The sequence below is a fragment of the Salmo salar genome, chromosome 03 (assembly GCF_965601325.2).
Source record: "Salmo salar chromosome 03, fSalSal1, whole genome shotgun sequence".
NCBI classification, from domain to species: domain Eukaryota; kingdom Metazoa; phylum Chordata; class Actinopteri; order Salmoniformes; family Salmonidae; genus Salmo; species Salmo salar.
The window spans coordinates 2,423,109-2,487,500 of record NC_138293.1 but is presented as its reverse complement, the minus strand read 5'-3'; the positions used below and the strand labels follow the sequence as shown (position 1 = coordinate 2,487,500).

Here is a 64,392-nt window from a genome sequence, read left to right as displayed (position 1 = left end):
AGGGCCTAACTATACTGGAGAGGAGGGGTTAGGGTTTATTCAGGACAGGGCCTAACTATACTGGAGAGGAGGGGTTAGGGTTTATTCAGGACAGGGCCTAACTATACTGGAGAGGAGGGGTTAGGGGTTATTCAGGACAGGGCCTAACTATACTGGAGAGGAGGGGTTAGGGGTTATTCAGGACAGGGCCTAACTATACTGGAGAGAAGGGGTTAGGGGTTATTCAGGACAGGGCCTAACTATACTGGAGAGAAGGGGTTAGGGTTTATTCAGGACAGGGCCTAACTATACTGGAGAGGAGGGGTTAGGGTTTATTCAGGACAGGGCCTAACTATACTGGGGAGGAGGGGTTATTCAGGACAGGGCCTAACTATACTGGAGAGGAGGGGTTAGGGGTTATTCTGGACAGGGCTTAACTATACTGGAGAGGAGGGGTTAGGGGTTTATTCAGGACAGGGCTTAACTATACTGGAGAGGAGGGGTTAGGGGTTATTCTGGACAGGGCCTAACTATACTGGAGAGGAGGGGTTAGGGGTTATTCAGGACAGGGCCTAACTATACTGGAGAGGAGGGGTTAGGGGTTATTCAGGACAGGGCCTAACTATACTGGGGAGAAGGGGTTAGGGGGTTATTCAGGACAGGGCCTAACTATACTGGGGAGAAGGGGTTATTCTGGACAGGGCTTAACTATACTGGAGAGGAGGGGTTAAGGGTTATTCTGGACAGGGCTTAACTATACTGGAGAGGAGGGGTTAGGGGTTATTCTGGACAGGGCTTAACTATACTGGAGAGGAGGGGTTAGGGGTTATTCTGGACAGGGCTTAACTATACTGGAGAGGAGGGGTTAAGGGTTATTCTGGACAGGGCTTAACTATACTGGAGAGGAGGGGTTAAGGGTTATTCTGGACAGGGCTTAACTATACTGGAGAGGAGGGGTTAGGGGTTATTCTGGACAGGGCTTAACTATACTGGAGAGGAGGGGTTAGGGGTTATTCTGGACAGGGCTTAACTATACTGATAGTTGTTTCCTCTCACCCCGTCGAGGGTGTTTTCTTGCCTAACATCGTTATTTGGAGACGGTATATTGATGATATTTGTGTTCTATGGAGGGGTGATGCAGAACAGCTCCAGGTGTTCCATGCTTTTCTTAACTCCTGTTCTGAACATCTGAGATTCACTCTGTAATCTGACACCCGTCAAATCAGTTTCCTGGATCTTCTGATGTTGTGTGAAGATGTTCTATACACTGATCTTTACAGGAAACCTACTGATCTTTACAGGAAACCTACTGATCGTAACAGGAAACCTACTGATCGTAACAGGAAACCTACTGATCTTTACAGGAAACCTACTGATCGTAACAGGAAACCTACTGATCTTTACAGGAAACCTACTGATCGTAACAGGAAACCTACTGATCGTAACAGGAAACCTACTGATCTTTACAGGAAACCTACTGATCGTAACAGGAAACCCACTGATCCTAACAGGAAACCTACTGATCGTAACAGGAAACCCACTGATCCTAACAGGAAACCTACTGATCTTTACAGGAAACCTACTGATCCTAACAGGAAACCTACTGATCGTAACAGGAAACCTACTGATCCTAACAGGAAACCTACTGATCTTTACAGGAAACCTACTGATCTTTACAGGAAACCTACTGATCGTAACAGGAAACCTACTGATCGTAACAGGAAACCCACTGATCCTAACAGGAAACCTACTGATCCTAACAGGAAACCTACTGATCCTAACAGGAAACCTACTGATCCTAACAGGAAACCTACTGATCTTTACAGGAAACCTTTTGATCGTAACTGGAAACCCACTGATCTTTACAGGAAACCTACTGATCGTAACAGTTTGTTGAGGGCTAATAGTTGTCACCCACTTCCCTTGAAAAACAGTTTGCCCCACAGCCACTCCTGTCGAATCAAAAGAATTTGCAAAAAACAATCAGATTTCGACAGAAATATGGCTGAGACGCAAAGAAAGTTCAAGGAGAAGGGGTACAAAAATGATCAGATTAATATTGCCATTGAGAAAATTCAAAACAAAAAGAGACATAACTTTTTTCAATGTCAGTCTCGTAAAAAGACGCATTCTTGCGTTCTAACTACCCGCTATTCAAAGTGCTCTGAACAAATTAAGGGAATCGTTCACAAACATCGGCACATTCTAAGATCCGATGATAGTCTCGGTAATGTGTTTTCGGACCTTCCCTTGGTCGTATTCTCGCGGGGCAGAAACCTCAGAGATCAATTGGTACACTCTGATTTACGACCCCAAGATATTCCTGAACAATGTCTATTTGCGCCCCCTACTGGATGGAAACTGTAAGTGTAATGGCTGAGCTCAATGCAATGGCACTTATAAATGTAGATCCTTAACTCCCCCAAACAGGGAAACAGATCCCAATCAAAGGTGTTATTACGTGCTCCACTAAGGCAGTTATTTATCTTATAACTTGTCCTTGTGGTAAAAAATGATGTGGGTAAAACAAAGCGTGAATTAAAAGTACGTATCTCAGAGCATCGTAGCACCATTTGGTGGTAAAAGTCGACTTACCCAGTTGCGGCCCACTTTTCGGAAGCAAACCACTCGATTTCGTCTCTGCGTTATATCGGCTTCGAACATGTCACCCTCCCTAGGAGAGGGGGTGACCTTGATAATTTATTGTTAAAACGAGAGGCTGCCTGGATCTTTAACTTAAAGACCCTTGCTCCCTTCGGTCTCAATGTAGACTTTGATCTGAAGCCATTCTTGTGATTACTGTGACTTTGCCATTGTAATTGTTTGTAAGCTTGTGTCGTCTAAAATGAATCTATGATCGTATGCTATCCATTAGTTTTTTGTATGCTGTTCTTTGTATGTCATTTTAATATTTGAGAATTAACCAATGATATTAGGCCATACTTGGCCATGATTACAGACACCTGTGTGTCTTTTGACACTATATAAACGAGTCATCTCTCAGTGCTTGTGATGATACCCTGATGAAGACAGCTTGGCTGTCGAAACATTGGATATTACATTTTTGTATCTGAGCTCCTAGTGTGCTGCTCTCCTTTATTCTGGAACGAACTACAAAAATCTCTGAAACTGGAAACACTTATCTCCCTCACTAGCTTTAAGCACCAGCTGTCAGAGCAGCTCACAGATTACTACACCTGTACATAGCCCATCTATAATTTAGCTCAAACAACTACCTCTTCCCCTACTGTATTTATTTATTTTGCTGCTTTGCACCCCATTATTTCTACTTGCACTTTCTTCCACTACAAATCTACCATTCCAGTGTTTTACTTGCTATATTGTATTTACTTCGCCACCATGGCCTATTTATTGCCTTTACCTCCCTTATCTCACCTCATTTGCTCACATTGTATATAGACTTATTTTTCTACTGTATTATTTGACTGTAGGTTTGTTTTTACTCCATGTGTAACTCTGTTGTATGTTGTCGAAACTGCTTTGCTTTATCTTGGCCAGGTCGCAGTTGTAAATGAGAACTTGTTCTCAACTTGCCTACCTGGTTAAATAAAGGACTTGTTCTCAACTTGCCTACCTGGTTAAATAAAGGTGAAATATTTTATTTTTTAAATCTAGTTTCCTACTCCGCTAGCCAGCACCTCGCCTTAATAGGTGTGCGTTTCTTTTTCTTCAAGACCATTTCCATCAGGCGACGTCTTGACAACTGATACACAGAAACGTGTCTGGAGCAGTAATATCTTTACATTCTGAGAACATGGCAACCCTGTGCTGTGTAGGCTGTTGATGGAACATTCTCCTAATAGTTGTGTCACTGAGTAGGCTGATACTCCATTTCATGTGTAAATACTCCATAATCAAGGCTCTACAGTGAAGATATGTATGCCCCACAATGCAATTATGCAGTTTAATACAACCAAAGTGGAATTATAACTTTTTTTTTGTATTGTTTATTGTCAAATTATTTAATTATTGTATATCTGTTTTAGCTATATAACACAACATTTCAACCTTGTTTAGTATTATCTAGTCCAAAATATGACATTATTCCAACATTTGTACAGTATCTGTATGGTGATCAGTTTCAATGTGAGACTTTTATTTTAAAGACGAATCGCAAATTCCACTATTTTGTGGCTAATCCTTATTGTGGCTATCTTCACACAGGTCGGACCGGTGGTGAACAGCGCAGCTGTAGCAAAATCTGTTCGGTTTGTTGCCTTTTTACCGGCAGTGGCGAGATTCAGCCAAACAGTCGACAGGCAAGGAGAGAGAGAGGAGTTAAATGGAAGAAAATTCATTTTCTTAAACTATACATTTGGAATTTCCGTGTCTTAAAAACCAGAACAGGAGAAGGTAAACGATTTAGTCTCTTCGTTGTTTGTTTTTGTTTTGTAAAAAAATGTCAATGTGTTGGAAGGAAATGTGCATCGTTCTCGACAGTAAAGTACGGATTAAGGAGTTGTCGTATTATTTTGTTTTTTTTTGTGCTTGGGAAATGTTTTATGTTGCTCTTTTTTTTTTTTTTTTAAACATAACATTTTTTTTTCTTTACACTTTTATTTATCGACAATTCACCGTACAAAAGTTGCCTAGAAATCAACTGCTAGTTACTAGCATCATTCTAGCTAGCTAACTTCCTGACTCTTGTGATTTATCTACGGTAGGTAGGCTAGTTAGCAAAGCCAAATGTACATATTACGGTAATTGCATTTTTTTGTTGATAGGTTGGCTAACTAACTAGGCATCCCTTGCAGGTAACTGGCTAACTAAGTTGTTAAACGTTAAGTTGGTTTACGTAGCAAGCGCTTGCTAACATTTAGTTAACCAAAGGTGAATCTGCCTGTCATAAGCTAACTTTAGCTAGGTGGCTAACTAACTTAGCTGCGACACCAGTTACTGATAAAACCCCTAACGTGAACTTTCTTTGCAAAAACCCCAGCTAAATCTTATAATTTAAGATGATAATTTATAACTTTTTTTTTTTAATTCTAACGTTATAGCTATTTTATAATCCATTGTCAACTACGACGGGAAGGTAGCTTGCTAAGTTAGCCGGCTGTCGTTAGGTAACATAACGTTAAACGATACGTAACTAGGAGAGCAGGTGAAGTAATTCAGGCCTAGCTTATCTCCCCGGTGTCGTGGTTAGCTTGTTGAAGCTGTGTAAACACAGCCCTAAACGATACATTACCTGGGTCATTTAAAAATAAAAAATGAATCAAGTCAGGTTTTAATAACTACTTTAATACAATGGTGTGTGTCGGTAATGTCAAACAACCATTTTGACTAAAGAGGCTAGCTAGCTAGCTAGCTAGCCAGGCAGTAGTTACTTATGGTGGACATAAGTCGATTGCTACCTTGCCTATTATGGCCAAAACCTTTTACAGTAAGAGTGTTTTCAAGCTACCTAGATGCAATCTACTGAAAATCAAGCTAATCTAGGTAGTATTGAGCTTAATAGATACTTGTTTGGTTGCTGTCTGTTTAGTATATTCATACTTGCAAACTAGCTAGCTACTGTAGTTTTCAAAACTGTGGGTAGCTAGACTGCAGGTAGGCTTGCAAACGTATCACAATGTTTTAGCAAGAACCATAATGTTCTCCTACAATCTACTCCCCAGGCTTTGCCCTTCTCTCTCTCTCTCTCTCTCTAAACCGAAAGCCTTATTTTGGCTGTTATCCCACTGGCAGTAGCACTGAAGTTTGATTACTAAGCAGTCTTATTCCTAAAACCACATAGATATTACATTTAGAGACTTTTTTTAACTTCCCAGTGAAAGGTTTGTGTTGGCATTGGTATTTTACTGCTGTGCTTGGTATTATTAAGAGCCAACTAGACCTATTCTAGTGATTTCTGTTCTTTTGGTCATTTGTTCACCTGACCTCAGACTCTCTCTAGTTGCTGGGTTTAGTTGAAGCTTGTGCTCAGAGAACAGTTTGTATAAATCACGTGTCTGTGTGTAGGGCCTATATCTGGAAGACAGCTCTGTGTTGCTCTGTCGTGGCAGGGAGGTTTCCCCACATGGCACCCTATTCCTTACATAGTGCACTACTTTAGACCAGGGCCTTATGGCGCCCTATTCCTTACATAGTGCACTACTTTAGACCAGGGCCTTATGGCACCCTATTCCCTACACAGTGCACTACTTTAGACCAGGGCTGGCACCATATCCCCTACATAGTACACTACTTTAGACCAGGGCTGGCACCATATCCCCTACATAGTACACTACTTTAGACCAGGGCTGCCACCCTATCCCCTACATAGTGCACTACTTTAGACCAGGGCTCATAGGGAATAGGGGCCGATTGAGAACGTAACCATGCATGTTGACTGGATGTGGTAGAAGTTAGGCCTGATTCAGATGAATGTGGGTTTGTTAGCCTGGATTAATACAGCACGGTTTATTGTAGTTGTCAGCAACTTCAGTTTATCTTTTAGTTTCACACGGAGAGTATAGTGGCTGATTCCTGAGGACAACACGGTACTTAGAATAACAAACTGTTACCCTTCTTCTGAATGTCAATTCAACAACAAAACTAAACCAATAATGCATTTATTTACTTGAACTTCTGTTTTCACATGGTTGAAGAATTATAGCATTGTTAGCCTATTGCTATAGCATTGTTAGCCTATTGCTATAGCATTGTTAGCCTATTGCTATAGCATTGTTAGCCTATTGCTATAGCATTGTTAGCCTATTGCTATAGCATTGTTAGCCTATTGCTATAGCATTGTTAGCCTATTGCTATAGCATTGTTAGCCTATTGCTATAGCATTGTTAGCCTATTGCTATAGCATTGTTAGCCTATTGCTATAGCATTGTTAGCCTATTATGTGTGCGTGCCAACCTGTAGATGAATTCAATATCCCCAGATTTGAAATGGTTGGTTAACGTTCTGTCTCGTTGTCTCTTTCCCCAGGTGTTCTTCCGTGAGAGGTAGAGCTGCTTTGTTAGCCTGTCTGTCTCAGTCCAATCATAGTTTCCAGACCAACCGCTCCACCAGGTCTATCAGACCGCTGGGAATGACTGCGCCTTCACAACCTCACCAGGAGTGGGCACTGGAGGATAACGCCCACATCAACCACACAGCCGGGAGCATCTTCCTACCTTTAGCTAGGATAGTTTACTTTGTTTGTGTTAGCCTGCGAGTCCAGTCCTGGGTTGAGAGAGAGCTTTGTTGCTGGTGATTGGAGAAGAGGGAGAGCTTTCCAAACCCAGACCACCAGGAGAGGAGAGACGGTGAAGACGGCTGCCCGATCCGGATCAGTTCGCCAGATCTTTACTCTCACTATTGCTGGCTTAATTAGTAGTTAATTAATCAGCTCAACCGTTTGAAGTCCATAGGCTAAATATAAATGATATGCAGACACACTTTCAGGACTACCTCCTGCTCAGTGTGAGGTGCTCTGTTCCCCTCCACGCCCCCTGCCGGTCTGGTGGATGTTTTGGCGGCTCTGAGGACTGCATGGCAGTGGAGTGATCGTGGAGAGGCCAGGGTACCACAAACTTATGGACTTTGACAAGAGAGGAGGAGGAGGAGGAGGAAAGGGGGAGGCAGAGGAAGGGAAGAGGATGTCAAAGTCCGGAGGGAGCCGTAGTCGCAGCTCGGGGAGCAGCTCCGGGGTGCTCATGGTGGGCCCTAACTTCCGGGTCGGGAAGAAGATCGGCTGTGGGAACTTTGGAGAGCTACGCCTGGGGAAGAACCTGTACACTAATGAATATGTGGCCATCAAACTGGTGAGAGTAACACTAACAGATATATATACACATGTAACCGATGTGAAATGGCTAGCTAGTTAGCGGTGGTGCGCGCTAATAGCGTTTCAATCGGGTGACGTCACTCAATCTGCGACCTTAAAGTAGTTGTTCCCCTTTGTGCTGCAAGGGCCACGGCTTTTGTGGCGCGACGGGTAACGATGCTTCGTGGGGTGTCAGTTGTTGATGTGCGCAGAGGGTCCCTGGTTCGAGCCCAGTTTGGGGCGAGGAGAGGGACGGAAGCTATACTGTTACAAACACACATCAGGGTTTCCGTTAGGAACATGTAGCGTCAAAAATTTGACCGGCAGCATTTTTAATTTACCAGACATTTCAGAAATTTACTGGACCAAATATGCATGACTGCGTAATGACAGAAATCACATTTGGATTCTGGTGTTTCATATGAACAGAACATGCAAGTCCACTTGGCAATGACGTATGTCCTTACCGCACACTTTGACCATGTTAGAATAAATGTCCACATGTACTTTTCCTCAGCCAACAAGATGAGTAACGAACAGTAAAATCACTAGCCCATGTATAGGTGGTAAGGTTGTATCCAGATGTTCATACCATCCATCTCTCACCCTGGGATTTAAGCTATTACAGTTTTAGTTCATAAGTGGGCACCAAAAAAAATTGATTTGGGTAAATGTGCACAAGTAAATGTGATTTTGCTAGAAATATGCTAACGACTGCAAAGGAAATGGGGATGACAAGTGAGCGCGTGCTACTTCTGGTGTTTAAAGTTAGTGAGGGAGATATAATACTCCAGCTTCAGTGATTTTTGCAGTTCGTTCCAGTCATTGGCAGCAGAGAACTGGAAGGAAAGGCGGCCAAAGGAGGAGTTGGCTTTGGGGATGACCAGTGAAATATACCTGCTGCAGCGCGTGCTACGGGTGGGTGTTGCTATGGTGAACAGTGAGCTGAGATAAGGCGGGGCTTTACCTAGTGAAGACTTATAGATGACCTGGAGCCAGTGGGTTTGGCAACAAATATGTAGCGAGGGCCAGCCAACGAGAGCATACAGGTCGCAGTGGTGGATAGTATATGGGGCTTTGGTGACAAAACGGATGGCACTGTGATAGACTACATCCAGTTTGCTGAGTAGAGTGTTGGAGGCTATTTTGTAAATTTCATCGCCGAAGTCAAGGATCGGTAGGATAGTCAGTTTTACAAGGGTATGTTTGGCAGCATGAGTGAAGGATGCTTTGTTGCGAAACAGGAAGCCGATTCTAGATTTAATTTTGGATTGGAGATGCTTAACCCTTTCACAAGTACCATCACACGGGTGTGATCGTTCTACAGTGGTCCCTGAAGCGTACGATCGCACCCCCTGTGATTAGAATACTCATTTAGAACGCTCGTTTAGAACGGCCAGTTTTGAATGACGCAACAATCACATTTGAGCTGGCCACACTTTTTAGCCAGCCTGCTTTTGTCTGGTAAAATGCAAGATTAACTTTAAGCTTAATATTAGAAAATGTAGCTGGCTACGCCCAGAAAAGTAGAGAGAAAAACAGGCTGGCTACGCCAAGAAAAGTAGAGAGAAAAACAGGCTGGCTATGCCCAGAATAGCAGGCTGGCTCTGCCCAGAATAGCAGGCTGGCTCTGCCCAGAATAGCAGGCTGGCTCTGCCCAGAATAGCAGGCTGGCTCTGCCCAGAATAGCAGGCTGGCTCTGCCCAGAATAGCAGGCTGGCTCTGCCCAGAATAGCAGGCTGGCTCTGCCCAGAATAGCAGGCTGGCTCTGCCCAGAATAGCAGGCTGGCTACGCCCAGAATAGCAGGCTGGCTACGCCCAGAATAGCAGGCTGGCTCTGCCCAGAATAGCAGGCTGGCTCTGCCCAGAATAGCAGGCTGGCTCTGCCCAGAATAGCAGGCTGGCTACGCCCAGAATAGCAGGCTGGCTACGCCCAGAAAGAAGTAGACTACTGGTTATAAAATCATTTCCTTCAAGGATAGGGTTGGATTTTGCCTAGGCTACTTTGAAGCAAGGTAAAAAAAAAAAGAAAAAAAAAAAGCCTCATAATGTTGTAAAATGTTAAGGTTTTCAAATGATTAAGTAGCTATATGTTTTCAAAATGCTTCCTGCCTCCATCGGATTGTGAAGTGGTTTGTGACTCGCTGATGAAGCCTTTACATTCCTTTTGCATTTGATATTTATTAGGATATTTATTAGGATCCCATTAGCCAATGACAGTCTTACTGGGGTCTGACACATAACGAAAAAAGACATTACAGACAAAATACTTTACAATTTTACAATTAACATGTAGTGTGTATCTATCTATCAGTTACATCTACAGTACCAGTCAAACGTTTGAACACCTACTCATTCCAGGGTTTTTCTTTATTTTTTACTATTTTCAACATTGTAGAATTATAGTGAAGACGTCAAAATTATGAAATAACACATATGGAATCATGTAGTAACCAAAAAAGTGTTAAGCAATTCAAAATATATTTGAAATTCTTCCAAGTAGCCGTCTTTTGCCTTGATGACAGGTGCTGTGAGGTGTTGCTTTATTTGTTTTTTTAAACCATATTTTCTGTTCACTTGCGCTATATAAAATGGGACTTCCGTGGCTCTGTATAATACTGTACGCTTTCTTTAATTTGTCCTGGATCTGGGGACTGGGAAAAGACCCCTGGTGGCATGTCTGGTGTGGTAAGTGTGTGTGTCAGAGCTGTGTGTAAGTTGACTATTCAAACAATTCGTTATTTCCAACACATTAATGTTTCTTATAAAAAGAAGTGATGCAGTCAGTCTTTCCTCTTTTAGTATTAATATTAACCCTCTGATTACAATGATGAGCAAGATGCGTTCTGGGCCAGCTGCAGCTTAACTAGGTTTTTCCTTGCAGCACTTGACCATATGACTGGACAATAAACAATATAAAATAAAACTAGTACCTGCAAGACTTGCTTTTTGGAGTGTGGTGTCAAAAAAGCAGAGCATCTCTTCATTGCGGATAGACCTCTCCCCATCGTTACAACCATTGAATCTATATGTTTTGACCATGATAGTTTACAGTCTAAGGTAACACCAAGTCATTTAGTCTCAACTTGTTCAACAGCCACCCTGTTCAGCTGAGGTCTAGAACTTGGGGAAGGATTTGTACCAAATACATTGCTCTTAGTTTTAGATGTTCAGGCCCAGTTCATTACTGGCCACCCATTCCAAAATAAACTGCAACTCTTTAAGGTTTTCAGTGACTTCATTAGCTGTGGTTGCTGATGCGTATATGGTTGAATCATCAGCATACATGGACACACGTGCTTTGTTTATTGCCAGTGGCAGGTCATTGGTAAAATTAGAAAAGAGTAGAGGGCCTAGAGAGCTGCCCTGTGGCACACCACACTTTACCTGTTTGACATTAGAGAAGCTTCCATTAAAGAAAACCCTTTGAGTTCTATTAGATGGCTCTGAATCCACGATATGGCGGAGGTTGACAAGCCATAATGCATACGTTTTTTTCAACAACAGGTTATTGTCAATAATATCAAAGGCTGCACTGAAATCTAACAGTACAGCTCCCACAATATTCTTATTGTCAATTTCTTTCAACCAATCATCAGTCATTTGTGTCAGTGCCGTACATGTTGAGTGCCCTTCTCTATAAGCATTCTGAAAGTCTGTTGTTAATTTGTTTACAGAGAAATAGCATTGTATCTGGCATTTTTTCCAACAGTTTGCTAAGAGCTGGCAGCAAGCTTATAGGTCTGCTGTTAGAACCAGTGAAGGCTGCTTTACCACTCTTGGGTAGCGGAATTACTTTGGCTTCCCTCCAGGCCTGAGGACAAAGACTTTCCTCTAGGCTCAGAGTAAAGATATGACAGATAGGAGTGGCTATAGAGTCAGATACCATCCTCAGTAGCTTTCCATCTAAGTTGTCAATGCCAGGAGATTTGTCATTCTTGATCTATAACTATCATTTTCCCACCTCTCCCACACTAACTTAACAAAATTCCAACTTGTAATGCTTTTATTTCATTTATTTTTAATGCACGAGTATGCATGTTGTTGGCATTTCCTGCCTAAGTTTTCCCGCTTTTCCAATGAAATAATCATTCAAATAATTGGCAGCATCAAATGGTTTTGATGAATAAGCCATCTTATTCGATGTAAGTTGGAGTTGAATTTGTTTTTCTGCCAATAATTTCATTTAAAGTACTTCCAAAAAAAATCCCATCATTCTTTATATCGTTGATCTTCGCTTCATAATACAGGTTATTCTTATTGTTGAGTTTAGTCACATCATTCCTCAATTTGCAGTAAGTCAGCCAGTCAGATGTGCAGCCAGACATATTAGCCACTCCTTTTGCCCCCATCTCTTTATCCCCGTCTCTTTCAGCCATACGTTTTTTTTCAATTCCTCATTAATCCATGGAGCCTTAACAGTTCAAACAGTCAGTTTCTTAACAGGTTCATGTTTATCAACAATTGGAAGAAGCAATTTCATAAATTCATGAAGTGCAGCATCTGGATGCTCCTCATTAATCACATCAGACCAATAAATATTTTTAACATCATCCACATAAGTCACAACAAAATCTTTTGTATGATCTCTTATACACTATTTTAGGCCCAGCTGTTGGAACTTTGGCTTTCCTGGATATATCCACTATATTGTGATCACTGCATCCAATGGGTACGGATACAGCTTCAGAACAAAGTTCTACAGTATTAGTAAAAATGTAATCAGTACATGTGGATGATCTTGTTCCTGTAGTGTTTGTAAACACCCTGGTAGGTTGATTAATAACCTGAACCAGATTTGAATGGGGAAGGGTGCTTCAATTATCAGTCGATAAATAAAATAAATAGCTGTTTTTAATCGTGGCCCCCCCCCAAAAAAACTATTTTTAACATACTATTGCATTTAGAATTGTTGCACAATGATTGGGTTTATACAACTGCAGTCTGACAGGAAAAAGAGCTGTGACACACAATTATGCAAATTTACCCATAGGCCGATGTTAAACAAGTCTATTTACATCAATAAAAAGCATTTTGCAATGATTATATATTTTTTTTGCCTTCTCCTGGCCGGTGCCAATTTTATTGATTGGTTTGTTAATTTTAACGGCCACCAAAAGCCAGTTATTACCGGCTAACACATTCAAAATCCTGTTTTCCATAACCTGAATCTTGATGAAGGAAAAAGGAAACCGCACACTGCTCTTGATAGTATCACTGATATTTAATAAGCTTTACGCGTCGGCCTCACGGCCTTCGTCAGAGCTTTACGCGTCGGCCTCACGGCCTTCGTCAGAGCTTTACGCGTCAGCCTCACGGCCTTCGTCAGAGCTTTACGTGTCGGCCTTCGTCAGAGCTTTACGTGTCGGCCTCACGGCCTTCGTCAGAGCTTTACGTGTCGGCCTCACGGACTTCGTCAGAGCTTTTGTGAATTTTCTGAAAACAGCACCTCTATGTAAACCTAGCCCCAAACCTAGCCCCCTATCTCACAAACAATACAAAAGTGAAAAGAACATGAATTATGTGCCTATTTCAGATTACTCTGTTTTTCGTATGATGTACCGAATGATTAATGAATACTTGCTGTGTCCTCATTGAGGTTTTATGGATGTATTCAATGCGTCTTATTTATACACTTTTGTATTGTTTGTGAGATGCATATTGTTATGTTTGGTAGCACTTATTTATTTTTCCTTTGCCTCCAACCCCTTTCCATGCGTGGAACGGATGTGGGTGGGGCTAGGTCTACATAGAGGTGCTGTTTTCAGAAAATTCACAAAAGCTCTGACGAAGGCTGTGAGGCCGACGCGTAAAGCTTATTAAATATCAGTGATACTATCAAGAGCAGTGTGCGGTTTCCCTTTTCCTTCATCCTGTTTCAACTGTTGCCATGCACCTGCAATAAGATTGCTCAGATGTGCGAGTAGCCTTTTGAATTTCATAACCTGAAGCTTGTTTTAGTCCTGACTTTTCAAATTGTTTCTTGTTTTCCTGCCTTGTCGGGACATTCTGGTGCCTTGTCGGGACATTCTGGTGCCTTGTCGGGACATTCTGGTGCCTTGTCGGGACATTCTGGTGCCTTGTCGGGACATTCTGGTGCCTTGTCGGGACATTCTGGTGCCTTGTCGGGACATTCTGGTGCCTTGTCGGGACATTCTGGTGCCTTGTCGGGACATTCTGGTGCCTTGTCGGGACATTCTGGTGCCTTGTCGGGACATTCTGGTGCCTTGTCGGGACATTCTGCCTTGTCGGGACATTCTGGTGCCTTGTCGGGACATTCTGGTGCCTTGTCGGGACATTCTGGTCCTGATAATGTAGGAAAATATGTTTGTACACACACACACACACGCGCTTTTATTACTTAGTGAATAGTGACGTTGGACTTGGAGCCTTTGCGATTGCACGTCGGAACATATTTTTTTCCCCTCCATTTAAATCTTACCAGTTGAATTTTAAAGGTGGTACACAGGTCCTACCTTAGACTGGTAATGCTTCCCAGATTAGTTCTGCTCTGGTTCATATTCCAGCAGCATGTACTGGCTGACCGACGACGTTAGATTAACCATCTAATCTACCATGACGTCATCTAGCTCTAATAATCCCTGCTTGTTATTACATAACGCTTCCTTCAGTATGGCCGCGGAGACGGTCTGCCTCGACATAACGCTTCCTTCAGTATGGCCGCGGAGACGGTCTGCCTCGACATAACGCTTCCTTCAGTATGGCCCCGGAGACGGTCTGCCTCGACATAACGCTTCCTTCAGTATGGCCCCGGAGACGGTCTGCCTCGACATAACGCTTCCTTCAGTATGGCCCCGGAGACGGTCTGCCTCGACATAACGCTTCCTTCAGTATGGCCCCGGAGACGGTCTGCCTCATATCACCCTGCTCCTTAAATAATGTACCATTGTTCTGACTGCGGGCCCGGTCGGACGCGGGTTCGTCTGTGGCCCGGCGGGCCCGGTCAGACGGGGGGGTCGTCTGTGCTCGGTCCTCTTTCATTGTTCATAATGTGAAGCTGCTTGACATTTTCTAGTTAAACTCTACCTTGTAAGTCACTTCATGTATCTGGAAACCAACAATGATGAAAATATTTTTAAGTATTGACAGGTCCTGTCAGTTATTGGTCCAGGGCAGGCGATGACAATCTGACCTATTGCACTTAGCCTATATAGAGAATGAGGTACACAGTGATTTTTTTTTTAAATTTATTTTGTTAATAATGAAATAAATGATTATTCGGAAACCAATTTGTGAGGGACTGTTTTAGGAATAGTTCTGACTCATCTCTAGCGCTCTGTCTGTTCTCTCTCTCTCTCATGAGCGCGATCTGAGTAATGGATTTTATCAAACGGATTATAGTTATATAATTCATTATGAAAAAGAACATGCATGCATTACAGCTTCCAGTGCCTTAATACCCATTACTTAACATGGGCTTGTGAATGAGAGAGTGGGGGCAGGGCAGGTCGGGGCCAGGTCGGGGCCAGGGCGGGGCCAGGGGGCGGGGTCGGGGCGGGTCAAAGGGGTCGGGGCCAGGGCGGGGCCAGGGGGCGGGTCAAGGGGTACATTTGGCTGGATGAAGTCTAATGCAGGGTTTTTATACTCAAAATGTCAGAGGGTTGGGAGGATAGCAGACTCGATACCCTACGACGTCCGGAGAACAGCTGGTTTTCTGTTCTATAGTATGGAACCCCTGGAGCAAATTAGGGTTCAGTGCCTTGCTCAAGGACACACAGGCAGATCTTTAACCTTGTCTGCTCGGGTATTCGGGGTTGATCTGTTGTACGAGACGGGACCGGGGAGAGACAGGAGGGGGGTTGATCTGTTGTACGAGACAGGACCGGGCAGAGACAGGAGGGGGTTGATCTGTTGTACGAGACAGGACCGGGCAGAGACAGGAGGGGGGTTGATCTGTTGTACGAGACGGGACCGGGGAGAGACAGGAGGGGGGTTGATCTGTTGTACGAGACAGGACCGGGCAGAGACAGGAGGGGGGTTGATCTGTTGTACGAGACGGGACCGGAGAGAGACAGGAGGGGGGTTGATCTGTTGTACGAGACGGGACCGGGGAGAGACAGGAGGGGGGTTGATCTGTTGTACGAGACAGGACCGGGCAGAGACAGGAGGGGGGTTGATCTGTTGTACGAGACAGGACCGGGGAGAGACAGGAGGGGGGTTGATCTGTTGTACGAGACAGGACCGGGCAGAGACAGGAGGGGGGGTTGATCTGTTGTATGAGACAGGACCGGGGAGAGACAGGAGGGGGGTTGATCTGTTGTACGAGACGGGACCGGAGAGAGACAGGAGGGGGGTTGATCTGTTGTACGAGACAGGACCGGGCAGAGACAGGAGGGGGGTTGATGTTGTACGAGACAGGACCGGGGAGAGACGGGAGGGGGGTTGATCTGTTGTACGAGACAGGACCGGGGAGAGACGGGAGAGGGGGTTGATCTGTTGTCCCAGGTCTAAATCAGTCCCTGATTAGAGAGGAATCACCCACCTGGTGTCCCAGGTCTAAATCAGTCCCTGATTAGAGGGGATGAATGAAAAAACACTGTAGAACTGACTAAGAGGTCAAGAGTGGAGTTTGAGGGACTTATAGGATATAAAAGATTTTGTCTAACTTGAAAGACTTATTTGCACAAATTTGTAGGTTATTTTCATACTCATTTTCTTTAGGCTTTATTTATTTAGTAACTTGTTCAGGTTTACCATTGGCAATAGTTTTCATAGTTTTGCTTTAAACCATCAGTGTATATGGTGATTTATTTTAGATATACAGGGTTGATAATTTCACATTTACGAGACCTGCTGCATGGTCAAGGCTAGAGGAGAAAAGCAGCTCATTAACTTCCAAGTGGTCAAAACCTTTTAGATTTTTTGAGATCAGGTGTGAAATCCAAAGTTGTACTATATATTCATTGGCTATGTCATAGCTCATTTGTAAACATTGATACATTATGAGCTCAAACAATCTGCAAAAATGTAAATGTTAAAAAATTTTAAATCTTGATTCATCCCCCCCCCCCCCCCCCCAAAAAAAAAAAGCTATAGATGTACTATTGTAAAGTGGTTGTTCCACTGGATATCATAAGGTGAATGCACCAATTTGTAAGTCGCTCTGGATAAGAGCGTCTGCTAAATGACGTAAATGTAATTAGTGTGTGATGGTGATTTCAGAACCAAAGTGGCTTAGGTCGCATACATAGTACACCATAGACATGCATAATTTACACACACACAGGTCAGCTCAGAGGCCCAGCTCATGAGCTCAATCAGCTGCAGATTTTCACATCGATTTAGTTCTCGAATCAAACCAAATCGCATGGATTAGTTTCAAACTAAAAGTGTATCATTCCCGTATCGGAGCCCGTCTATCTAGATGTGTATCGAATCGTCTTGAAAGGGGAAAAAGCTCCTTTTTAATATTTAGGATCAGTTCCGTAGACGAAAGGCCCTTTCAGTTTTTAGCCCAGCCCATGTTCATTCAAAAGCTATAGGCTAAATCATTTGTTTTATCTGATTTGACTAAATGCACAATTTGTAAGACATTTTAAAATAACTTGTATGCTAAACCATCCTTTGTGACATCGTTATTCACCATCGACGATAGATGACGCAATCGTAAAATCGGTCAACCCTTGATACTGCTAGCTGTACGTAGACCTACTGATCCTCTCTGCCTACTCTCTGCTAGCTGTTCGTAGACCTACTGATGCTCCCTGCCTTCTCTCTGCTAGCTGTACGTAGACCTAAAGATGCTCCCTGCCTACTCTCTGCTAGCTGTTCGTAGACCTACTGATGCTCCCTGCCTACTCTCTGCTAGCTGTACGTAGACCTAAAGATGCTCCCTGCCTACTCTCTGCTAGCTGTACGTAGACCTAAAGATGCTCCCTGCCTACTCTCTGCTAGCTGTTCGTAGACCTAAAGATGCTCCCTGCCTACTCTCTGCTAGCTGTACGTAGACCTAAAGATGCTCCCTGCCTACTCTCTGCTAGCTGTACGTAGACCTAAAGATGCTCCCTGCCTACTCTCTGCTAGCTGTACGTAGACCTAAAGATGCTCCCTGCCTACTCTCTGCTAGCTGTACGTAGACCTAAAGATGCTCCCTGCCTACTCTCTGCTAGCTGTACGTAGACCTAAAGATGCTCCCTGCCTACTCTCTGCTAGCTGTACGTAGACCTAAAGATGCTCCCTGCCTACTCTCTGCTAGCTGTACGTAGACCTAAAGATGCTCCCTGCCTACTCTCTGCTAGCTGTACGTAGACCTAAAGATGCTCCCTGCCTACTCTCTGCTAGCTGTACGTAGACCTAAAGATGCTCCCTGCCTACTCTCTGCTAGCTGTACGTAGACCTAAAGATGCTCCCTGCCTACTCTCTGCTAGCTGTACGTAGACCTAAAGATGCTCCCTGCCTACTCTCTGCTAGCTGTACGTAGACCTAAAGATGCTCCCTGCCTACTCTCTGCTCGCTGTACGTAGACCTAAAGATGCTCCCTGCCTTCTCTCTGCTCGCTGTACGTAGACCTAAAGATGCTCCCTGCCTTCTCTCTGCTAGCTGTTCGTAGACCTAAAGATGCTCCCTGCCTACTCTCTGCTAGCTGTTCGTAGACCTAAAGATGCTCCCTGCCTACTCTCTGCTAGCTGTTCGTAGACCTAAAGATGCTCCCTGCCTACTCTCTGCTCGCTGTACGTAGACCTAAAGATGCTCCCTGCCTTCTCTCTGCTCGCTGTACGTAGACCTAAAGATGCTCCCTGCCTACTCTCTGCTAGCTGTTCGTAGACCTAAAGATGCTCCCTGCCTACTCTCTGCTAGCTGTACGTAGACCTAAAGATGCTCCCTGCCTACTCTCTGCTAGCTGTACGTAGACCTAAAGATGCTCCCTGCCTACTCTCTGCTCGCTGTACGTAGACCTAAAGATGCTCCCTGCCTTCTCTCTGCTCGCTGTACGTAGACCTAAAGATGCTCCCTGCCTTCTCTCTGCTCGCTGTACGTAGACCTAAAGATGCTCCCTGCCTTCTCTCTGCTAGCTGTTCGTAGACCTAAAGATGCTCCCTGCCTTCTCTCTGCTAGCTGTTCGTAGACCTAAAGATGCTCCCTGCCTACTCTCTGCTAGCTGTTCGTAGACCTAAAGATGCTCCCTGCCTACTCTCTGCTAGCTGTACGTAGACCTACTGATGCTCCCTGCCTACTCTCTGCTAGCTGTACGTAGACCTAAAGATGCTCCCTGCCTACTCTCTGCTAGCTGTTCGTAGACCTAAAGATGCTCCCTGCCTACTCTCTGCTAGCTGTTCGTAGACCTAAAGATGCTCCCTGCCTTCTCTCTGCTAGCTGTTCGTAGACCTAAAGATGCTCCCTGCCTACTCTCTGCTAGCTGTACGTAGACCTAAAGATGCTCCCTGCCTTCTCTCTGCTAGCTGTTCGTAGACCTAAAGATGCTCCCTGCCTACTCTCTGCTAGCTGTTCGTAGACCTAAAGATGCTCCCTGCCTTCTCTCTGCTCGCTGTTCAGAACATCCTGTGGGGTTAAAGTTATTCTCTAACACTCATGTTGTTTTTCTCATTTCCAGGAGCCCATCAAGTCCCGGGCCCCACAGCTCCACCTGGAGTACAGGTTCTATAAACAGCTGGGGAGTTCAGGTCAGTGAATTATAACGACAGAAGGTTGTGAGAATATGGTATTGAATCCTAGGGTCGCATCTGAAATGACACACTATTCCCTACGTAGTGCACTACTTTTGACCAGAGCCCTATTCCCTATGTAGTGCACTACTTTTGAACAGAGCCCTATTCCCTATGTAGTGCACTACTTTAGACCAGAGCCCTATTCCCTATGTAGTGCACTACTTTAGACCAGAGCCCTATTCCCTATGTAGTGCACTACTTTAGACCAGAGCCCTATTCCCTACGTAGTGCACTACTTTAGACCAGAGCCCTATTCCCTACGTAGTGCACTACTTTTGACCACAGCCCTATGGGGTGAGATTTGGGACACACTAATAGATGCTTGTTGTTTTCCTCTGGTTGAGATCTGTGGCCATGACAGATGGAAGTTTTTTATTTATTTTTATTTCACCTTTATTTAACCAGGTAGGCCAGTTGAGAACAAGTTCTCATTTACAGATGCGACCTGGCCAAGATAAAGCAAAGCAGTTCGACACAAACAACAACAGAGTTACACATAAACAAACGTACAGTCAATAACACAATAGAAAAATCTATATACAGTGGGTGCAAATGTAGGGAGGTAAGGCAATAATTGGCCATAGTGGCAAAATAATTACAATTTAGCATCAACACTGGAGTGATAGATGTGCAGATCAAGATGTGCAAGTAGAGATACTGGGGTGCAAAAGAGCAAGAGGGTAAGTAATAATATGGGGATGAGGTAGTTGGGTGGGCTATTTACAGATGGGCTGTGTACAGGTACAGTGATCGGTAAGCTGCTCTGACAGCTGATGCTTAAAGCTAGTGAGGGAGATATAAGTCTCCAACTTCAGTGATTTTTGCAATTCGTTCCAGTCATTGGCAGCAGAGAACTGGAAGGAAAGGCGGCCAAAGGAGGTGTTGGCTTTGGGGATGACCAGTGAAATATACCTGCTGGAGCGTATGCTACTGGTGGGTGTTGCTATGGTGACCAGTGAGCTGAGATAAGGCGGAGCTTTACCTAGCAGAGACTTATAGATGACCTGGAGCCAGTGGGTTTGGTGACAAATATGTAGCGAGGGCCAGCCAACGAGAGCATACAGGTCGCAGTGGTGGGTAGTATATGGGGCTTTGGTGACAAAACGGATGGCACTGTGATAGACTACATCCAGTTTGCAGAGTAGAGTGTTGGAGGCAAGTTTGTAAATGACATCGCTGAAGTTAAGGATCGGTAGGATAGTCAGTTATACGAGGATATGTTTGGCAGCATGAGTGAAGGATGCTTTGTTGCGAAATAGGAAGCGGGTTGGAGATGTTTGATGTGAGTCTGGAAGGAGAGTTTACAGTCTAACCAGACACCTAGGTATTTGTAGTTGTCCACATATTCTAAGTCAGAACCGTCCAGAGTAGTGATGCTGGACGGGCGGGCAGCAATCGATTGAAGAGCAAGCACTTAGTTTTACTAGCATATAACAGCATGAAGGAGAGTTGTATGGCGTTGAAGCTCGTTTGGAGGTTAGTTAACAGTGTCCAAAGAAGGGCCAGAAGTATACAGAAGGGTGTCGTCTGCGTAGAGGTGGATTAGAGAATCACCAACAGTGACATCATATAGACTGTATTTGTATCGTCATAATGAACTATGGGCTGGATCAGCCCAGGAACAGCAGCCCTTTAGCCCTCTGTACTGTAAAAGGAATAGGTGGACTGACTGACTGACTGACTGAGCTGCAGTCTAAAGGTGGACTGACTGACTGACTGCAGTCTAAAGGTGGACTGACTGACTGACTGACTGACTGACTGACTGCAGTCTAAAGGTGGACTGACTGACTGACTGCAGTCTAAAGGTGGACTGACTGAGCTGCAGTCTAAAGGTGGACTGACTGACTGACTGACTGAGCTGCAGTCTAAAGGTGGACTGACTGACTGACTGAGCTGCAGTCTAAAGGTGGACTGACTGACTGACTGAGCTGCAGTCTAAAGGTGGACTGACTGACTGTTAGAGCTGCAGTCTAAAGGTGGACTGACTGACTGACTGAGCTGCAGTCTAAAGGTGGACTGACTGACTGACTGAGCTGCAGTCTAAAGGTGGACTGACTGACTGACTGAGCTGCAGTCTAAAGGTGGACTGACTGACTGACTGACTGCAGTCTAAAGGTGGACTGACTGAGCTGCAGTCTAAAGGTGGACTGACTGAGCTGCAGTCTAAAGGTGGACTGACTGACTGACTGAGCTGCAGTCTAAAGGTGGACTGACTGACTGACTGACTGAGCTGCAGTCTAAAGGTGGACTGACTGAGCTGCAGTCTAAAGGTGGACTGACTGACTGACTGACTGAGCTGCAGTCTAAAGGTGGACTGACTGACTGAGCTGCAGTCTAAAGGTGGACTGACTGACTGACTGACTGAGCTGCAGTCTAAAGGTGGACTGACTGAGCTGCAGTCTAAAGGTGGACTGACTGACTGACTGACTGTTAGAGCTGCAGTCTAAAGGTGGACTGACTGACGTATAGCATCAGGATATTTTAGCTCCACTGCTACAGTTGTAGATCCTCATTCATTCCACTGAAACTGTTGGTCTAGTTCTTACCCTTTCCATTCTAGTGAATAAACAGTGTTTGAAATATGTATTTATCTGCGTTGCCCTTTGCCATGTTACTGATGTTGTCCCTGATCAATGCCTTTTTCACGTGGTGTGAGAATGGACTTCTAGCACTTGGTTTAGGAGGCTAGTAAACTCAGCAAAAAAAGAAACGTCCTCTCACTGTCAACTGCGTTTATTTTCAGCAAACTTAACATGTGTAAATATTTTTATGAACATAACAAGATTCAACAACTGAGACATAAACTGAACAAGTTCCACAGACATGTGACTAACAGAAATGGATTAATGTGTCCCTGAACAAAGGGGGGGTCAAAATCAAAAGTAACAGTCAGTATCTGATGTGGCCACCAGCTGCATTAAGTACTGCCTTGCATCTCCTCCCAATGGACTGCACCAGATTTGCCAGTTCTTGCTGTGAGATGTTACGCCGCTCTTCCACTAAGGCACCTGCTAGTTCCCAGACATTTCTGGGGGGAATGGACCTAGCCCTCACCCTCCGATCCAACAGGTCCCAGACGTGCTCAATGGGATTGAGATCCAGGCTCTTCGCTGGCCATGGCAGAACACTGACATTCCTGTCTTGCAGGAAATCACACACAGAACGAGCAGTATGGCTGGTGGCATTGTCATGCTGGAGGGTCATGTCAGGATGAGCCTGCAGGAAGGGTACCACATGAGGGAGGAGGATGTCTTCCCTGTAATGCACAGCGTTGAGATTGCCTGCAATGACAACAAGCTCAGTCCAATGATGCTGTGACACACTGCCCCAGACCATGACGGACCCTCCACCTCCAAATCGATCCCGCTCCAGAGTACAGGCCTCGGTGTGACGCTCATTCGACGATAAACGCAAATCCGACCATCACCCCTGGTGAGACAAAACCGCGACTCGTCAGTGAAGAGCACTTTTTGACAGTCGTGTCTGGTCCAGCGACGGTGGGTTTGTGTCCATAGGCGACATTGTTGCCGGTGATGTCTGGTGAGGACCTGCCTTACAACAGGCTTACATGCCCTCAGTCCAGCCTATTGCGGACAGTCTGAGCACTGATGGAGGGATTGTGCGTTCCTGGTGTAACTCGGGCAGTTGTTGCCATCCTGTACTTGTCCCGCAGGTGTGATGTTCGGATGTACTGATCCTGTGCAGGTGTTATTACACGTGGTCTGCCACTGCGAGGACGATCAGCTGTCCGTCCTGTCTCCTTGTAGCGCTGTCTTAGGCGTCTCACAGTACGGACATTGCAATTTATTGCCCTGGCCACATCTGCAGTCCTCATGCCTCCTTGCAGCATGCCCAAGGCACATTCACGCAGATGAGCGGGGACCCTGGGCATCTTTCTTTTGGTGTTTTTCAGAGTCAGTAGAAAGGCCTCTTTAGTGTCCTAAGTTTTCATAACTGTGACTTTAATTGCCTACCGTCTGTAAGCTGTGTCTTAATCACAGTTCATTAATTGTTTATGGTTCATTGAACAAGCATGGGGAAACAGTGTTTAAACCCTTTACATTGAAAATCTGTGAAGTTATTTGGCTTTTTACAAATTATCTTTGAAAGACGGGGTCCTGACAAAGGTCAGTTTATTTTTTTTGTTGTTGCTGAGTTTAGCTGGTTCTTCACCTGCTGAAGAAATTGTTATTATTTTGCCCCCAAAAATAATTTTTTTTCTTAACAACCTACCTAGCCAAGCCCTACCATCTTGTTTTCTTTAAATCAGTTCCATTTTACTCAGCGTCTGTGTCTCTCTCCATCTGCAGAGGGCGTCCCCCAGGTGTTCTACTTCGGGCCCTGTGGGAAGTATAATGCCATGGTTCTGGAGCTGCTGGGACCCAGTCTGGAAGACCTGTTTGATCTGTGTGACAGAACCTTCTCCCTCAAGACCGTCCTCATGATCGCCATTCAGCTGGTAGGAACTCTCTCACACTCTCACTCTCTCACTCTCTCACACTCTCACACTCTCTCACTCTCTCACTCTCTCACTCTCTCACACTCTCACACTCTCACACTCTCTCACTTCCTCTCTCTCACTCTCTCACTCTCTCACACTCTCACACTCTCTCACTCTCTCACTCTCTCACTCTCTCACTCTCTCACTCTCTCACACTCTCACACTCTCTCACTTCCTCTCTCTCACTCTCTCACTCTCTCACACTCTCTCACTCTCTCACTCTCTCACTCTCTCACACTCTCACACTCTCACTCTCTCACTCTCTCACTCTCTCACACTCTCACACTCTCACACTCTCACTCTCTCACTCTCTCACTCTCTCACTCTCTCACTCTCTCACTCTCTCACACTCTCACACTCTCACACTCTCACACTTCCTCTCTCTCTCTCACTTCAACAACAAGCGGTTGTGTGAAAATTGAGTTTAATCAGTAGCCACTGCCAGATTTCTGGATTGGGCTGCGCTCAGAGTTTCCTGCCTTGGAAAATCGCGCTGTTAAGACACTGATGCCCTCTGCAACCACGTACCTATGTGAGAGTGGATTCTCGGCCCTCACTAGCATGAAATCTAAATACAGGCACAGACTGTGTGGAAAATGATTTAAGACTGAGACTCTCTCCAATACAACCCAACATTGCAGAGTTATGTGCATCCTTTCAAGCACACCCTTCTCATTAACCTGTGGTGAGTTATTCACCATTTTGATGAACAAAAATAGTTTTATATGTAAGATTGTAGCTTCCCTGTGGCTCAGTTGGTAGAGCATGGTGTTTGCAACGCCAGCATGGTGTGTGCAACGCCAGGGTTGTGGGTTCGATTCCCACGGGGGGCCAGTACAAAAAAAAATACATGTATTCACTACTGTAAGTTGCTCTGGATAAGAGCGTCTGCTAAATGACTAAAATGTGAAATTGTTAAATAAAGAGCAAAATGATTGATTATTATTATATTAGCCCTGGTCCTATAACAGCTATTTGTCACTTCCCACTATCCAAAGTTTTGTGACAAACTCACACTCATTCTTATGTTTAATAAATGTATCGTATAGTGTGTGTGTGGCAGGCTTACAGTACAGTGAATTGTAGACATTTGACTTCAGATTCTAGTAGGGTGTGGCCGGGTCCTGCAGACTGCTGTAGTGCCCTCTCCAATTCATTGGTTATATATATGTTGACGAGGGTGGGACTTTCTCACCCCACGGCCCTGTGGAAATCAAAGCATGGGAAGACTTTGCCTTTTGTTTTGGTTTGTTTGTTTATCAATTAGGGTGTGCAGGGTGACTATGTGGTCTGTTGTACGGTCATTTGGGGAAAAAAGCCAATTTTTACATTTGCTCAGAACATTGTTTTCACTGAGGAATGAATTAGCCTGTTAATGATAATGCAGAGGATTTCGTTGAAGTATAGCCAATTGGAATTTGTGGTCTGTATATTTTATCATTTCATTGAGGATACCATCAACACCACAGGCCTTTTTAGGGCTGGAGGGTTTGTATTTTGTCCTGTAGTCCATTCAATATAATTGGTAAATCCAGTGGGTTCTGGTAGTCTTTTTAATAGTTGATTCTAAGACTTGTATTTGATCATGTTATATGTTTTTGCTGTCTGTTCTTTGTTATAGGGCCAAAAAGATTGTAAGAAGTGGTTTATCCCTACATCTCCATTTTGGATAGATACAGTTGAAGTCAGAAGTTTACATACACCTTAGCCAAATACATTTAAACTCAGTTTTTCACAATTCCTGACATTTAATCCTAGTAAAAATTCCCTGTCTTAGGTCAGTTAGGATCACCACTTTATTTTTAGAATGTGAAATGTCAGAATAATAGTAGAGAGAATGATTTATTTCAGCTTTTATTTCTTTACTCACGTTCCCAGTGGGTCAGAAGTTTACATACACTCAATTAGTATTTGGTAGCATTGCCTTTAAATTTAACTTGGGATAAATGTTTTGGGTAGCTTTCCACAAGCTTCCCACAATAAGTTGGGTGAATTTTGGCCCATTCCTCCTGACCGAGCTGGTGTAACTGAGTCAGGTTTGTAGGCCTCCTTGCTCGCACACGCTTTTTTAGTTCTGCCCACAAATTTTCTATAGGATTGAGGTCAGGGCCTTGTGATGGCCACTCCAATACCTTGACTTTGTTGTCCTTAAGCCATTTTGCCACAACTTTGGAAGTATGCTTGGGGTCATTGACCATTTGGAAGACCCATTTGCAACCAAGCTTTAACTTCCTGACTGATGTTGCTTCAATATATCCACTTTATTTTCCTCCCTCATGATGCCATCTATTTTGTGAAGTGCACCAGTCCCTCCTGCAGCAAAGCACCCCCACAACATGATGCTGCCGCCCCTGTGCTTCAGGGTTGGGATGGTGTTCTTCGGTCTGCAAGCATCCCCTTTTTCCTCCAAACATAACGATGGTCATTATGACCAAACAGTTCTATTTTTGTTTCATCAGACCAGAGGACATTTCTCCAAAAAGTACGATCTCTGTCCCCATGTGCAGTTGCAGACCGTAGTCTGGCTTTTTTAATGCCAGTTTTGGAGCAGTGGCTTCTTCCTTGCTGTGCGGCCTTTCAGGTTATGTCAATATAGGACTTGTTTTACTGTGGATAAAGATACTTTTTGTACTTGTTTCCTCCAGCATCTTCACAAGGTCCTTTGCTGTTGTTCTGGGATTGATTTGCACTTTTGCACCAAAGTGCGTTCATCACTAGGAGACAGAACACGTCTCCTTCCTGAGCGGTATGACGGCTGCGGGGTCCCATGGTGTTTTATACTTGTGTACTATTGTTAGTACAGATGAACGTGGTACATTCAGGCGTTTGGAAATTGCTCCCAAGGATGAATCAGACTGATTTGATTTTCCCATGTCAAGCAAAGAGGCACTGAGTTTGAAGGTAGGCCTTGAAATGCATCCACAGGTACACCTCCAATTGACTCAAATGATGTCAGTTAGCCTATCAGAAGCTTCTAAAGCCATGACATCATTTTCTGGAATTTTCCAAGCTGTTTAAAGGCACAGTCAACTTAGTGTATGTAAACTTCTGACCCACTGGAATTATCTGTTTGTAAACAATTGTTGGAAAAATTACTTGTGTCATGCACAAAGTAGATGTCCTAACCGACTTGCCAAAACTATAGTTTGTTAACAAGAAATTTGTGGAGTGGTTGAAAAACAAGTTTTAATGACTCCAACCTAAATGTATGTAAACTTCCGACTTCAACTGTAACTCTTCATGTTTTGTTTGTTTTCCAATTTTCCCAGAAGTGGTTAGAATATATGTTCCTTTTTTCCGTAGTGTATTTCTGTATTGTTTTAGTGATTCACCATGGTGAAGGCGTAGGCTCATAGGCTGACCACACCGCTCACGTCGCGTTCGTGAGCGTTGCAAAATACATTTTGAAATCTATGTTATTCAAATATTGCACCCACAATGCTCGCGTGCGCCAACGAGCGTCTGCGTTGCCAAGGGCTAAAATAGAAGTCAGTTCTATTTCTGACGTAGATTGCGCTGAAAGTCCTGCCTCTCCCATCTCCTCATTGGTTTATAGAAGCATGTACCCACGTGCCATCTCCTCATTGGTTATACCCACGTGGCTGACTGAAGACGAACGAGGTCAGTGGCGGTAATGCACCTAATTTATGAAAGTTGCCCATCACATTATAAAGTCAAGAGAAGAAAAGGCCTAGAAGGAAGAGAGATGACTAGAAACGATTCGGTTGACCGTTTTTATGTGTAGATTAATTGGTGGAGTAGAGGACCTTGTGCATTTCAGGTAAAATAACTCAATGTTTATATCACAGGACAATTTAGCTAGCAAATGGGGTTGGCAGGAGGGGCATAGGTCTGATCTGAGGGGGCCAAAATGGGGGTGTGGGCATGGTTGACTTGGGGATGGTGTTGATTGGTTGGGGTGTGGATGTAGGTCCTCTCGGCGTGGGTCCTCTATGTGTTGGTCCGGGGCATTTGTCTGTTCTGCTGTGATGTTGAGGCTGTGGTCGTGAGCTGAGGTGGGCTGTTCTGCTGGCTTCTCTGCAGAGGTTGCCAGCTCTCTAATGGGTTGTTCTCTGTCACACGCCATCCTCCTCTCCAAGCACTGTGCCAGGGGATGGTCTGTGTGGAAGATTAATTTGCTTATGTTCCTATTTTTATAACAGTCAGCAAAAAGTGTCGGTTGATTTTTTTTAATTTTTTTTCTCCCATAAGCACCTTCTTTTTGTACTCTTCGTGCCTTCACATTTTTTTACATCCAGAGGGTACTGTGTTGTATTGACCTCTGGACAGCGGGAGGGTCCAAAGGCCTCTATATTTGGGTGGGGTCGGCTTTGAGTCTCTCCTGCCGTTGTTGGGCTCAAGGGCTTTGACACCTCTCACTTCACACCTCCGTGCTAATTGAAGTATTTGTTCTGTCCTAGGAAGCCTTAATAACTTGGTATTCAGTCCTTATAAAGTAAAACATATCGTTGTAATATATTTTTCTTCTTGGCTTTTTTAAAAATAGCTTCTCTCTCTCTCACTTTATCTCTATCACCCTGTCTGTCTCGTCTTCCTCCTTTCTCTCATCCCTCTCCTCCCTCCTTTCTCTCCTCCCTCTCCTCCCTCCTTTCTCTCATCCCTCTCCTCCCTCCTTTCTCTCATCCCTCTCCTCCCTCCTTTCTCTCATCCCTCTCCTCCCTCCCCCAGATCACGCGGATGGAATTCGTCCACACCAGGAGTCTAATCTACCGGGACGTGAAGCCAGAGAACTTCCTGGTTGGCCGGCCCGGCAGCAAGCGGCAGCACACCATCCACATCATCGACTTCGGCCTGGCCAAAGAGTACATCGACCCCGAGACCAAGAAACACATCCCTTACAGGGAGCACAAGAGCCTGACTGGCACGGCACGTTACATGAGCGTCAATACTCACCTGGGTAAAGGTAAACAGCCTGACTGATGGGCACCAATACTCACCTGGGTAAAGGTAAACAGCCTGATGGGCACCAATACTCACCTGGGTAAAGGTAAACAGTCTGACTGATGGGCACCAATACTCACCTGGGTAAAGGTAAACAGCCTGACTGATGGGCACCAATACTCACCTGGGTAAAGGTAAACAGCCTGACTGATGGGCACCAATACTCACCTGGGTAAAGGTAAACAGCCTGATGGGCACCACACGTTACATGAGCATCAATACTCACCTGGACTTTTTCCACATTTTGTTGTGTTATAGCCTGAATTGAAAATTGCCTATGCGCAATACCACAATGTCAAAGTGGAATTGTTTTTGAGAATTATTTTTTTACAAATTAATAAAAGATGACATTTCTTTAGTCAGTATGTATTCAACCACTTTGTTATGGCAATGCCTAAATAAGTTCAGGAGTCTAAATGTGCTTAATAAGTTGCATGGACTCACTCTGTGTGCAATAATAGTGGTTAACATGATTTTGGAATGACTACCTCATCTCTGTACCCCCACACATCTGTAAGGTCCCTCAGTGGAGCTGTGAATTTCAAAGGGATTCAAGCACAATGACCAGCAGGGTTCTTATACGGGGTTCTTAAGTGGTTCTTACGTGGTTCTTACGGTCATTAGGTTCCTGAGACAGTCATGGAGTTTTTAACCTCTATGGGCTATGTGGGACGCAAGCGTCCCACCCCTGGTACACCCTATCAACAACAGGTGAAATATCAAGAGCGCCAAATTTGAAAACGATTAAATGTCATAATTCAAATTTCTCAAACATACAACTATCTTACACCCTTTGAAAGATAAACATCTCCTTAATCTAACCACGTTGTCCGATTTCAAAAAGGCTTTACGGCGAAAGCATAAAGTTAGATTATGTTAGGAGAGTACATTGACAATAGCTGTGTGTAATGTTTTGTCAATTCAAAGACAGGCGTCACCAAAACCATAAAACCAGCTAAAATGATGCACTAACCTTTGACAATGATGCACTAACCTTTGACTATCTCCATCAGATGACACTCCTAGGACATTATGTTAGACAATACATGCATTTTTTGTTCTATCAAGTTCATATTTATATCCAAAAACAGCGTTTTACTATGGCGTTGATGTTGAGGAAATCGTTTCCCTCCAGTCAATCAGCACAACAAATTAAATAATTACTATTCGAAAACATTGGTAAAATATTATATTGTCATTCAAAGAATTATAGATTTACATCTCTTGAACGCAATCGGATTGCCAGATTTAAAAATAACCTTACTGGGAAATCACACTTTGCAATAATCTGAGCACTGCGCCCAGAAAAATACGCGTTGCGATACAGACTAGACGTCATGTTGGGGAGATCTAAAATCGAAAATACTATGTAAATAATCCATTACCTTTGATTCTCTTCATCAGATGTCACTTCCAGGAATCCCAGGTCCATAACGAATGTAGTTTTGTTCGAAAAAGCTCATAAATTATGTCCAAAAAGCTCCGTGTTGTTAGCACATGATCTATGCCCGCCGGACTTCTCTTCATGAACGAGGGGAAAAAATATTTACGTTCGTTCAAACATGTCAAACGTTGTATAGCATAAATCATTAGTGCCTTTTTTAACCAGAACATGAATAATATTCAAGGCGGACGATTGCATTCTCTTTTAAAACGTATTGGAACGAGAGTACCCAACATGAACTCGCGCGCCAGAGTCTAATCGGCCACCACCGTTCCAAGGCTCTTGTTCGGTCAGATCTCACAGTAAAAGACTCAAAACACTTTGTAAAGACTGGTGACATCTAGTGGAAGCCATAGGAAGTGCTCAACAATTAATAAGCCCCTGTGTGTTTCAATGGCATAGGCTTAAAGGTAATTCAACACATCAGGTATCCACTTCCTGTCAGAATTTGTCTCAGGCTTTTGACTGCCATATGAGTTCTGTTATACTTACAGACACCATTCAAACAGTTTTAGAAAATTCAGTGTTTTCTATCCAAACCTGAACAATAATATGCATATTCTAGCTTCTGAGTTGGTGTAGGAGGCAGTTAAAAATGGGCACATATTTTTTTCAAAATTCTCAATACTGCCCCCTAGCCCCAACAGGTTTTAAAGGGGTGTTTTCCAGGCCTGAAAAAAGTTCTGGAAATTGATACAATCTGAAAAGTTTTGGAAATTAATGCAATTTATTTAGAAATAGTTTTTACATATTTTGTCAATCAAATAACAATCTACGGTCTCCCAAGTGGCGCAGTGGTCTAAGACACTTGGGGCGACAGGGTAGCCTAGTGGTTCAAGCGTTGGACCAGTAACCGGAAGGTTGCAAGATCGAATCCCCGAGCCGATAAGGTAAAAATCATCTGTCGTTCTGCCCCTGAACAAGGCAGAACAACCCTCTGTTCCTAGACCGTCATTGAAAATAAGAATTTGTTCTTAACTGACCTGCATAATAAAATTATAATTTAAAAAAATCGCTGTGCCACTAGAGATCCTGGTTTGAGTCCAGGCTCTGTTATAGCCGGCCACGACCGGGAGACCCATTGGGCAGGGATGTCCTTGTCCCATCGCACACTAGCGACTCCTGTGGCGGGCCGGGTGCAGTGCACGCTGACACGGTCGCCAGGTGTACGGTGTTTCCTCCGACACATTGGTGCGGCTGGCTTCTGGGTTAAGTGGGAATTGTGTTAAGAAGCAGTGCGGCTTGGTTGGGTTGTGTTTCGGAGGACGCATGGCTCTCGACCTTCGCCTCTCCCGAGTCCGTACGGGAGTTGCAGCGATGAGACAAGACTGTAACTACCAATTGGACTTGGATACCACGAAATTGGGGAGAAAAAAGGGGTTAAAACAAAACAAACAAACAATCTACATCAGCCAGGTAGAGACATTTCAGCAGCAGGTAGGCATATATAGCCTATAGAGAGACATTTCAGCAGCAGGTAGGCCTATAGAGACATTTCAGCAGCAGGTAGGCCTATAGAGACATTTCAGCAGCAGGTAGGCCTATAGAGACATTTCAGCAGCAGGTAGGCCTATAGAGACATTTCCGCAGCAGGTAGGCCTATAGAGAGACATTTCCGCAGCAGGTAGGCCTATAGAGAGACATTTCAGCAGCAGGTAGGCCTATAGAGAGACATTTCAGCAGCAGGTAGGCCTATAGAGAGACATTTCAGCAGCAGGTAGGCCTATAGAGAGACATTTCAGCAGCAGGTAGGCCTATAGAGAGACATTTCAGCAGCAGGTAGGCCTATAGAGAGACATTTCAGCAGCAGGTAGGCCTATAGAGAGACATTTCAGCAGCAGGTAGGCCTATAGAGAGACATTTCAGCAGCAGGTAGGCCTATAGAGAGACATTTCAGCAGCAGGTAGGCCTATAGAGAGACATTTCAGCAGCAGGTAGGCCTATAGAGAGACATTTCAGCAGCAGGTAGGCCTATAGAGAGACATTTCAGCAGCAGGTAGGCCTATAGAGACATTTCAGCAGCAGGTAGGCCTATAGAGACATTTCAGCAGCAGGTAGGCCTATAGAGACATTTCAGCAGCAGGTAGGCCTATAGAGACATTTCCGCAGCAGGTAGGCCTATAGAGAGACATTTCCGCAGCAGGTAGGCCTATAGAGAGACATTTCAGCAGCAGGTAGGCCTATAGAGAGACATTTCAGCAGCAGGTAGGCCTATAGAGAGACATTTCAGCAGCAGGTAGGCCTATAGAGAGACATTTCAGCAGCAGGTAGGCCTATAGAGAGACATTTCAGCAGCAGGTAGGCCTATAGAGAGACATTTCAGCAGCAGGTAGGCCTATAGAGAGACATTTCAGCAGCAGGTAGGCCTATAGAGAGACATTTCAGCAGCAGGTAGGCCTATAGAGAGACATTTCAGCAGCAGGTAGGCCTATAGAGAGACATTTCAGCAGCAGGTAGGCCTATAGAGACATTTCAGCAGCAGGTAGGCCTATAGAGACATTTCAGCAGCAGGTAGGCCTATAGAGACATTTCCGCAGCAGGTAGGCCTAGAGAGAGACATTTCCGCAGCAGGTAGGCCTATAGAGAGACATTTCCGCAGCAGGTAGGCCTATAGAGAGACATTTCAGCAGCAGGTAGGCCTATAGAGAGACATTTCAGCAGCAGGTAGGCCTATAGAGAGACATTTCAGCAGCAGGTAGGCCTATAGAGAGACATTTCAGCAGCAGGTAGGCCTATAGAGAGACATTTCAGCAGCAGGTAGGCCTATAGAGAGACATTTCAGCAGCAGGTAGGCCTATAGAGAGACATTTCAGCAGCAGGTAGGCCTATAGAGAGACATTTCAGCAGCAGGTAGGCCTATAGAGAGACATTTCAGCAGCAGGTAGGCCTATAGAGAGACATTTCAGCAGCAGGTAGGCATATATAGCCTATAGAGAGACATTTCAGCAGCAGGTAGGCCTATAGAGACATTTCAGCAGCAAGTAGATGTTATAGTTCATATAATGAAATCAGTCAATTCAATTAAATTAATTAGGCCATAAACAATGGATTTCACATGACTGGGAATACAGATATGCATCTGTTGGTCAGATACCTAAAGAAAATGGGCTTCAGGATCTCCTCATGGTATTTGCATTAAAATTGCCATCGATTTCAACAAATAATAAGAATTGTGTTTGTTGTCCGTTGCTTATGCCTGCCAATAGCCACCATGGGGCCCTATACCATAACCCCACCTCCACCATGGGGCCCATACCATAACCCCACCACCACCACGGGGCCCTATACCATAACCCCACCTCCACCACGGGGCCCTATACCATAACCCCACCTCCACCACGGGGCCCTATACCATAACCCCACCACCACCACGGGGCCCTATACCATAACCCCACCACCACCACGGGGCACTCTGTTCACAACGTTGACATCAGCAAACCGCTCGCTCTGGTGGACATTCCTGCAGTCAGCATGCCAATTGCACGCACCCTCAAAACTTGACATCTGTGGCATTGTGCTGCGTGACAAAACTGGACATTTTAGAGTGGTCTTTTTATTGTCCCCAGCACAAGGTGCACCTGTGTAATGATCATGCTGTTTAATCAGCTTCTTGATATGCCACACCTGACAGGTGTATGGATTATATTGGAATAAAAGACTTTCCAAATCATGTCCAATCAATTGAATTTACCACAGGTGGACTCCCAAGTTGTAGAAACATCAAGGATGATCAATGGAAACAGGATGCACCTTGAGCTCCATTTCGAGTCTCATAGCAAAGGATCTGAATACTTATGTAAATGTGATATTTCAGTTTTTTTTATTTATACATTTTGTAGAATAAGGCTGTAATGTAACAACATGTGGATAAAGTCAAGGGGTATGAATACATTTCAAATGCACTTTAAGTGGTTATTTTTCCAAAATCAAGCATTCGCCTGGTAACAGCTGATTATAACCTCCTGGTTATTATTCATTTGGTGCAGCAAACTGTGACTAGTCTTTTTTTGACTTACTTATATACTTACAGTACCAGTCCAAAAGTTTGGACACATCTACTCATTCCAGGGCTTTTCTTTATTTTTACTATTTTCTACATTGTAGAATAATAGTGAAGACATCAAAACTATGAAATAACACATATGGAATCATGTAGTAACCAGAAAAAGTATTAAACAAATCAAAATATATTTGAGATTCTTCAAAGTAGCCACCCTTTGCCTTGACAGCTTTGCACACTCTTGGCATTCTCTCAACCAGCTTCATGAGGTAGTCACCTGGAATTCATTTCAATTAACAGGTGTGGAATTTCTTTCCTTAATGCGTTTGAGCCAATCAGTTGTGTTGTGACAAGGTAGGGGTGGTAAGACAGCCCTATTTGGTAAAAGTCCATATTATGGTAAGAGCAGCTCAAATAAGCAAAGATAAATGACAGTCCATCGTTACTTTAAGACATGAAGGTCAGTCAATACGGAACATTTCAAGAACTTTGATAGTTTCTTCAAGTGCAGTCGCAAAAACCATCAAGCGCTATGATGAAACTGTCTCTCATGAGGACCGCCACAGGAAAGGAAGACCCAGAGTTACCTCTGCTGCAGAGGATAAGTTCATTAGAGTTACCAGCCTTAGAAATTGCAGCCCAAATAAATGCTTCACAGAGTTGAAGTAACAGACACATCTCAACATTAACTGTTCAGAAGAGACTGCGTGAAATCAGGCCTTCATGGTCGAATTGCTAGAAAGAAACCACTACTAAAGGACACCAATAAGAAGAAGAGACTTGCTTGAGCCAAGAAACACGAGCAATGGACATTAGACCCGTGGAAATCTGTCCTTTCGTCTGAGTCCAAATTTTCAATTTTTGGTTCGAACCGCTGTGTCTTTGTGAGACGCAGAGTAAGTGAACGGATGATCTCTGCATCTGTGGTTCCCACCGTGAAGCATGGAGGAGGAGGTGTTGGGGTGCTTTGCTGGTGACACTGTCAGTGATTTATTTAGAATTCAAGGCACACTTAACCAGCATGGTTACCACATCATTCTGCAGTGATACGCCATCCCATCTGGTTTGCGCTTAGTGGGACTATCATTTGTTTTTCAATAGGACAATGACCCAACACACACCTCCGGGCTGTGTAAGGGCTATTTGACCAAGAAGGAGAGTGATGGAGTGCTGCATCAGATGACCTGGCCTCCACAATCACTCGACCTCAACCCAATTGAGATGGTTTGGGATGAGTTGGACCACAGAGTGAAGGAAAAGCAGCCAACAAGTGCTCAGCATATGTGGGAACTCCTTCAAGATGGTTCTAAAAGCATTCCTCAAGAAGCTGGTTGAGAGAGTGCCAAGATTGTGCAAAGCGGTCATCAAGGCAAAGGGTGGCTATTTAAAGAATCTCGAGTATAAAATATCAATTTTTTTGTTTACTACATGATTCCATATGTGTAATTTGATGTCTTCACTATTATTCTACAATGTGAACCATTTTTGAAATAATCCCTTGAATGATAATCCCTGAAATAATCCCGTGTCCAAATTTTTGACTGGTACTGTGTGTGTGTGTGTGTGTGTGTGTGTGTGAGTAACTGTACACAGTGTTGCAATGGCAGGTAGCCTAGTGGTTAGAGCGTTTCGGCCATAACCGAAAGGTTGCAAGATCGAATCCCTGAGCCGACAAGGTAAAAATCTGTCGTTCTGCCCCCTGAACAAGACAGTTAATCCACTGTTCCTAGGCCGTCATTGAAAATAAGAATCTGTTCTTAACTGACTTGCCTGGTTAAATAAAGATAAAATTAAAAAATGGGCTCGTTTGCATTTAGTTAGCATTCTCTAATGCATTACATGTACTTGTTAGCATTGCTAACCTACAGATTACACTGTATCAGTGGGGTTTGAAAACAGCACCCCTTGTGTTCATTGCCGTTATTACTGAATATCCCGCTATGGCCCAAGGTCTGACAATCTGGATACTTTCATCTATACTTCCTGAGTTTTAGGAAATTCAAACCTGTCCCTTATTAGCAGTGGTTAGTATCAGTTCAAGTTGTTGGACCACATCAAGCCAGGTGTGTGTGTGTGTGTGTGTGTGTGTGTTTACGTTAAGCCTGAGGAATCTCATGTTTTAATCAATTCTGATCCCCCAAAAAATGTTTGTCGTTTGTTGAAAATCCCAAACTTTACACGGCGCCTCTGTTGTCCAACTTGAGGTATTTTAGGGTTAGTTTCACAGGGTTAGTTGAAAGTACAGGAGTAGGTTTTACCTGGATCTGAGAAACGAGCTCTTACATACGACATTTTCTATGCCCATCTTTGAATCGGGGTTAATAATGATTTGTTCGATTCATCTGGTTCAACAGTTAGTATTATCAGGATTAGTTCGAGTTCAATTTGTTCCTGTGTTAGAAGATGTTTCTGAACCTGTGTTTTTGTGTTTGTTTCTCCTCTGTAGAACAAAGCAGGAGAGATGACCTGGAAGCTCTAGGTCACATGTTCATGTACTTCCTTCGAGGCAGTCTGCCCTGGCAAGGCCTGAAGGTAGGAACAAACACACTTTTTTTACTAACCTTAACACCTAACCGCATTTTTCCTCATGGAGATGTGTAATGTACCCACCAAGGAGAATTTTCCTTGTTTTTTTTCCTGTCTTTTTTGGGGAATTTCAGGTCCCCATGAGGATACAGGAACAAGACCGCACTAACAAAGTCCCCTATGTCTATACACTATATATATACAATGCATTTGGAAAGTATTCAGACCCCTTGACTTTTACAGTTAGTGTTATTCTAAAATGCATTAAATACATTTTTTTTTTCTTCTCATCAATCTACACATAATTCCCCATAATGACAAAGCAAAAACAGGTTTAGAAACTTTTACTAAGTATTACAAATAAAAAAGAGATACTTTATTTACATAAGTATTCAGACCCTTTGCTATGAAACTCGAAATTGAGCTCAGGTGCATCCTGTTTCCATTGATCATCCTTGAGATGTTTCTACAACTTGATTGGAGTCCACCTGTGGTAAATTCTATTGATTGGACATAATTTGGAAAGGCACACACCTGTCTATATAAGGTCCCACAGTTGACAGTGCATGTCAGAGCAAAAACCAAGCCATGAGGTCGAAGGAATTGTCTGTAGAGAGCCGAGACAGGATTGTGTCGAGGCACAGATCTGGGGAAGGGTACCAAAAAATGTCTGTAGCATTGAAGGTCCCCAAGAACACAGTGGCCTCCATCATTCTTAAATGGAAGTTTGGAACCACCAAGAATCTTCCTAGAGCTGGCCGCCTGGACAAACTGAGCAATCGGGGGAGAAGGGAGGTGACCAAGAACTTGGTGGTCACTCTAACAGAGCTCCAGGGAGATGATGTCTTTCTGGTAGTGTGCTGCAGAATCTTCCAATCAGGTCTTTATGGTAGAGTGGAGTGGCCAGACGGAAGCCACTCTTCTGTAAAAGGCACATGACAGCCCGCTTGGAGTTTGCCATAAGGCACCTAAAGGACTCTCAGACCATGAGAAACAAGATTCTCTAGTCTGATGAAACCAAGATTGAACTCTTTGGCCTGAATGCCAAGCGTCACATCAGGAGGAAACCTGGCACCATCCCTACGGTGAAGCACGGTGGTGGCAGAATCATGCTGTGGGGATTTTTTTCAGTGGCAGGGACTGGGAGGTTGGTCAGGATAGTGTGAAAGATGAACGGAGTAAAGTACAGAGAGATCTTTGATCAAAACTAGCTCCAAAACGCTCAGGACCTCAGACTGGGGTGAAGGTTCACCTTCCAACAGGACAACGCAGGAGTGGCTTCGGGACAAGTCTCTGAATGTCCTTGAGTGGCCCAGCCAGAGCCCAGACTTGAACATGATCGAACATTTCTGGAGAGAACTGAAAATAACTGTGCCGCGATGCTCCCCATCCAACCTGACAGAGCTTAAGAGGATCTGCAGAGAAGAATGGGAGAAACTCCCCAAATACAGGTGTGCCAAGCTTGTAGCGTCATACCCAAGGAGACTCAATGCTGTAATCGCTGCCAAAAGTGCTTCAACAAAGTACTGAGTGAAGGGTCTGAATACTTATGTAAATGTGATATTTCCGTTTTTTTATTTTTAATACATTTGCAAAAAATCGACAAACCTGTTTTTACTTTATCAGTCCTGTCTGTCGGCTAGACCGCGGGCCAGGGCGTTGTTTCGGCGGGCCAGGGCGTTGTTTCGGCGGGCCAGGGCGTTGTTTCGGCGGGCCAGGGCGTTGTTTCGGCGGGCCAGGGCGTTGTTTCCGCGGGCCAGGGCAGCAGAACCTTTCTCATGACTAAGTACTGACTCTCTCTTAATCATCCAAATAAACCTTTATTATCTCTTACACCAACTTCCACTCTCCCTCCCTCCCTCATCTTCCTCCCTCCCCCCCTCCTCTCCCCCCCTCCCCCCCTCCTCTCCCCCTCTCCCTCCCTCCCCTTCCACGCTCCCTCCCCTTCCACGCTCCCTCCCTCCCTCCCTCCCCTTCCACCCTTCCACCCTCCCTCCCTCCCTCCCCTTCCACCCTCCCTCCCTCCCTCCCCTTCCACCCTCCCTCCCTCCCTCCCCTTCCACGCTCCCTCCCTCCCTCCCCTTCCACCCTCCCTCCCTCCCCTTCCACCCTCCCTCCCTCCCTCCCCTTCCACCCTCCCTCCCTCCCTCCCTCCCCTTCCACGCTCGCTCCCTCCCTCCCCTTCCACGCTCGCTCCCTCCCTTCCACTCTCCCTCCCTCCCTCCCGCCCCTTCCACGCTCCCCCCGCCCCTTCCACGCTCCCCCCCTCCCCTTCCACTCTCCCTTCCACGCTCCCCCCCTCCTCTCCCCCCTCCTCTCCCACTCTCCCCCCCTCCTCTCCCTCTCTCCCCTCCCAGGCAGACACTCTGAAGGAGCGCTATCAGAAGATAGGTGACACCAAGAGAACCACGCCCATCGAGGTGCTGTGTGAGAGCTTCCCAGGTCTGGGTCTCTTCTCTTTGTGTTTCATTTTGTCCCACTTCTAGTTCCGTTCAGTACTTTAGGTTAGCCTGCTGGTTAGAACTAAATAACTACATAACACCTGAAATATTGGAAAGATATTTTCATTGTTTTGTGTTTTTTTTTTTTTATTTCCCTACCTGTGTTTTTCTCCTTGTTGAAGAGATGGCCACTTACCTGCGTTATGTGGGTTCTCTGGACTTCTTGGAGAAGCCGGACTACGACTACTTACGGAAACTCTTCACCGACCTCTTCGATAGCAACGGCTACATCTTTGACTATGAGTACGACTGGGTCGGCAAGCCACTGGTCAGTCCACATCTCTACTATTAATGCTCTGTCTCTCTGCAGGACAACGGGCCTCATGTATCAACATGCATATCATTGATATACATGGGATTCACGCTATATTTTGGAATACTTGACTTGGCTGAAATGATCGCACTATGTATAGAGAATAGGTTGTGGTTTCTGATATGGCCTTGCTCTTATGAACAGCTTGTACACAACCTAAGTTAGATGGATGAGTTTATCAGAAAGGTAAAAACAATTACTGTTTAGTTTTAACCATGACCTTTAACCCCTCTCCTCAGTACACTCCTATTGGCTGTTTAGTTTTAACCATGACCTTTAACCCCTCTCCTCAGTACACTCCTATTGGCTGTTTAGTTTTAACCATGACCTTTAACCCCTCTCCTCAGTACACTCCTATTGGCTGTTTAGTTTTAACCATGACCTTTAACCCCTCTCCTCAGTACACTCCTATTGGCTGTTTAGTTTTAACCATGACCTTTAACCCCTCTCGTCAGTACACTCCTATTGGCTGTTTAGTTTTAACCATGACCTTTAACCCCTCTCCTCAGCACACTCCTATTGGCTGTTTAGTTTTAACCATGACCTTTAACCCCTCTCCTCAGTACACTCCTATTGGCTGTTTAGTTTTAACCATGACCTTTAACCCCTCTCCTCAGTACACTCCTATTGGCTGTTTAGTTTTAACCATGACCTTTAACCCCTCTCCTCAGTACACTCCTATTGGCTGTTTAGTTTTAACCATGACCTTTAACCCCTCTCCTCAGTACACTCCTATTGGCTGTTTAGTTTTAACCATGACCTTTAACCCCTCTCCTCAGTACACTCCTATTGGCTGTTTAGTTTTAACCATGACCTTTAACCCCTCTCGTCAGTACACTCCTATTGGCTGTTTAGTTTTAACCATGACCTTTAACCCCTCTCCTCAGCACACTCCTATTGGCTGTTTAGTTTTAACCATGACCTTTAACCCCTCTCCTCAGTACACTCCTATTGGCTGTTTAGTTTTAACCATGACCTTTAACCCCTCTCCTCAGTACACTCCTATTGGCTGTTTAGTTTTAACCATTAGTTTTAACCATGACCTTTAACCTTTCTCCTCAGCCTACTCCCATTGGTCCAGTCCCCAGTGAGACCCTTCTACAGTCCAGCAGCAGAGACAAGGCAACGCAGCAGACCAAAAACCAGGTAGGACGGACACACACACACACCACACACACACACACACACACACACACCCCCCCCCCCCCCCCTGAAGACCCAGTCCTTGATGAAGAACAGCTATTTTAGTTTCTCTTGATAGACTAACTTACAGCAAAACTGACAGAAGAATTTCTGTGGAAAAAGCTCAACATTTTTTCATTCAAATTTCACACGTCATTCTCTGTATGAGATGAATTTGACATTTAGTGTTACTAACTTAACTGTAGCCTGGTCCAGATCCTCTGGTGCTTCTGCCAACTCCATCGTTGTCAAGCCAGAGAGACTGGCTCCCAGGCTATATTAAAGAGACCAGCAACAGACTGGTACCCAGGCTATATTATAGAGACCAGAAACAGACTGGTACCCAGGCTATATTATAGAGACCAGCAGCGGCCCAGGCTATATTAAAGAGACCAGCACCCAGGCTATATTAAAGAGACCAGCAACAGACTGGCACCCAGGCTATATTAAAGAGACCAGCACCCAGGCTATATTAAAGAGACCAGCACCCAGGCTATATTAAAGAGACCAGCACCCAGGCTATATTAAAGAGACCAGCACCCAGGCTATATTAAAGAGACCAGCACCCAGGCTATATTATAGAGACCAGCACCCAGGCTATATTAAAGAGACCAGCACCCAGGCTATATTATAGAGACCAGAAACAGACTGGCACCCAGGCTATATTAAAGAGACCAGCACCCAGGCTATATTAAAGAGACCAGCACCCAGGCTATATTATAGAGACCAGCACCCAGGCTATATTAAAGAGACCAGCACCCAGGCTATATTAAAGAGACCAGCACCCAGGCTATATTATAGAGACCAGAAACAGACTGGCACACAGGCTATATTAAAGAGACCAGCACCCAGGCTATATTAAAGAGACCAGCACCCAGGCTATATTAAGAGACGCACCCAGGCAAGGCCAGCACGCTGGCTCCCAGGCTATATTAAAGAGACCAGCAACAGACTGGCACCCAGGCTATATTAAAGAGACCAGCAACAGACTGGTATCCGTCTCAGAACATCAGCTTGTTCAGCCGCTTGTGCTTCTGCATGTCACGTAGTCCTCACGTGCACTCTTTTCCTCCCACGTCACCGCACTGCCCCTCAGGTCTGTCTCTCTGTCCTCTGGTTGAGCAGTGTCTAAGGAGCTGTCCAACTGCTTCTGCACAAGATGGAGAAAAAAACACAACCTCTTTAAACTTAATTGTTTTGTTTCTTTCCTTCTTTTACACTCCTCCTTCTTCCTTTACCATCTCCTCCTTCATCTCTCTTCTTCCTCCCTCCATTTCTCCCCCTTTGTCCTGTCCTCTCTATCCTTGCTATCGCACCAGTCGCCAGAACCCAAAGGAAGTGATTCCCAGCCCACTCCAGTGACCAATAGGGAGCTGCTGGGGTCCCATCTAACAGCTGATAGGCTGGGGGGCTCCGTCCAGGTACTGGGCAATGGGCTAAACACTGTCTTCATTCTTTCTTTTCCGTTTTCTCTTGTTCTGTTCTTTCCTCACTCCTTTTTTTTTTTCTGTTATTTCTTTTGCACAAGGTCTCTGCTCAGCCAGGTTCTTTCAGTCGGCTCGGTTCCACACTTCACTATGGACACGGCCCCTCATGTCCTATTCGCTGAAACCTTACTCAATCACGCCTAACCGGCCAATCAAATCTTTGTGGCCGTGAGCCCAACGTATCTGTATAGTACCCGTACGATGCTCTGGTTTCCTCTTCACGAGTCTAGTATTTCGTTATGAGACAGGTTTTTAGCAGTTCTTATTAGGGAAAAGTAGCGTTTAACTGTTATCACTCTGTCACATGGCGTTAAGTGGCTTTTTTTCTATTGACAGGAACTCTGCTAACTTCTGCTTCACTTTACCGAGCGCTGTTTTGTCGTCAGGAACTGTAGCCTAGCTTGCACGCAATTAGTGCTGTTGGCTCGCTAGCTTCACTGCTTTAGCGTGCCACTAATAGTCGGGTTTCCACTAGTTGTAGCTACGTCGACTAGTGGTCTCTGGCTCGCCGTCGGTCCCCACCGTTTTGGAGTTAGCTGAATGGCCAAAGTGTCTTAACTAGCTAGTTTTATTGTTAGATGCTAACCTTTTGGGCTAATCCCCGTTCAGTCTGCTTGGCTAAACTTAAGTGGTACTGTTTCGTAACGTGTGTTATCCCACCGTGGAGCACAATTCTTTACGTTCCCGTGTAAAAGATCAACCTAGTAGTACTTTTTTTTTAAATCTCGAGTGGCTTGGTTTACACACCAAGTCGGCACTTAGTATTAAAACACACTTGGCTAGCTAGCTATCGTCTCGGGTGATAATAGCCAGCTACGTAGCTAGCATTCCTGTTAATTCTCCTTTCACTATCCTGAAAGTATTTAGACTGTATTTATCACTCCCCTTGTAAATAAAGCTTTGTTTATGCTTACCTGGCTTCCAGCTATCATTACCCGGATGTAATTATGGCAAAAAATATCTACCCGGTGGCTGGTGGACCAAAAAGTACATTTTAGGCCCTGCATGCTATGATTTGATTGTAGGCAGAGGCTACGAATACAGTTTCCGCTCCTACCCTGCCCCTCTGGAAACATCTCTCTCAACTCTTAACACGGAACCCAAACTGGCTGTGCGCTTGCCCCATCGTGCATAAATTTATTTTGTCCCGCTACACCAAACGCTATCACGACACGCAGGTTAAAATATCAAAACAAACTCTGAACCAATGACATTAATTTGGGGACAGGTCGAAAAGCATTAAACATTTTATGGTAATTTATCTAGTTAGCTTGCACTTGCTAGCTAATTTGTCCTGTTTAGCTAGCTTGCTGTTGCTAGCTAATTTGTCCTGGGATATAAATATCGAGTTGTTATTTTACCTGAAATGCACAAGGTCCTCTACTCCGACAATTAATCCACAGATAAAACGGCCAACAGAATTGTTTCTAGTCACCTCTCCTCCTTCCAGGCTTTTTCATCTTTGAATTTATATGGTGATCGGCATCTACACTTTCATAATATTACCACGACGACCGGCAACAAAGTTCGTCTTTCAATCACCCACGTGGGTATAACCAATGAGGAGATGGCACGTGGGGTACCTGCTTCAATAAACCAATGAGGTGATGGGAGAGGCGGGACTTGCAGCGCGATCTGCGTCAGAAATAGAACTGACTTCTATTTTAGCCCTTGGCAACGCAGACACTCGCGAGCAGTGTGGGTGCAATAATTTAATAACATAGATTTCTACATTTATTTTGCAACGCTTGCGCACGCGACGCAGTCAGGGTATTAGGATCCAAGTCACGTTCTGCGCTTGTGTTATTTACACACATCCTCTGAAACCAATTTCATCTATTGATGATGTAGCTTTGTATCATATTTCTGAACTGCTGCGATTTGAACGAAAGTTACAAAAATATAAATGAAAGCGTCCAACCGTCTGTTGTAACGGGTATTGCCGTTGTACAAGCAATACATCAGTCTACACATTTGCATTGGGGCAAAACAATTAGTGCTCTGTGTGATGACGTAATCTTTATAGTTATGCTGCCTTATAGCCAGGAGTCTCCCACTGGGACAAAACTGATTGATTCAATGTTTTCATTTTAACCAAACAGTTCAATGTGATGACGTTGAATCAATGTGGAAAACTGATTGGATTAGCTAAAAGTCAACAACTTAAGTGAATTGTCTTTTTTTTATTTTTGCCTCAATTATTTCTGTAGATTTCCTGTTGAATTCATGTTCGTTGACAACTCTACCAAATGTAAATGGCAACTAGACTTTGAACTTATGTCTGTGTCCAGTGGGCTGCTTCCTGTTTAGCCAAATCCAATTTTATTTGTCACATACACTCATGGTTAGCAGATGTTAATGCGAGTGTAGCGAAATGCTTGTGTTTCTGGTTCCAACAGTGCAGTAATATCTAACTAGTAATATCTAACAATTCCACAACAACTACCTAATACACACAAACCTAAAGGGGTGAACGAGAATATAAATATATGGATGAGCGATGGCCAAGCGCCATAGGCAAGGTGCAATAGATAATATAAAAACATGTATATACTGTATATACTGTATTTTGTACTATTTATGTCACCTTAATTTAACCAGGTAGGCCAGTTGAGAACAAGTTCTCATTTACAGACTGAGACCTGGCCAAGATAAAGCAAAGCAGTTCGACACAAACAACAACACAGAGTTACACATAAACAAACGTACAGTCAATAACACAACAGAAAAATCTATACACAGTGTGTGCAAATGTAGCAAGATTAGGGAGGTAAAGGCAATAAATAGGCCATAGTGGCAAAATAATTACAATTTAGCATCAACACCGGAGTGATAGATGTGCAAGTAGAGATACTGGGGTGCAAAAGGGCAAAATGTGTGTATATATATGTATGTGTGTGTGTGTGTGTGTGTGTGTGGTGTGTGTGTGTGTGTGTGTGTGTGTGTGGTGTGAGTAATGTAAGATATGTACACATTATTAGAGTGGCATTGTATAAAGTGACTAGTGATCCATTTATTAAAGTGTCCAGTGATTGGGTCTGTATGTTGGCAGCAGCCTCTCTGAGTTAGTGATGGCTGTTTAACAGTCTGATGGCCTTGAGATAGAAGCTGTTTTTCAGTCTCTCGGTCCCAGCTTTGATGCACCTGTACTGACCTCGCCTTCTGGATGATAGTGGGGTGAACAGGCAGTGGCTCGGGTGGTTGTTGTCCTTGATGATCTTTTTGGCCTTCCTGTGACATCGGGTGGTGCAGCTGTCATGGAGGGCAGGTAGTTTGCCCTCGGTGATGCGTTGTGCAGACCTCACCACCCTCTGGAGAGCCTTACGGTTGAAGGCGTTGCAGTTGCCGTACCAGGCGGTGATAAACCCCAACAGGATGTTCTTGATTGTGGATCTGTAAAAGTTAGTCAGGGTTTTGGGTGACAAGACAAATTTCTTCAGCCTCCTGAGGTTGAAGAGGTGCTGTTGCGCCTTCTTCACCACGCTGTCTGTGTGGGTGGACCATTTCATTTTGTCCGTGATGTGTACGCCGAGGAACTTAAAACTTCTCCACCTTCTCCACTAGCTGTCCCTTCGATGTGGATAGGAGGGGTGCTCCCTCTGCTGTTTCCTGAAGTCCACGATCATCTCCTTTGTTTTGTTGACGTTGAGTGAGAGGTTGTTTTCCTGACACAACACTCCGAGTGCCCTCACCTCCTCCCTGTAGGACGTCTCGTCGTTGTTGGTAATCAAGCACACTACTGTTGTGTCGTCTACAAACTTGATGATTGAGTTGGAGGCGTGCATGGCCACGCAGTCGTCGGTGAACAGGGAGCGGGGGGCTGAGAACGCAACCGTTGTGAGGCCCCAGTGTTGAGGGTCAGCGAAGTGGAGATGTTGTTTCCTACCTTCACCACCTGGGGGTGGCCTGTCAAAAAGTCCCTCCCCAATTTCACAGGGCGGGGTTGAGACCCAGGTCCTCCAGCTTAATGATGTACTTGGAGGGTACTATTTTGTTGAAGGCTGAGCTATAATCAATGAAGAGCATTCTTACATAGGTATTCCTCTTGGCCAGATAGGGCAGTGTGATGGCGATTGCATCGTCTGTGGACCTGTTAGGGCGGTAAGCAAACTGAAGTGGGTCTAGGGTGGCCAGTAAGGTGGAGGTGATATGATCCTTGACTAGCCTCTCAAAGCACTTCATGATGACAGAAGTGAGTGCTACGGCGCGATAGTCATTTAGTTCAGTTACAAAATGCTCCCAATGTTCCAGTAGTCCTACTGCCTCTGATCAACGTTCCAGTAGGCATTTGATCAATGTTCCAGTAGGCCTACTGCCACTGATCAACGTTCCAGTAGGCCTACTGCCTCTGATCAATGTTCCAGTAGGCCTACTGCCTCTGATCAATGTTCCAGTAGGCCTACTGCCACTGATCAATGTTCCAGTAGGCCTACTGCCACTGATCAACGTTCCAGTAGGCCTACTGCCTCTGATCAATGTTCCAGTAGGCCTACTGCCTCTGATCAATGTTCTGGCAGTTCAACACACGCGCCCAGTCCCAGGGTTACGGCACCTCATCAAACGTATTGGGGTCACTAGACCTCAAGGAGTTTATCCTGCACACAGGAGATAACTGAGGTTCGCCTCCTAGGGTATAGCCTACAGATATCTCCCATTCGGTCTGTCCCTGACATTCACCAAGTGTGCCAAAGCAGCCCTCCCTGCTAAGGAGAGAGGTGTAAGAGTCCTGACATACGGTGCATTCGGAAAGTATTCAGACCCCTTGATTTTCTTCTCCACATTTTGTTATGTTACAGGCTTATTCTAAAATTGTCCCCAAGCCTCTCCTGTGTTGTCTTGGCGGTGTGCTTAGGGTCATTGTCCTGTTGGAAGGTGAACCTTCACCCCAGTCTGAGGTACTGAGTGCTCTGGAGCAGGTTTTCATCAAGGATCTCTCTGTACTTTCTCCATTCATCTTTCCCTCGATCCTGACTAGTCTCCCAGTACATGCTGCTGAAAAACATCCCCACAGCATGATGCTGCCACCACCATGCTTCACCGTAGGGATGGTGCCAGGTTTCCTCCAGATGTGACGCTTGGCATTCTGGTTTCATCAGACCAGAGAATCTTGTTTCTTGAGTCCTTTAGGTGCCTTTTGGCAAACTCCAAGCGGGCTGTCATGTGCCTTTTACTGAGGAGTGGCTTCCGTCTGGCCACTCTACCATAAAGGCCTGATTGGTGGAGTGCTGCAGAGATGGTTGTCCTTCTGGAAGGTTCTCCCATCTCCACAGAGGAAATCTGGAGCTCTTTCAGGGTGACCATCGGGTTCTTGGTCACCTCCCTGACCAAGGCCCTTCTCCCCAATTGTTCAGTTTGGTCAGTTCAGCCAGCTCTAGGAAGAGTCTTGGTGGTTCCAAACTTCTTCCATTAAAGAATGATGGTGGCCACTGTGTTCTTGGGTGCCTTCAATGCTGCAGACATTTTTTTGGTACCCTTCCCCAGATCTGTGCCTCGACACAATCCTGTCTCGGAGCTCGACAGACAATTCCTTCAACCTCATGGCTTGGTTTTTGCTCTGACATGCACTGTCAACTCTGGGACCTTATATAGACAGGTGTGTGCCTTTCCAAATCATGTCCAATCAATTGAATTTACCACAGGTGGACTCCGATCGAGTAGTTGAAACATCTCAAGGTTGATCAATGGAAAACAGGATGCACCTGAACGCAATTTCGAGTCTCGTAGCAAAGGTTCTGAAAATTCTAACATTTCTAGAAACTTGTTTTTGCTTTATCATTATGGGGTATTGTGATGTCATTATGGGGTATTGTGATGTCATTATGGGGTATTGTGATGTCATTATGGGGTATTGTGATGTCATTATGGGGTATTGTGTGTAGATTGATAAGGATTCTTTTTTTTTTTTTTTATGAAATCAATTTCGGACTAATCCTGTGACGTAACAAAATGTGGAAAAGTCAAAGGTGTTTGAATACATTCCTAATGTACATCGACTGGTTGATCTGTGCAGACACTCTGGTTCAGACAGCAGAGCACTCAGCCCAGCTGTTGTCGGGCTCAGACAGCGGAGCACTCAGCCCAGCTGTTGTCGGGCTCAGACAGGGGAGCACTCAGCCCAGCTTTTGTCGGGCTCAGACAGCGGAGCACTCAGCCCAGCTTTTGTCGGGCTCAGACAGCGGAGCACTCAGCCCAGCTTTTGTCGGGCTCAGACAGCGGAGCTGTTGTCACACCTGCTCACTCTAGGCTTCAGCAGCAAATCTATGACTTGTTAATGGTCTTTGTAACCTGTCAAGCGGCCCTCACCATGGGAACGGCTTTCGTTACTGCCTCTTGTGTTTTGCGTCATCTTATGCTCATGGCCTCCGTGATTTGTGCTAGTCCCGCTTGGCCGCTTGCCTCGTGAGACTTCCAGCGTTGGGTGACCTTACTTCGCTTGAACCTCTTCTCTCTACCGGCACTACTAACAAGGTGGAGTGAACTCCCGACCAACTCCCGGCAACTTCACTCTGGCGAGAAATATCTCATTGTGAAGGGAGCAGCAAACATCTGTCTCTGAGCGACACATGTGCCAGGCAGGCTAAACTCGTGTGCGGATTTACCATCGCTGGGGACCCCCCCCCCCCCCACTTCATTCCCAAAGTCGTTCAGGGGACGTTACGACAGAACTCCCGTCGATCTGTACGCATCGCAGGACCGTCGCCTCTTCCTTGCAATGAGAGAACGTCCCTCTTGGCGTAGACCGGCTGGCCCACTAGTGGTCAAACGTGCTTCTTAACGCCTCCCTCGGGCCTGATTTCCCCCCTCTGAGTCTTATCTAGATGAATAACCGTAACTGTTTGATCATGATAGAAACCACAGGTTAGAGATAGATGGTCTTCCCTATCAGTCAAATATATTTATTAAACAACTTTTTACATCAGCCGATGTAGAAACCCAGCCTAAAACCCCCAAACAGCAAGCAATGTAGGTGTAGAAGCACGGTGGCTAGGAAAAACTCCCTAGAAAGGCAGGAACCTAGGAAGAAACCTAGAGAGGAACCAGGCTCTGAGGGGTGGCCAGTCCTCTTCTGGCTGTGCCAGGTTGAGATTATAACAGAACATGGCCAAGATGTTCAAACGTTCATAGATGACCTGTAGGGTCAAATAATAATAATCACAGTGGTTGTAGAGGGTGCAACAAGTCAGTACCTCAGGAGTAAACGTCTGTTGGCTTTTCATAGCCGATCATTCAGAGGTCGAGACAGCAGGTGCATGTAGAGAGAGGGAGTCAAAAACAGCAGGTCCGGGACAGGTAGCACGTCCGGTGAACAGGTCAGGGTTCCATAGCCGCAGGCAGAACAGTTGAAACTGGAGAAGCAGCGCGGCCAGGTGGACTGGGGACAGCAAGGAGTCATCAGGCCAGGTAGTCCTGAGGCATGGTCCGAGGGCTCGGGTCCTCCGGGAGGGGAGGGGGAGAGAGAGAGAATTAGAGGGAGCGTACTAAAATTCACACAGGACACTGAATAAGACAGGAGAAATACTCCAGATATATGACTGACCCTAGCCCTGCCAGCATAAATACTGGCGGCTGAGACTGTTGACTGGGGGCAGCTCTAGCAGGGCCAAAATTTGATGAACTGACTTGTTGGAAAGGAGGCATCCTATGATGGTGCCACGTTGAAAGTCTCTTCAGTAAGGCCATTCTATGTCAGGGGGCCAGTCTGTAACGTCTGGAGTATTTCTCCTGTCTTATCCAGTGTCCTGTTTTGATCATGCTAGAAACCACAAGTCTAGATGCTATACTGAGTATAATGCCATCTAGAGTGAGCTTAGTGTTCTGTCATTGGATGAATCCGCCATCTAGAGTGAGCTTAGTGTTCTGTCATTGGCTTGAATCCCAAATGTCATCCTACATATAGTGCACTACTTTTTTGTTGTTGTTGTTGACAAGAGCACAATCGGGCTCTTATTGGTCCCGGTCAAAAGAAGTGCACTCCGTAGGGCATAGGGTACCATTTCAGACACATCCATTGTTGGCTGGAACATTTAAGTCACCGTTTTATAGAGATCTGGTAGCCAGTTGACCATGCAGTAATAGTAATACAGTGGAAAGTTCACAACAACAAAAAACCCATCCTGAAGAAAAGCTGTTATCAGTTCATAATAACGTTACAGCAGTAGGCTTGTGTTTGACATGTTGACTTCAAAAGCTCTTTCATAATAGTGACATGACGTGTGTGTGTGTGTGTATGTGTGTGGACAGCCCTTCAAATGAGTGGATTCAGCTATTTTAGCAACACCCGTTGCTTACGGCTTTATAAAGTCCAGCACACAGCCATGCAATCTCCATAGACAAACATTGGCAGTAGAATGGCCCCGTACTGAAGAGCTCTGTGACTTTCAACATGGCACCGTCATAGGATGCCACCTTTCCAACAAGTCAGTTCATCAAATTTCTGCCCTACTAGAGCTGCCCCCGGTCAACTTTAAGCGCTGTTATTGTGAAGTGGAAACGTCTAGGAGCCAAAACAACAACTCAACCACAAAGTGGTAGGCCACACAAGCTCACAGATCGGGACCTCTGAATGCTGAACCGTGTAAAAAATTGTCTGTCCTCGTTTGCAACACTCACTACTGACTTCCAACTTGCCTCTGGAAGCAACGTCAGCACAAGAACTGTTCGTCGGGAGCTTCATGAAATGGGTTTCCATGGCTGAGCAGCCGCACACAAGCCTAAGATCACCATGCGCAATGCCAAGCGTCTCCTGGCGTGGTGTAAAGCTCGCCGTCATTGGACTCTGGAGCAGTGGAAACGCGTTCTCTGGAGTGATGAATCACGCTTCACCATCTGGTAGTATGACAGACGAATCTGGGTACTGGCGGATGCCAGGAGAACGGCACATGTCCAAATCGATAGTGCCAACTGTAAAGTTTGGTGGAGGAGGAATAATGGTCTGGGGCTGTTTTTCATGGTTCGGGACCCTTAGTTCCAGTGAAGGGAAATCTTAACGCTATAGCATACAATTCTAGACGATTCCTGTTTCAGCATGACAATGCCCCCGTGCACAAAGCCAGGTCCATACAGAAATGGTTTGTCGAGATCGGTGTGGAAGAACTTGACTGGCCTGCACAGAGCCCTGACCTCAACCCCATCGAACACCTTTGTGATAAGTTAGAACGCTGACTGCGAGCCAGGCCTAGTCGCCCAACATCATCACCTTAATGGAAGCAAGTCCATGCAGCAATGTTCCACCAAGAGAACAAGCCCATATTAATACCCATGATTTTTTTATTAGATGTTGGACGAGCAGGTGTCCACATACTTTTGGTCATGTAGTTTATTTTAGACATGTTTGTGACATGACATATATTGGACCACAGTGAGCCACCATTTTCTAACATCTAACTTTCCATGATGCTCCCCTGCAGGTGATGAGTTCGACCAATGGGGAGCTGAATACAGACGATCCGACTGCGGGCCACTCCAACGCCCCCATCACCGCCCCGGCCGAGGTGGAGGTGGCCGACGACACAAAGTAAGATGGACGCCCTCCTTCCTCCGCCCCTTCTTCGCGTCCCCTCACCCTCCTTCTGTCCCCCCGCCCTCCTTCCCCCGCCCTCCATCCCTCCTTCCTCCGTCCGTCCCCTCCTTCCTCCGTCCGTCCCCTCCTTCCTCCCTCCGTCCCCTCGCCCTTCCTCCGCCCCTCGCCCTCCATCCCTCCTTCCTCCGTCCCCTCGCCCTCCTTCCTCCGTCCCTCCTTCCCTCCTTCCTCCGTCCCCTCGCCCTCCTTCCTCCGTCCCTCCATCCCTCCTTCCTCCGTCCCCTCGCCCTCCTTCCTCCGTCCCTCCTTCCCTCCTTCCTCCGTCCCCTCGCCCTCCTTCCTCCGTCCCTCCTTCCCTCCTTCCTCCGTCCCCTCGCCCTCCTTCCACCATCCTCCGTCCCCATGCCCTCTTCCCCAACACTCACTGTTCTAAGAGTGAAGATGAAAACAAGGTAGCCCAGGGCTAGTTCCTTTCAGACAGTGCTAGTTGATAATACGTCGAGCTAGCCCGAAAGACCAGTGAAAGGTAGACTTTTCAAACATCTCATGGAACAGCTTTTTGACCTGAATGTTACCGGGTCTACTAGCCCAGCTGGCCAGTGGCCAAAATGTCCATCTCTGGCTAAGAGCTATGTATTAGTCCGGAATGTTGATGAATAAACACTGCAAAAAGCACATACTAGGATCTGAGCCAGGTTGGCTATCTTGTTTGGCATGAAAATGTATGTAATTATAAACTTTCCTAATATTGAGTTGCACCCCTTTTTGCCCTCAGATCATTCTCAATTCATCGGGACATGGACTCTACAAGGTGTTGAAAGCGTTCCACAGGGATGCTGGCCCCATGTTGACTCCAATGCTTCCCACAGTTGTGTCCAGTTGGCTGGATGTCTTTTGGGTGGAGGACCATTCTTGACACACACAGGAAACTGTTGAGCGTGAAAAACCCAGCAGCGTTGCAGTTCTTGACACAAACCGGTGCGCCTGGCACCTACTACCATAGCCTGTTCAAAGGCACTTAAATATTTTGTCTTGCCCCATTCACCCTCTGAATGGCACAGATACAGTCCATGTCTCAAGGCTTAAAAACCCTTCTTTAACCCGTCTCCTCCCCTTCATCTACACTGATTGAAGTGGATTTAACAAGTGACATCAATAAGGGATCATAGATTTCACCTGGATTCACCTGGTCAGTTGGTCATGGAAAGAGCAGGTGTTCCTAATGTTTTGTATAGTCAGTGTCTGAGGACAATAAAGAATCTAATCCTGTTGTTATGTTCTGTTTCAGGTGCTGCTGTTTCTTTAAGAGGAGGACGGGGCAAGGCCTCCAGAGACACTAGTGAAGAAGAGGAGAGGCCTCCAGAGACACTAGTGAAGAAGAAGAGGAGAGGCCTCCAGAGACACTAGTGAAGAAGAGGAGAGGCCTCCAGAGACACTAGTGAAGAAGAGGAGAGGCCTCCAGAGACACTAGTGAAGAAGAGGAGAGGCCTCCAGAGACACTAGTGAAGAAGAGGAGAGGCCTCCAGAGACACTAGTGAAGAAGAGGAGAGGCCTCCAGAGACACTAGTGAAGAAGAGGAGAGGCCTCCAGAGACACTAGTGAAGAAGAGGAGAGGCCTCCAGAGACACTAGTGAAGAGGAGAGGCCTCCAGAGACACTAGTGAAGAAGAGGAGAGGCCTCCAGAGACACTAGTGAAGAAGAGGCCTCCAGAGACACTAGTGAAGAAGAAGAGGCCTCCTGAGACACTAGTGAGGAAGAGGAGAGGCCTCCAGAGACACTAGTGAAGAAGAGGAGAGGCCTCCAGAGACACTAGTGAAGAAGAGGCCTCCAGAGACACTAGTGAAGAAGAGGAGAGGCCTCCAGAGACACTAGTGAAGAAGAGGCCTCCAGAGACACTAGTGAAGAAGAGGCCTCCAGAGACACTAGTGAAGAAGAGGGGGCCTCCAGAGACACTAGTGAAGAAGAGGCCTCCAGAGACACTAGTGAAGAAGAGGAGAGGCCTCCAGAGACACTAGTGAAGAAGAGGAGAGGCCTCCAGAGACACTAGTGAAGAAGAGGCCTCCAGAGACACTAGTGAAGAAGAGGAGAGGCCTCCAGAGACACTAGTGAAGAGAGAGGCCTCCAGAGACACTAGTGAAGAAGAGGCCTCCAGAGACACTAGTGAAGAAGAGGAGAGGCCTCCAGAGACACTAGTGAAGAAGAGGAGAGGCCTCCAGAGACACTAGTGAAGAAGAGGAGAGGCCTCCAGAGACACTAGTGAAGAAGAGGCCTCCAGAGACACTAGTGAAGAAGAGGCCTCCAGAGACACTAGTGAAGAAGAGGAGAGGCCTCCAGAGACACTAGTGAAGAAGAGGAGAGGCCTCCAGAGACACTAGTGAAGAAGAGGCCTCCAGAGACACTAGTGAAGAAGAGGAGAGGCCTCCAGAGACACTAGTGAAGAAGAGGAGAGGCCTCCAGAGACACTAGTGAAGAAGAAGAGGAGAGGCCTCCAGAGACACTAGTGAAGAAGAAGAGGAGAGGCCTCCAGAGACACTAGTGAAGAAGAAGAGGAGAGGCCTCCAGAGACACTAGTGAAGAAGAGGAGAGGCCTCCAGAGACACTAGTGAAGAAGAAGAGGAGAGGCCTCCAGAGACACTAGTGAAGAAGAAGAGGAGAGGCCTCCAGAGACACTAGTGAAGAAGAAGAGGAGAGGCCTCCAGAGACACTAGTGAGGAAGAGGAGAGGCCTCCAGAGACACTAGTGAAGAAGAGGAGAGGCCTCCAGAGACACTAGTGAAGAAGAGGAGAGGCCTCCAGAGACACTAGTGAAGAAGAGGAGAGGCCTCCAGAGACACTAGTGAAGAAGAAGAGGAGAGGCCTCCAGAGACACTAGTGAAGAAGAAGAGGAGAGGCCTCCAGAGACACTAGTGAAGAAGAAGAGGAGAGGCCTCCAGAGACACTAGTGAAGAAGAAGAGGAGAGGCCTCCAGAGACACTAGTGAAGAAGAAGAGGAGAGGCCTCCAGAGACACTAGTGAAGAAGAAGAGGAGAGGCCTCCAGAGACACTAGTGAAGAAGAAGAGGAGAGGCCTCCAGAGACACTAGTGAAGAAGAAGAGGAGAGGCCTCCAGAGACACTAGTGAAGAAGAGGAGAGGCCTCCAGAGACACTAGTGAGGAAGAGGAGAGGCCTCCAGAGACACTAGTGAAGAAGAGGAGAGGCCTCCAGAGACACTAGTGAAGAAGAGGAGAGGCCTCCAGAGACACTAGTGAAGAAGAGGAGAGGCCTCCAGAGACACTAGTGAAGAAGAGGAGAGGCCTCCAGAGACACTAGTGAGGAAGAGGAGAGGCCTCCAGAGACACTAGTGAAGAAGAGGAGAGGCCTCCAGAGACACTAGTGAAGAAGAAGAGGAGAGGCCTCCAGAGACACTAGTGAAGAAGAGGAGAGGCCTCCAGAGACACTAGTGAAGAAGAGGAGAGGCCTCCAGAGACACTAGTGAAGAAGAGGAGAGGCCTCCAGAGACACTAGTGAAGAAGAGGAGAGGCCTCCAGAGACACTAGTGAAGAAGAGGAGAGGCCTCCAGAGACACTAGTGAAGAAGAGGAGAGGCCTCCAGAGACACTAGTGAAGAAGAGGAGAGGCCTCCAGAGACACTAGTGAAGAAGAGGAGAGGCCTCCAGAGACACTAGTGAGGAAGAGGAGAGGCCTCCAGAGACACTAGTGAAGAAGAGGAGAGGCCTCCAGAGACACTAGTGAAGAAGAAGAGGAGAGGCCTCCAGAGACACTAGTGAAGAAGAGGAGAGGCCTCCAGAGACACTAGTGAAGAAGAGGAGAGGCCTCCAGAGACACTAGTGAAGAAGAGGAGAGGCCTCCAGAGACACTAGTGAAGAAGAGGAGAGGCCTCCAGAGACACTAGTGAAGAAGAGGAGAGGCCTCCAGAGACACTAGTGAAGAAGAGGCCTCCAGAGACACTAGTGAAGAAGAGGAGAGGCCTCCAGAGACACTAGTGAAGAAGAGGAGAGGCCTCCAGAGACACTAGTGAAGAAGAGGCCTCCAGAGACACTAGTGAAGAAGAGGCCTCCAGAGACACTAGTGAAGAAGAGGAGAGGCCTCCAGAGACACTAGTGAAGAAGAGGAGAGGCCTCCAGAGACACTAGTGAAGAAGAGGCCTCCAGAGACACTAGTGAAGAAGAGGAGAGGCCTCCAGAGACACTAGTGAAGAAGAGGAGAGGCCTCCAGAGACACTAGTGAAGAAGAGGAGAGGCCTCCAGAGACACTAGTGAAGAAGAGGAGAGGCCTCCAGAGACACTAGTGAAGAAGAGGCCTCCAGAGACACTAGTGAAGAAGAGGCCTCCAGAGACACTAGTGAAGAAGAGGAGAGGCCTCCAGAGACACTAGTGAAGAAGAGGAGAGGCCTCCAGAGACACTAGTGAAGAAGAAGAGGCCTCCAGAGACACTAGTGAAGAAGAGGCCTCCAGAGACACTAGTGAAGAAGAGGAGAGGCCTCCAGAGACACTAGTGAAGAAGAGGCCTCCAGAGACACTAGTGAGGAAGAGGAGAGGCCTCCAGAGACACTAGTGAAGAAGAGGAGAGGCCTCCAGAGACACTAGTGAAGAAGAGGCCTCCAGAGACACTAGTGAAGAAGAGGAGAGGCCTCCAGAGACACTAGTGAAGAAGAGGAGAGGCCTCCAGAGACACTAGTGAAGAAGAGGAGAGGCCTCCAGAGACACTAGTGAAGAAGAGGAGAGGCCTCCAGAGACACTAGTGAAGAAGAGGCCTCCAGAGACACTAGTGAAGAAGAAGAGGCCTCCAGAGACACTAGTGAGGAAGAGGCCTCCAGAGACACTAGTGGAAGAGGAGAGGCCTCCAGAGACACTAGTGAGAAGAGGAGAGGCCTCCAGAGACACTAGTGAGGAAGAGGAGAGGCCTCCAGAGACACTAGTGAAGAAGAGGAGGCCTCCAGAGACACTAGTGAAGAAGAGGAGAGGCCTCCAGAGACACTAGTGAAGAAGAGGAGAGGCCTCCAGAGACACTAGTGAAGAAGAGGAGAGGCCTCCAGAGATACTAGTGAAGAAGAGGAGAGGCCTCCAGAGACACTAGTGAAGAAGAGGAGAGGCCTCCAGAGACACTAGTGAGGAAGAGGAGAGGCCTCCAGAGACACTAGTGAGGAAGAGGAGAGGCCTCCAGAGATACTAGTGAGGAAGAGGAGAGGCCTCCAGAGACACTAGTGAGGAAGAGGAGCGGCCTCCAGAGACACTAGTGAGGAAGAGGAGCGGCCTCCAGAGACACTAGTGAGGAAGAGGAGCGGCCTCCAGAGAGACTAGTGAGGAAGAGGAGCGGCCTCCAGAGACACTAGTGAAGAAGAGGAGAGGCCTCCAGAGACACTAGTGAAGAAGAGGAGAGGCCTCCAGAGACACTAGTGAGGAAGAGGAGAGGCCTCCAGAGACACTAGTGAAGAAGAGGCCTCCAGAGACACTAGTGAAGAAGAGGCCTCCAGAGACACTAGTGAAGAAGAGGCCTCCAGAGACACTAGTGAAGAAGAGGCCTCCAGAGACACTGGTGAAGAAGAGGCCTCCAGAGACACTAGTGAGGAAGAGGCCTCCAGAGACACTAGTGAGGAAGAGGCCTCCAGAGACACTAGTGAGGAAGAGGAGGCCTCCAGAGACACTAGTGAGGAAGAGGAGCGGCCTCCAGAGACACTAGTGAGGGAAGAGGCCTCCAGAGACACTAGTGAAGAAGAGGGCCTCCAGAGACACTAGTGAAGAAGAGGCCTCCAGAGACACTAGTGAAGAAGAGGCCTCCAGAGACACTAGTGAAGAAGAGGCCTCCAGAGACACTAGTGAAGAAGAGGCCTCCAGAGACACTAGTGAGGAAGAGGAGCGGCCTCCAGAGACACTAGTGAGGAAGAGGAGCGGCCTCCAGAGACACTAGTGAGGAAGAGGAGCGGCCTCCAGAGACACTAGTGAGGAAGAGGCCTCCAGAGACACTAGTGAAGAAGAGGCCTCCAGAGACACTAGTGAAGAAGAGGCCTCCAGAGACACTAGTGAAGAAGAGGCCTCCAGAGACACTAGTGAAGAAGAGGCCTCCAGAGACACTAGTGAAGAAGAGGCCTCCAGAGACACTAGTGAAGAAGAGGAGAGGCCTCCAGAGACACTAGTGAAGAAGAGGCCTCCAGAGACACTAGTGAGGAAGAGGAGCGGCCTCCAGAGACACTAGTGAGGAAGAGGAGCGGCCTCCAGAGACACTAGTGAGGAAGAGGAGAGGCCTCCAGAGACACTAGTGAAGAAGAGGAGAGGCCTCCAGAGACACTAGTGAGGAAGAGGAGTGGCCTCCAGAGACACTAGTGAGGAAGAGGAGAGGCCTCCAGAGACACTCGTGAAGGCACAGACTGACTGACGGGAGGAAAGCAGTACTGAAATTGAGCTGAGTGCTCTACACCCTCCTATCTCTCTCTTTGTACAGTTAGAGCGCTCCCTGTTGACCCTCCTGCAGTACTACAACACAGATTAACGCCTGCTGTGATGACCTGCCTTGTGCAGACAGACAGACAGACAGTCAGGCAGGACCCAACGGGCCAGAACCATGATTGTCTGTGTGCTTGGAGCTGAGAGGATCAGAAGGAAATCATGTTTATATTTCTAGGATGGATGGACGGACGGATGGATGGATGGACGGACGGACGGATGGATGGATGGATGGACGGACGGACTGATAAATGAAAGAATGGACGGACGGACGGATGGACGGACGGATGGATGGACGGAGCCATAAAAGACCTGAGAGATGCGTAAAATAAGAGATTATTTAAGGACAGAAAGACTGTTGGAAACGGTTCGTATTCCATATGAACGTTCTGAACGGGAGGACAGAGTAACAGACTCCTTCCTGCGTTACAGTAGTGATACTCCGTTTACAAAGTCGTTTCTGATGACAACTCCAGTATCAAGAGTGTCACAGACGGGAAAGAAATAGTGAAGTGCATGTACACCAGAATCAGAAGGAAAAATTATCATGAATACAGCTTCTTTCCTTTATGTATTTTAAAATGAAGTTTTGAAACCCACTGAGTTGTTATACGTCATTGTTCTTAGAGGATCTTCAGGAAACAGCTTTTTTTTCTCTTCTTTATTTCATTCTGTTTCCTGTGGATGGATGGATGGATGGATGGATGGATGGATGGATGGATGGATGGATGGATGGATGGATGGATGGATGGATGGATGTTGGGTGACGGACAGTGGCTGCTCTCAGGTACTGTGGCGGGAGAGATAGCAGGATGGAGATAAACAAATATTTAATCTCTTTAAAATGGCACTTTAGAGGCGGGGGGGGGGGGGGGGGGAGTACATTGAATTCTGGGATTAAAGTTTAACATCGACAAACAGAAATAAAGGCAGATGTAGGATAATTTCTACACCCGGCCGATGTCCGAAAGCAGTGAACCAGTACGGTTTTATAACTACAGGGTAGCCTGTATAAAAACTGGTGTGACCCAAATGGCACCCTACTGCCAATATGTTGCACTAATGACCTAAATCATATGGGTCCTGGTCAAAAGTAGTTCACTATAAGGTAAATGGGGTGCTTGTTTGGGACAAGCCCCCAAGTGTCAATGGGTTTTATGTTGCTTGTCCAAATCAGTCACTTTTACAAGTCATAATTTTGTGCCATTTTTTATTTTTAAACAAATGTCTCGTTTTGAAATGTGAAACATGTTTTTAGTCTTGCATATCTTTTTGTAAATGTTTGTTAATTGATGAGCATTCTCAACCTGTTTTAAAATCTCTGGTGACACACAGACATGCATATAGTATTAAAAAAACGAAAACATGTTTAATTGAGACCCGCTGTCACAACACGGTCGTCATCATCATGTCACAACGCCTCACGTTACTTGTCATAACCTGTTGTCAAATCAAATTTTATTTGTCACCCACACATGGTTAGCAGGTGTTAATGCGAGTGTAGCGAAATGCTTGTGCTTCTAGTTCCAACAGTGCAGTAATATCTAACAATTCCACAACAACTACCTTATACACACACATCTAAAGGGGTGAATGAGAATATGAACATATAAATATATGGATGAGCGATGGCCAAATGTGCTATAGATGGTATAAAATACAGTATATACATATGAATAATGTAAGATATGTAAACATTATTAAAGTAGCATTATTTAAAGTGGCTCGTGATCCATTTATTACAGTGTCCAGTGATTGGGTCTCAATACAGTATATACATGATACAGATATATAAACATTATTAAAATGGCATTATTTAAAGTGACTAGTGATCCATTTATTACAGTGGCCAGTGATTGGGTCTCAATACAGTACATATACATGTGATATGAGTAATGTAGGGTAAGTAAACATTATATAATATAAAGTGGCTAGTGATAAATTGATTACGTCAATTTTTCCATTATTAAAGTGGGTGGAGTTGAGTCAGTATGTGGGCAGCAGCCACTCAATGTTAGTGATGGCTGTTTAACAGTCTGATGGCCTGGAGATAGAAGCTGTTTATCAGTCTGATGGCCTGGAGATAGAAGCTGTTTATCAGTCTGATGGCCTGGAGATAGAAGCTGTTTAACAGTCTGATGGCCTTGAGATAGAAGCTGTTTAACAGTCTGATGGCCTGGAGATAGAAGCTGTTTATCAGTCTGATGGCCTTGAGATAGAAGCTGTTTTTTAGTTCCAGCTTTGATGCACCTGTACTGACCTCGCCTTCTGGATGATAGCGGGGTGAACAGGAAGTGGCTCGGGTGGTTGTTGTCCTCGATGATCTTTTAATATGGTCATTAAACTGTCATGCATTTTATGGCTGGCTATGATGTCAACCCACATTTTATTCAACAACAAAATAACATTTCCCGCAAAGAAGTTTATTTTAGTTTGTTAACCCCTTTGTTTTGAGTTCTTTTTTTAATAAATATTTTTCATCTTTTTAAATAACTTGTAGAAAATATACTTTATGTCGTTTTGATGAAACATAATGAACATACTGTGTCACTTTACTTGGACTAAGAAAACACTTTGACACTTTCAAGAAGTATTATGACCGTCATAATCATATAAACCAGATAGACCAATCACGTACATGCCCTTAAATCAGTCATCTGTCAAAAGGGTGTCTTGGTCCTGCTCCTGAAAATCTTCTCCTGCATTCCTCCCAGTCATCAGAAACAGCATTAGGGTATGGTGCATGTCTGACATCAATGAGTGTGCAATTACAATTTATAATTTAATATGGTCCATTTAAAAACAATTAGATATAACTGAGACATAGGTTATGGTGTGCCAGCCTGGCAGGCAGTGGGCCAACTCCACTCCTCAGGACTGATTTGGAGTCACTCTTTTTCTCCATCCCAAACAAACAGCTGATTAATCAAATTGCCCCACATGGGCATGGATATGTGTAACCATTGCAATGTAACAGTTTAGCTTCCGTCCCTCTCTTCGCCCCAACCTGGGCTCGAACCAGGGACCCTCTGCACACATCAACAACTGACACCCCACGAAGCATCGTTACCCGTCGCGCCACAAAAGCCACGGCCCTTGCAGAGCAAAGGGGAACAACCACTTCAAGGTCTCAGAGCGAGTGACGTCACCCGATTGAAACGCTATTAGCGCGCACCACCGCTAACTAGCTAGCCATTTCACATCGGTTACATGTGCTGGGGCCTTGCTGGGTACCCCATGGGCTGAGCTAGCAGGCGCCATTGCTCCTAAAAAACCCAAAGTGAAACGTAGGTAGCGTTCGCCACTTGGGCTAGTAGCCTATCTAGTTAGCACAGTGCTAGCCAGAGAAGCTCATCCTTTAACAATATGAATGCATATAGCTTTTGCTTCGTGGGTCGATAGCCTAGCTTGTTAGCACAAAGTTAGCCAAAGGAAGCTAGCACTATGTTGGTCTTGCAACGAAGAAAAGCGTGGCTCTCAACCGATAAGCAGTAGTGGCTGCTCAGTGAAACGACCTGTCCTGATTTGTCATAGACGCTTGATAAAAAACTTTACTGAGCAAGTCTTCCTTCATGATCTGGCCTCTGTAAAATGGTATAGAATCAGCTTGATCCCCTCTGTTAAATGGTATAGAATCAGCTTGATCCCCTCTGTTAAATGGTATAGAATCAGCTTGATCCCCTCTGTTAAATGGTATATGATCAGCTTGATCCCCTCTGTTAAATGGTATAGAATCAGCTTGATCCCCTCTGTTAAATGGTATAGAATCAGCTTGATCCCCTCTGTTAAATGGTATAGAATCAGCTTGATCCCCTCTGTTAAATGGTATAGAATCAGCTTGATCCCCTCTGTTAAATGGTATAGAATCAGCTTGATCCCCTCTGTTAAATGGTATAGAATCAGCTTGATCCCCTCTGTTAAATGGTATAGAATCAGCTTGATCCCCTCTGTTAAATGGTATAGAATCAGCTTGATCCCCTCTGTTAAATGGTATATGATCAGCTTGATCCCCTCTGTTAAATGGTATAGAATCAGCTTGATCCCCTCTGTTAAATGGTATAGAATCAGCTTGATCCCCTCTGTTAAATGGTATAGAATCAGCTTGATCCCCTCTGTTAAATGGTATAGAATCAGCTTGATCCCCTCTGTTAAATGGTATAGAATCAGCTTGATCCCCTCTGTTAAATGGTATATGATCAGCTTGATCCCCTCTGTCGAAGACGCTTGGACCTTCTTTTTTGATATTTTCAGTGGTATTGTTAACAAACACATAAAGAACATGAGAATTAAAAACGGGTTCAGCCCCTGGTTCGACCGTGATCTTGCAGAGTGACTCCACCTCCAGGAATTGCATTTGACGAAAGGCTCGGCACACGCATACTCAGGCTGACTGGGCGCTCGTTCAGGCAAATGAGAAATAAGTGCACTCCGGAAGGCCAAAGTTAGTTACTTTAAGGAGCAGTTCTCTCTCTGTGGGTCTCTAACCCCAAGAAGTTCTGGAAAACGGTTAAAGACCTGGAGAATAAACCCTCCTCCTCATAGCTGCCCATGTCCCTTAATGTTGATGATGTGGTTGTTACTGACAAGAAGCACATGGCTGAGCTCTTTACTCACCACTTCATTAAGTCAGGATTCCTATTTGACTCAGCTATGCCCGTCCAACATTTCCTCATCACCCACCCCTTCTAATGTGACTAGCCCTGATGCGTCTCCCTCTTTTCCCCCCTGCCCCGCTACAAAGTTTCTCCCTGCAGGCGGTCACTGAGTCCGAGGTGCTAAAGGAGCTCCTTAAACTTGACCCCCACAAAACCATCTGGGTCAGATAGTTTAGACCCTTTCTTCTTTAAGGCTGCTTCCCCTATCATCACCAAGCCCTATCTCTGACCTTTTTAACCTCTCTCTCCTTTCTGGGGAGGTTCCCATTGCTTGGAAGGCAGCCACGGTTAGTCCTTTATTTAAACGGGGAGATCAAGCTGATCCTAACTGTTATAGGCCTATTTCTATTTTGCCCTGTTTATCAAAAGTGTTGGAAAAACTTGTCAATAATCAACTGACTGGCTTTCTTGATGTCTATAGTATTCTCTCGGGTATGCAATCTGGTTTCCGCTCAGGTTATGGATGTGTCAATGCAACCTTAAAGGTCCTCAATAACGTCACCATCACTAAGCGATGTTGTGCTGCTATTTTCATTGACTTGGCCAAAGCATTTGATACTGTAGACCATTCCATTCTTATGGGCCGGCTAAGGAGAATTGGTGTCTCTGAGGGGTCTTTGGCCTGGTTTGCTAACTGCCTCTCTCAAAAAGTGCAGTGTATAAAGTCATAACATCTGCTGCCTCAGCCACTGCCTGTCACCCCAAGGCTCGATCCTAGGCCCCACGCTCTTCTCAATTTACATCAACAACATCGCTCAGGCTGTAGGAAGCTCTCTCGTCCATTTATATGCAGATGATACTGTCTTATACACAGCTGGCCCATCCCTGGATTTTGTGTTAAACGCTCTACAACAAAGCTTTCTTAGTGTCCTACAAGCTTTCTCTGCCCTTAACCTTGTTCTGAACACCTTCAAAACAAATGTCATGTGATTTGGTAAGAAGAATGCCCCTCTTCCCACAGGTGTGATTACTACCTCTGAGGGTTTATAGCTTGAGGTAGTCACCTCATACAAGTACTTGGGAGTATGGCTAGACGGTACACTGTCCTTCTCTCAGCACATATCAAAGCTGCAGGCTAAAGTTAAATCTAGACTTGGTTTCCTCTATCGTAATCGCTCCTCTTTCACCCCAGCTGCCAAACTAACCCTGATTCAGATGACCATCCTACCCATGCTAGATTACGGAAACATAATTTATTGATCGGCAGGTAAGGGTGCTCTCGAGCGGCTAGATGTTCTTTACCATTCAGCCATCAGATTTGCCACCAATGCTCCTTATAGGACACATCACTGCACTCTACACTCCTCTGTAAACTGGTCATCTCTGTATACCCGTCGCAAGACCCACTGGTTGATGCTTATTTATAAAACCCTCTTAGGCCTCACTCTCCCCTTTCTGAGATACCTACTGCAGCCCTCATCCTCCATATACA

At 45.6% G+C, this 64,392-nt stretch overlaps 1 protein-coding gene across 4 annotated transcripts; it reads left to right on the top strand.

Annotated features, from left to right (window-relative positions):
- Window positions 1-4,176: 4,176 nt before the first annotated feature.
- LOC106596267 (casein kinase I) lies at window positions 4,177-53,974 on the top strand. Of its 4 annotated transcripts, XM_045714391.2 has the most exons (12): window positions 4,177-4,353; window positions 6,925-7,742; window positions 19,317-19,386; window positions 23,742-23,890; window positions 28,622-28,856; window positions 36,785-36,870; window positions 39,222-39,306; window positions 39,488-39,633; window positions 40,741-40,824; window positions 42,180-42,281; window positions 51,755-51,861; window positions 53,156-53,974. In XM_045714391.2, exons 2-12 carry the CDS (start codon window positions 7,515-7,517, stop codon window positions 53,205-53,207), a joined length of 1,344 nt encoding a protein of 447 aa, XP_045570347.2. In that variant the 5' UTR covers window positions 4,177-4,353; window positions 6,925-7,514; the 3' UTR covers window positions 53,208-53,974. The 4 variants fall into 4 exon arrangements, with proteins under 4 accessions (XP_045570347.2, XP_045570349.2, XP_082829302.1 ...); XM_045714393.2 differs by lacking the exon at window positions 42,180-42,281; XM_082973176.1 differs by lacking the exons at window positions 51,755-51,861; window positions 53,156-53,974 and having other exon boundaries at window positions 42,180-43,895.
- The last annotated feature ends 10,418 nt before the right edge of the window (window positions 53,975-64,392 follow it).

What these genes read in the sequence shown, in the direction of transcription:
- LOC106596267 (XM_082973176.1), top strand. Translation starts at nt 7,515, where the DNA reads ATGGACTTTGACAAGAGAGGAGGAGGAGGAGGAGGAAAGGGGGAGGCA. An exon ending in TGCCCTGGCAAGGCCTGAAG is followed by an intron (nt 36,871 to 39,221) that starts GTAGGAACAAAC and finishes CTCCCCTCCCAG; the next exon opens with GCAGACACTCTGAAGGAGCG. An exon ending in ACTGGGTCGGCAAGCCACTG is followed by an intron (nt 39,634 to 40,740) that starts GTCAGTCCACAT and finishes CTTTCTCCTCAG; the next exon opens with CCTACTCCCATTGGTCCAGT.